Raw genomic sequence first — 72089 nt, 5'->3', positions numbered from 1 at the left:
CAAATGCATGAATAATAATAAAGCCCTTAGGCTTGGTACCTGGGGATGAAAATGAATGAAAATGCATCAACACGTTTAGGTGTTACCATAACCTCAATAGACTGCAAAACTTAATAAATAATACAAAATTAACAACAAACAAAAACAAACAAACTCCGACGTTGCCTTAGAGCATTCTCAGGCCTCATTCATACTTTGTGTAGTAGGAACTTGCGTTCCCGCAGGCGATTTTATGTGCGATTTTTAACTCAATTCCACGTATAGGGTAGCCCATTCACTTCAATAGCTGCCCTATGCGCGTTTGTTGACCAAACAAAGCTCCTGCTGTTTTTTTTTTGGGTGACAAGCTTCATTTGATTTTAAATATCACGTTTTTTGCCACGAACGCAGTGCAGCAAAAAAATCGCACCGCTATCTGGCCACGATGTAGAATGAGTGTCACCCAAAATGCACCGAAAACGCACGCAAATGCAAAATCATGACAGTTGTGCACGCGATTCCAAATCGCCAAGTGTGAATGTGGCCTCAAATGAACGTGGCCTTATTAGGGTTTTTCTTGGGTAATAAAGCACACATACCAAACAAAAAATTTGTTTCGAATTCTCAGAAGAAAATTGAATTTTTGTTACTTTTTTTTGCTCTAAATAAATAAATATTTTCAAACAGTTACGAATAACTCACAACATGCGTGGCTTGTTTCCTAAACAGCCACAGAAACCGACTACCCTAATAACACATGGATGTGTGGTCGGAAAAACCATTCCACACAAGACCTTAGGGAGTTGGGTTAAGATTAAAAAGTTGAGTAAAAGTGGTGGGCAGCCATGAGATTAGCCGGAGCGTACCGGATCCTGGTCTGGTCAATAGGAAAAAGATCCTTCATGTAGAGCAGAGAAGTCCTAGGAACACAACCCCCTGTAGTGCTTTGTCACTGTTGGGAACATCAACCACAATATCAGCTCCACCACCAAGACCCATGGAAAAGACTCTCCTTCTGTCCACCCCCCCTAGCCCAGTCTTACCTCTCAGCCATTTTTTAAGTGTCTCCCCCTCACATGATCCAGAAAATAAAGTCTTCAAACACAAGCCAAGTCAACCAAAAGTCCTCCAAAACCTGTTGATTGCCTAGATCCCACAAAATCAGTTGTGATCCCTTAGCAATGATATGAGCAAGTGAGATAGTAAGCTCACTCACCCCCCCTCCCCTCCTCTCTCTCTGAGTCAGGCTCTCCCTTCCCAGGCAGGATGTGTAATCCGATTCCACTCCCAGTATATCCTCCCCCATCTACTGGTGTGTAGAGCTGGGACATGCATTATTACCCTGCACAAAGGAGAAAGGGGGGGGGGGGTGTGTTAACCCCTTTCATACCATTGGGCTTCTTCACGACATGCAAACGCGCTTTCAGCGACGGAAGGGTTAAAGGAAAGTCCCTTTTTCGAAAGTCCCATGCAGACGTCATTATCACCGAATCGCCCCTTTTTTTTTTTTTAAATAATAAAAAAAGTAAAAAAATCCCTGCAAGTTTCAGTTTTATCACATGACGTCTCGTGGTAAAGAGACCACATTCTGAAACGTGAGCGGAGTGCCGCAGGAAAACTATTTCACAGCGTTGCCAAGAGTTTTTAAAAAAAAAAAAGAAAGGCATTTCATAATTTACGAAGAATTATCGGCATCCCATTTGTAGACCCACCGGTAAAATTGGTCATCTGTTTAGTGCAAAAGTCACAAGGGGGCAGAATACCAAAGAAGGGTTGTTAGTTAGGGGGGGGGGGGGGTAATTATTTACAGAATTACAAGTAAAACCTTGGTTTGAGAGTAGCTTTGCAAGCCAAGATAAATTTTTAAATACCGTATTTATCAGTGTATACCTTGCACTTTTTTGCCCTGAAACTCAGGGCAAAATCGTGGGTGCGCGATATACGCCGATACCCGCTTTCCAGCGCCGAGTTTGAATACTGCGCCGGTATATACCGAGCTCAGTACACTCGTGTATAGTCGGGCAGTCTCGGCTCCTCTCGCGCTCACGTCCTGGACGTACAGGACGTGAGCGCGAGAGTAGCCGAGCCTGCCCGACTATACACGAGTGTACTGCGCTCGGTATATGCCGGCGCAGTATTCAAACTCGGCGCGGGAAAGAGGGAAACAAGCGGGGAGGACGCCGCAGAAGGATGCCGGACCCGACGAAGAGGACACCCCGAAGCCGCAGACGGACGTCGGACCCGACGAGGCCGTCGATGGACGCCGCGCAACACACCAAAACTGTAATTACAAAAAATCTTTTTTTCCACAGGAATGCGGGTCCACTGTAGGGGTGCGTGCTATACGCCGGAGCACGCAATACCCCGATAAATACGGTACATTTTAACTTGATATACAAGCGATGTCTTGATATAAGAGTAGCGTCATGTCACAACTGAGTATAAAAGAGAAGAGAGGCGCCTCTAATGCCACGTACACACGATCCGAAAATCGGACGACAGATCATCCGACTTTTTTTCGTTTACTAGTCGCAAGCAGAAACTGAATAGGCTACGAAAATTCACGTACGACAGAAAAAAAAAATCGGAAGTGATGTCATGTGTTGTAGCGTATTTGTGTTGTATTTTCGGACGACAACTGTACTGACTAAACGAAAATCGTACGACCACCAATGTAAGGGACATTCTTCCCACTGACCACCAATGTAAGGGGTCTTCTTCCCTCTGACTACCAATGTAAGGGGCATTATTTTCACTGACCACCAGTGCAAGGGAGGCATTTTTCCCACTGACCACCAATGTAAGGGGTATTCTTTGCACTGACCACCAATGTAAGGGGCCTTCTTCTCACTGACCACCAATGTAGGGGGAATTATTTGCACTGAACACCAATGTAAGGGGTCTTCTCACTGACCACCAATGTAAGGAACATTCTTCCCACTGACCACTAGGGGTGCAACGGATCAAAAAACTCACAGTTCGGATCGTTCCTCGGATCAGGAGTCACGGGTCAGATCATTTTTCGGATCAGCAAAAAAAATAAAAATAATCTCCCCCACTTTAATATCCACATCTACCCCCCCCCCACTACTGTAAAATCCACATCCCCCCACTGCAGTGGCGTCACTAGGGTTGGTGTCACCCGGTGCAAAAAAATTATAAAAATTGTGTCACCCCCCCACCCACTATGGTCCCCCCCTCAGTACAGACACCCCACAGTAGTGCAGACCTCAGACAGTAACCCCCCCCCCCCCCCCCCACAGTAGTGCAGACCTCAGACAGTAACCCCCACAGTAGTGCAGACCTCAGACAGTAACCCCCACAGTAGTGCAGACCTCAGACAGTAACCCCCCCCCCCCCACAGTAGTGCAGACCTCAGACAGTAACCCTCCCCCCCACAGTAGTGCAGACCTCAGACAGTAACCCCCACAGTAGTGCAGACCTCAGACAGTAACCCCCACAGTAGTGCAGACCTCAGACAGTAACCCCCACAGTAGAGCAGACCTCAGACAGCGGCATGTGTGTCCCTCGAACGCGGGCTCCTCCTCCTCTGTGGGTGTAAACAGAGAGGAGGGCCTAGCTCCGGAGCCGCGGCCTTTCCTAACGTTATGGTCGCGGCTCCGGAGGTAGGCCGAAGCCGCGGCCATAACATTAGGAAAGGCTGCGGCTTCGGTCTAGCTCCGGAGCCGCGGCCATAACATTAGGAAAGGCCGCGGCTTCGGCCTAGCTCCGGAGCCGCGGCAATCCGCGAATCACAGTGTGTGCCGATCCGAAGGGGGTGACCCGTTCGGATCACAGATCACCTGTGATGCGTTGCACCCCTACTGACCACCAATGTAAGGGACATTTTTCCTACGCATTCTTTGCACTGACCACCAATGTAAGGGGCCTTCATCCAACTGACGACCAATGTAAGGGACATTCTTTGCACTGACCACCAATGTAAGGGACATTCTTCCCACTGATCACCAATGTAAGGGACATTCTTTGCACTGACCACCAATGTAAGGGACATTCTTCCCACTGATCACCAATGTAAGGGACATTCTTCCCACTGATCACCAATGTAAGGGACATTCTTCCCACTGATCACCAATGTAAGGAACATTCTTCCCACTGATCACCAATGTAAGGAACATTCTTCCCACTGATCACCAATGTAAGGGACATTCTTCTCACTGATCACCAATGTAAGGAACATTCTTCCCACTAACCCCCAATGTAAGGGACATTCTTCCCACTGATCACCAATGTAAGGGACATTCTTCCCACTGATCACCAATGTAAGGAACATTCTTCCCACTGATCACCAATGTAAGGAACATTCTTCCCACTGATCACCAATGTAAGGAACATTCTTCCCACTGATCACCAATGTAAGGAACATTCTTCCCACTGATCACCAATGTAAGGGACATTCTTCTCACTGATCACCAATGTAAGGGACATTCTTCTCACTGATCACCAATGTAAGGAACATTCTTCCCACTGATTACCAATGTAAGGGACATTCTTCCCACTGATCACCAATGTAAGGGACATTCTTCCCACTGATCACCAATGTAAGGGACATTCTTCTCACTGATCACCAATGTAAGGAACATTCTTCCCACTGATCACCAATGTAAGGGACATTCTTCCCACTGATCACCAATGTAAGGGACATTCTTCTCACTGATCACCAATGTAAGGGACATTCTTCTCACTGATCACCAATGTAAGGAACATTCTTCCCACTGCTCACCAATGTAAGGGACATTCTTCTCACTGATCACCAATGTAAGGGACATTCTTCTCACTGATCACCAATGTAAGGAACATTCTTCCCACTGATTACCAATGTAAGGGACATTCTTCCCACTAACCCCCATTGTAAGGGACATTCTTCCCACTGATCACCAATGTAAGGGACATTCTTCCCACTGATCACCAATGTAAGGAACATTCTTCCCACTGATCACCAATGTAAGGAACATTCTTCCCACTGATCACCAATGTAAGGGACATTCTTCCCACTAACCCCCAATGTAAGGGACATTCTTCCCACTGATCACCAATGTAAGGGACAATCTTCCCACTGATCACCAATGTAAGGAACATTCTTCCCACTGATCACCAATGTAAGGAACATTCTTCCCACTGATCACCAATGTAAGGGACATTCTTCCCACTGATCACCAATGTAAGGGACATTCTTCTCACTGATCACCAATGTAAGGGACATTCTTCTCACTGATCACCAATGTAAGGAACATTCTTCCCACTGATTACCAATGTAAGGGACATTCTTCCCACTAACCCCCAATGTAAGGGACATTCTTCCCACTGATCACCAATGTAAGGGACATTCTTCCCACTGATCACCAATGTAAGGAACATTCTTCCCACTGATCACCAATGTAAGGAACATTCTTCCCACTGATCACCAATGTAAGGAACATTCTTCCCACTGATCACCAATGTAAGGAACATTCTTCCCACTGATCACCAATGTAAGGGACATTCTTCTCACTGATCACCAATGTAAGGGACATTCTTCTCACTGATCACCAATGTAAGGAACATTCTTCCCACTAACCCCCAATGTAAGGGACATTCTTCCCACTGATCACCAATGTAAGGGACATTCTTCCCACTGATCACCAATGTAAGGAACATTCTTCCCACTGATCACCAATGTAAGGAACATTCTTCCCACTGATCACCAATGTAAGGAACATTCTTCTCACTGATCACCAATGTAAGGAACATTCTTCCCACTGATCACCAATGTAAGGGACATTCTTCCCACTGATCACCAATGTAAGGGGCATTCTTCCCACTGATCACCAATGTAAGGAACATTCTTCCCACTGATCACCAATGTAAGGGACATTCTTCCCACTGATCACCAATGTAAGGGACATTCTTCCCACTGATCACCAATGTAAGGGACATTCTTCCCACTGACCACCAAAATTCTTCAGAGTGACTTCTGTTTAACTGCCCTGTAGCATAAAAATCTGCAATAGGCTGCAGCACTGATCTGTGTATTCTGACAGCAGAGTCTCCCTGCTGTCAGAAGACAAACGCGTAATGGGGAGGATTCCCCTATCCACTTAGGATGGGAATGGGGACAGTTTTTTTTGTTCAACCAAACTGATCCATATACAGCATGGGCAGCTTCAATCAATAATGGCAGCCGTGTATTTTCCCTGCAGCTTGCTCCCCCACCCCAGGATAAGAAAACTCTCCCAGCTCCACCTAGCATGTTGTCCGTACGCTACAGCTGGAAAACCATTCATAATCAAATGAGCAGTCTAGCAGGCTAACTGAGATGTATTAAATGCAAACATCAGGGAGCTCAGAACACTTTGCATGTGAATAAACGGTTACATGACTATGGGGTCTCCAGTACACATGATGATTTAATTAAGTTGTATCTTTATCCTCAGGATACAAAACTTAACAAGTCTTTCCTCTGAGCAACATGGGGAATAAAAACACCCGTCAGTCTGGCCATTCTACAACATCTAGTGACTGCTCAAGTTACCGATACTGGACTGGAGCGTGTATTAGGCCCCAGTCATGCTTGTGCAATCAGCAATTACATGCACAAGATCCAGCGGGGGGGTTCCCAAGGATTCTGCTGCGGAGAGAAGCCCCACTAAAAGCAATAGGAGGCTGACAGCTCCCACAGCTAACCGTGACCGCTCGCAGCATGTAATTACTCAAGGAGCGGTTACCTGCAAATGATCCGCCCTGAAAGCAGACAGTGGGCATCCAGGTCCAATCATTCACAGGTAATCGCTGTTTGAGCGATTACATGCGAGTGGCAGGGATGGACTGGCCATTGGGACTACAGGGAGTTTCCCGGTGGGCCGATGGCTCAATGGGCCGGCATCAATGACAGCAGACCGCCGCCCCCCTCCGCTCCTCTGTCTCTCCCTTCCGGCAGCGCTCACCTCCTCACCCTCCCTGCAGCGCTAACCGGGGGGGGGACAGAGAAGCAGGGGGAGGACCCGAGGACCAGAGGAGCAGGGGGGACGACAGAGGAGCATGGGGAAGGGGACAGACAGCTGACTCAACAGCATAGCCTGGGAGTTTCTCACTTCTGCCTAATCTTGTCCCATAAGGCGGGGGGCACCCAACTGATTATTTTCCCCGGGTGAAATAATGTCTAGCTTCCCCACTGGTACTGCCTATAAAAGTACCAGTACCAGTCATTCTACTCTAATAAAGTAGAACGGCTAGTGGCTAGTGAAGGGGGAGAGGGGGAGAGGGGGCTTGGGTGGCCGGGGGGGGGGGGGGTGTGGGAGTTGTCTGGCCGCCATGGAAGAGACCTGTCAAAGTGGGCCAGTCTGGATGAAGTCCAGGGCCAAATTTCTGTCCCAGTCCAGCCCTGGCGAGTGGTCACAATTAGCTGCGGGAGCTGTCAGACTACCATTATTTTCAATGGGGTTTCTGTCCACAGCTAATTACCGGGAACCCCCCTGCTGGGCTAATCAAGTGTGAATGGGGCCTTAGGAATTGTTACTGGCCTGGGCATTGAATTTTTTTTCTTGTTTCCCCCACCCCCAAAAAATGTGTTGGCTACGGAACAGCTTTTTTACCTGAAGTGACCTGGAGAATCAAAGGGGAAGGATGGGGACAATTGTACTGCTTCTGTAGAGGATCAACTATTGTGTTCCACCTGTGGGGGAGTGCAGGGAGCCTTCCTAGCCAGCAGAACACAGTGATTACTACTAGTAGCTATATATACAGTATCTCACAAAAGTGAGTACACCCCTCATATTTTTGTAAATATTTTATTATATCTTTTCATGTGACAACACTGAAGAAATTACACTTTGCTACACTTTTCAGGGTTGGACAAAACCCGGGCGCCAGGTCGCAATTGCGACTAGAATGAGCGACCTGGGGCGGCACAGCTGGGGCATCCTTTGCGGCCTTCTGCAGGCCTATGGTTCCTTCTGTGATCTGGTGCTATCTTGTGGTGGCTGTTGGTATGACAAGACAACCAGCAATGCTAATGGAGCTTCCCCTGCCTGTTTTCACTGCCATCTCCTTCCCTCTAATTAGAACCCCCAAACATTATATATATATTTTATTCTAACACCCTAGAGAATAAAATGGCGGTCATTGCAATACTTTCTGTCACACCGTATTTGCGCAGTGGTCTTACAAGTGCACTTTTTTGGGAAAAAATACCCTTTTTTTAATAAAAAAAATAAGACACCAGTAACAGTAGCTCAATTTTTTTTTTATATTGTGAAAGATAATGTTACGCCGAGTAAATTGATACCCAACATGTCACGCTTCAAAATTGCGTCCGCTCGTGGAATGGTGACAAACTTTTACCCTTTAAAATCTCCATAGGCGACGCTTACATATTTTTTACAGGTTGCACGTTTTGAGTTACAGAGGAGGACTAGGGCTAGAATTATTGCTCTCGCTCTACCAATCGCAGCGATACCTCACATGTGTGGTTTGAACACCGCTTTCATATGTGTTCGCTTCTGCGCGCGAGCTCGGCGGGACGGGGCGCGTTCCTGGCTCCTAACTTTTTTAGCTGGCTCCTAGATTCCAAGCAAATTTGTCAAGCTCTGATGTAAAGTAGTGAGTGTACAGTATAATATAACAGTGTAAATTTGCTGTCCCCTCAAAATAACGCAACACACAGCCATTAATGTCAAAACCGCTGGCAACAAAAGTAGGTACACCCCTAAGTGAAACTGTCCAAATTGGGCCCAAAGTGTCAATACTTTGTGTGGCCACCATTATTTTCCATCAATGCCTTGGGCATGGAGTTCACCAGAGCTTCACAGGTTGCCACTGGAGTCCTCTTCCACTCCTCCATGACGACATCATATAGCTGGTGGTAGAGTTGTTGCGCTTCTCCACCTTCTGTTCAAAAATGCCCCACAGATGCTCAATAGGGTTTAGATCTGGAGACATGCTTGGCCAGTCCATCACCTTTACCCTCAGGCCTCGTACACACGACGAGTTTCTCGGCAAAAACCAGCAAGAGACTTGCTGGGAGATATTTTTTTGCCGAGAAAACCGGTCGTGTGTACATTTTTGTCGAGGAAACTGTCGAGAAACTCGACGAGCCAAAAAGAGAGCATGTTCTCTATTTCCTTGACGGAAATGGAGAAAATTGGCTTGTCGACAGCCTAACAAGGAACTCGACGAGGAAAACGATGTGTTTCGCCTGTCGAGTTTCTCGGTCGTGTGTACGAGGCTTCAGCTTCTTTCGCAAAACAGTGGTCGTCTTGGATGTGTGTTTGGGGTCGTTATCATGTTGGAATACTGCCCTGCGGCCCAGTCCCCGAAGGGAGGGGATCATGCTCTGCTTCAGTATGTCACAGTACATGTTGGCATTCATGGTTCCCTCAATGAACTGTAGCTCTCCAGTGCCGGTGTTCTGACGAGAAGTGCCCGGCTGTCGAATAGTGCCCGGGGGGAACTGCGTATGCGCCGTACGGAGCAGCAAAACAGCTGAGTTTACAATCAGCTGTTGTCTCGCATGGCCGAAATCTCGCGTGGCCGGATTTTTCAATGATTGTCAGTGCTGGGGGCGAAATTTTTATCGATGGACAAAGAAATCTGCCAAAGAGATCTTTATTTTCTAATCATTTTGAACGCTTGCGGGGATTGTTTAGTCAATTAACGGGGCGGCTTATTGTCGGCAATGAAACCGTTTATACCGATGTGACTTCCGACTTTGTGGTGCCGCACCGATTTAAAAAATAGTTCCTGCAGTATTCTTTGCGATTAAGGTGTGACTTTGCATAGACATCTCGGGATGAAGTCGCACAATGTCAGCTCTGAAGTCCCACTCACCTGCAGCTTTGAAATTCTGTGGCCCAGATTCACAGAGAAGTGGGCGCACATTACGCCGCCGTAACGCGAAAGCCATACGCCACGCCGACGCAGCGCGGAGAGGCAAGCACTGCATTCAGCAAGCCAGTGCTCCCAACGCTGCGCCAGCGTGGCCTAGGATTCGAAGGTATAGGCCGGCGTAGGTGGAAGTGGGAGTGACCCATGCAAATGAGGCGTGACCCCATGCAAATGATGGGCCAAGCGCCAGACAGATACGTATTACGAACTGCGCATGCGCCGTGACGTGGACACATCCCTCTGCGCCTGCTCACAACAACTGCCTAAACTACGCCGGATCACTTTGTACGACGTGAACGTAACCTACGCCCAGCCAGACACACGTCCAACGTAAAATACGCCGGCTTGTGTTCCATGGTGCAGACCTTTGCATGTCTGCTGCTGGGTTGCGCCTCCTTTATGGGGAATAACTTTACGCCGGACGTACAACTTACGCACACCTCGCGTAGCCTACGTCGGGCGCACACAGGTTCGTGAATCGCCGTATTTCCCTCATTTGCATGTTTAAATGGCTAATCAATGGGAGCGGCACCATTCACCCAGCCTAAATGTGCGCCCACCCTACGCTGGCGTAAGCAAGTTGTAGCCTGGTTTTAGGCACATATCTGTTTGTGGGTCTGGCGCACAGATACGACGGTGCACATTTGCACTTACGTCAGCGTAACTTGTTATACGTTGGCGTAAGTGCTTTGTGAATCCGGGCCAATGACTTCAAGTGAACCCCCGTGCTGGAAAAGCGTCACTTCTCGGCTTTTAGGCCAGTTGTAGTTTTGTGGCGTGAGAGTTGGAGTGGAAGGTGTCTGGGCTTCGTTGGTTGCTAGGCAGGCGACATGGAATGAGCCGCGTAGGGCAGCCGATAAGGCAGCTGTTATATTGAAGTGGTCAAACAAAACCTGCGATGGGTAAGACTGACAGATTCCTCAATCAGAATGGATGTCAATGGAAACGCAATTCTCAATCAATTCAAATGGAACATCAAAAGAACATCAAAGGATGAAATATGTAAAAGCTTCCAAAAAGTTATTAATTCAAAGTAATGTTAAAGCTAAAGAGTAGCCAAGTTTAAAAAAATGTAACCAACGTATGTATTAATTAAAACATCATTACGTCTAGGTTCACACCAATGGGGTAGATTCACGTAGCTGCGCTTTAGCTTACGGCGGCGCAGCGTATCGTATTTACACTACGCCGCCGCAACTTACAGGAGCAAGTGCAGTATTAACAAAGCACTTGCTCCGTAAGTCGCGGCGGCGTAGCGTAAATGGGGCCGGCGTAAGCGTGCGTAATTCAAATGTGGAAGGGGGGCGTGTTTTATGTAAATGTATGATGACCTGACGTGATTGACGTTTTGTACGGATGCGCCGTCCCTGTACATATCCCAGTGTGCATTGCTTCCAAATACGGCTTAACGACGTATTGGTTTCGACGTGAACGTAAATTACGTCCAGCCCTATTCGCGAACGACTTACGCAAACGACGTAAAAAATTAAAATTTTGAAGCGGGAACGACGTCCATACTTAACATTGGCTGCGCCTCCTAATAGCAGGAGCAACCTTACGCAGAAAAAGCCTTTACGCAAACGACGTAAAAAACTACCGCCGTGCGCACGTACGTTTGTGAATCGGCGTATCTAGGTAATTTGCATATTCTACGCCGAAAACAACGGAAGCGCCCCTAGCGGCCAACGTAATATTGCACACAGTTCTACGCCCCCGCATTCAAGTTACGTCTGCGGAGGAAGCCTATTTTTTTAGCGTATCTGCCTTTGAGAATCGGCGTAACAATACGCGGGCGCGGATTTCAAATTACGGCGGCGTATCTGGAGATACGCCGCCGTAAAAGCTACGTGAATCTACCCCAATGTGTTTTTTAACCACTTCAGCCCCCTGGAAGAATTTACCCTCTTCCTGACCAGAGCACTTTTTGGGTTCGGCACTGCGTCGCTTTAACTGACGATTGCGCGGTCGCAGTGGCGGTGCGTCCATAGAGGGCGCCGGAGCGCCGCCCCCTCTGGCTCTCGCACCGCCACTGATTACAATACAAAGATTTATGCATTGCATGAATCTATATATTGTTGCCGCTGCCGCCGACTATTCAGATGGCCGGCCGGATGGTGAGCGCCGGCCATCTGAATAACGGCAGCTGGTTGGCTGTGTGGAAGTGCCTATCAGAGCCAGCGGCACTGATAGGCTTTCCGAGTACAGCCCTTAGGCTGTATTTGGCTTCCAGATTCTTATCTAAGGGACGTACGGGGGGATTCTCCTTTAAGGGGGCGTGGCAAAGGGTGTGTCTTCATTCGATCAGTTGCAAACGACGACTTCACATCACACCATCTAAACGAGACGTGGAGCGCACGCTCAGACGCAATATGGAGCGCACGCTCCGACGCCATTTTTGGTCTCTACCCGGAAATGCCTGATCTGAGTGCCTCCTCCCAGATGGTGAGTTGTACTTTGGGGGGATTCATATAAATACTCCTGTTGGCCACATGTGAGGGATACCCTTTTGATAACGTGTGTTTACACGAAACGCGTCAGGGAAGACTCCATCGTTGCCATCATTTTACCAATTTGCGCTGTATTTTTCATCTAATATGTAAGTGCAACCTTAAATTAAATTTTACATTGATTTTTACACTATGGCGTCCCCTCTTCTCTTTTTTACATTTACACGTAACCTTTAATACGGATGACCATCTCCTGTACTTCCTGGGCGAGATATTCTCCAGCCTGTCCAAGATGGCCGGCCGGATGGTGAGCACCGGCCATCTGAATAACGGCAGCTGGTTGGCTGTGAGGAAGTGCCTATCAGAGCCAGCTGCACTGATAGGCTTTCTGAGTACAGCCCTCAGGCTGTATTCGGCTTCCAGATTCTTATCTAAGGGACGTACGGGGGGATTCTCCTTTAAGGGGGCGTGGCAAAGGGTGTGTCTTATGCCTGCATACATTTGCTGAGAGGTGTCCCTCATTCCCATCTCAAAAAGTTGGGAGGTATGCTCTTCAGTGTGTTGCTGGTGCTTTCATTATCCAATCACAAGGCAGACCTTGACCAAGCTGTATTGCTTACCGCAGTAGAAAAAAAGTGAGGTCAGATCCTGGCAGCGCAGGCTAAAAGAGGTGTTTGGATTATGAAACTGGCTTAACAAATTTACACATTTTTTGGCAAGTGACGCAGTTCACACCTATATATGTTTTGGCAGCAGATTTAATCGCTTGCCTTGACTTTTTTATTTTAAAGCTGCTCTATAGTTGGCCATAGACCGGCACACACCATCCTCAGGCACCGGGATTGGTGGTGCGGTCACAAACACAAATGTTTGACTTGGCCACGTGTAGAGGGGATAAGAATTCGATGGGGACGGGTTTCCTAATCTAACCAATCAATTTTTCCCCCCGTGGAGCGGCACGCTGTTAGAGTTTTCTATAGACATGAGATCATCGCCCAATTCAACTGCAAACCCAGCAGATGTCATCGAATGTCTGTGGTTTGCTTATACATACATGCCGGTACCATTGTGCTCGCTTGAACGTATGCTAAAGAAAGGAGTATTTTTTCATCCCAAAGCAAGAGATGAATACACCACAATATGCCTCTTGGGTCACTTCAGTTCACCGCGTCTTTATGTCTTTCGGGTATGATTCATGGAAAAAGTAAATAAACTTTGGGCTGTATTCAGCTTCCTGTAACTAAGCTTCTGAAAACGAAATACAGTAGAATGACTGCTTATCGGTTAAAGATAAAGAGGCATTAAAAATCCCATTTCCACTCCAGTCCAGCGGTTGGGTACATTGTTTGGCTGTGGACTGGACTGTTTATAGGAGCCCCTAGGAGGAGGAGGCTTACATTTTTTTTCAGTTCAGCTACTGTACCCATCAATTGCTGCCAGTGTGCCCATCAATTGCTGCCAGTGTGCCCATCAATTGCTGCTACTGTGCCCATCAATTGCTGCTAGTGTGCTCATGAATTGCTGCCAGTGTTCTCATGAATTGATGCCAGTGTTCTCATGAATTGCCGCTGCTGTGCCCATCAATTGCCACTACTGTGCCCATCAGCTGCCGCTACTGTGCCCATCAATTGCTGGCAGTGTGACCATTAATTGCCGCTACTGTGCCCATCAAATGCTGCCAGTGTACCCATTAATTGCCGCTACTGTGCCCATTAAATGCTGCCAGTGTGCCCATTAATTGCTGCTACTGTGCCCATCAAATGCTGCCAGTGTGCATCCCCCGCCCGCTTGACACTTACCTTGTCTTGGTGCTGCCAGTGTGCCCATCAATTGCCGCTACTGTGCCCATCAATTGCTGCCAGTGTGCTCATGAATTCCCGCTGCTGTGCCCATCAATTGCCACTACTGTGCCCATCAGCTACCGCTACTGTGCCCATCAATTTCTGCCAGTGTGACTATTAATTGTCGCTACTGTGCCCATCAAACGCTGCCAGTGTACCCATTAATTGCCGCTGCTGTGCCCATCAAATGCTGCCAGTGTTCCCATTAATTGCTGCTACTGTGCCCATCAAATGCTGCCAGTGTGCATCCCTCGCCCGCTTGACACTTGCCTTGTCTTGGTGCTGCCAGTGTGCCCATCAATTGCTGCTACTGTGCCCAGCAACTGCTGCCAGTGTGCTCATGAATTGCCGCTACTGCACCCATCAATTGCTGCCAGTGTGCCTATTAATTTCCACTACTGGGCCCATCAATTGCTGCCAGTGTGCCCATCAATTGCCGCTACTGTGCCCATCAGCTACCGCTACTGTGCCTATCAGCTACCGCTACTGTGTCCATCAAATGCTGCCAGTGTGCCCATCAATTGCCGCTACTGTGCCCATCAAATGCTCCCAGTGTGCATCCCCCTTACGCATGGCCAGCACCATTGAAAAATTACTTGTCTCCTCCGCCGCCCCTGGCGGCGCTTCTTTAGGTCGGCGTAGCGCATCCCCTTTGCACTACGCCGACGTAAGATAGTAGGCAAGTACTGTATTCACAAAGCACTTGCCTCCTAAGTTACGTCGGCGTAGCGCAAATGGCCCGGCGTAACCCTGCCTAATTCAAAATAGGCAGGTAGGGGGCGTGTTGTATGGTAATGAATTCACGATTCATTACCATACATGTAAATAAAGCGCCGATCGTACGGCGCATGCGCGCGCATGCTCAGTATCACGTCGCAAATACTCCTTGCTTTCGACGTGAACGTAACCTACGCCCAGCCCCATTCTGAATCGGCTTACGCAAACGACGTGAAATTCGACGGCTGTCCCGACGTCTATACTTAACATTGGCTGCACCATCTTTTTGGTGGTTTATCTTTACGCCTGAAAAACGCCTTACGTAAACGGCGTATCTTACTGCGACAGGCGTACGTACGTTCGTGAATAGGCGTATCTTGCTCATTTACATATTCTCTGCGTAAATCAACGTACACGCCCCTAGTGGCCAGCGTAAATATGCAGCTAAGATACGACGGTGTAGGAGACTTACGCCGGTCGTATCTTAGCAACAGAGAAGCGTATCTCATTTTGAGAATACGCTTAAACATACGACGGCGCCGCATTCAGACTTACGACGGCGTATCTACTGATATGCCGCCGTAAGTGTTTCTGAATCTAGCCCGATAATTTTGCTTGTGCATTGGATTGGATGATGGAAGTGAAGAGAACTTCACTTCATTCCCTAAGGAAAATTCCATGTAAAGTAAACAGCCGTTTTAGCAAATCAACCCGACTGACTCATTATTATAAAGCATCGTACACACAATCTGATTTTTCGACGGAAATTGTGTGATGGCAGGCTGTTGTCGGATAATCCGACCATTTGTATGCTCCAACTGACAATTGTTGTCGGATTTTCCGCCAACAGATGTTGGCTAGCATGCTTTAAAAAAAAATTGACAACAAATGTGTGTTGTCGGATTATCCGATCGCGTGTACAGAAGTCCTTTGGACAAAACTCCAAAGTACAAACACGCATGCTCAGAAGCAATGCTAACCATAACACAACATTAGCAGATGTTGCCCAAAGGGTGGCGCTAAAGATCTGAAAAAAACACGTAGTTTCGTGTTTGCTGGCCGACAATTCTTTGCCGTTTCTATGCACTACAAGTTCCTGGCCAACGCCCTTCGGAACAAAAGTCCTGTGCTTTGTCCGCAGAAAATCTGATTGTGTGTACCAGGCTTAAGACAGCCACGGAGAACGGTGATAAGATCAGAAAACAAGGAGCAACCTTCAGATTTTAAAAGCAATTTCAATCATTCGAATCATTAAAACAATTAAATAATTTATTATGAGTCATTAATACTGCACTATGATGGAGCATGGAATAAATGCATAGGGAACGTACGGAACCATTTGAAGAGCACAGTGCTGATTCAGTCTGGCACGTAGGAGCAGTTGGAAGCCATCCCAAAGATTTGTGGTTTATGAAGTTTGTGAGGGATATTCCAACACAGATGAACAAATAGTTTTCGTGCATGTATTGAATATTTACTGAAATAAAAATCCACTCCCTTTTATTCAGAGGAATAAGTTAAAAGGCTATGTAAAGTCTAAGGGCCCACTCACATATATTTGTTCTGGGAATACGTTGCAATGCACATTATGGGGGTAATCCACAAAGAAGCGGCGCAACTTAATTTTTCCTATTTAAGTTACACCGCCGCAAAATTTCTACCTAAGTGCCCGATCCACAAAGCACTTACCTAGAAATTTTGAGCGGTGTAACTTAAATCCGGCCAGCGCAAGGCGTTCCTCTTCTCCAGGGGGCGATTCCCATTTAAATGAGGCGCGCTCCCGCGCCGGCCGTACTGCGCATGCTCGTGACGTCATTTTCCCGACGTGCATATCGCGAAATTACGTTACGTCGGGCTTTGTGGATCGCGACGGGACAATAAAGTTGCGTCGGGTAAAAAAAAAGCTACGGTGCCAAAAAAATTTTTTAAAATTAAAAAAAAATCGCGTCGCTAGCAAGAAAGGTCTGTTTTTACAAGGTGTAAACAGTTTACACCTTGTAAAAGCAGCCCTAATTTTGCGTTTGCAAAATAAAACTTACGGAGAAAAAACGAAGCTGAAAAGCTTTGTGGATCTCCGTAAGTCCTAATTTGCATACCCGAGGCGGCATTTCGACGCGAAATGCCCCCAGCGGTGGATGCGGTACTGCATCCTAAGATCCGACAGTGTAATTCAATTACACATGTCGGATCTTCGTCCTAACTATGGGAAACTGATTCTGTGGATCAGTTCCATAGTTAGGACCAGGGATACGACGGAATAACAGCAGTTACTCCGTCGTATCTCTTTTGAGGATTTGGCCCTATATGCTCAATTGCACACAATCTACAGGTCCAGATGGCTGAACTCCGAAAATTCATGACATAAAGGAGTTGTAAATGAAAAAAAAAATTCACCTTAAAGTGGTTGTAAACCCACTTTTTTCACTTTTGCCTACAGGTAAGCCTATAATGCGGCTTACCTGTAGGTATAAAGAATATCTCCTAAACCTGTACGGTTTAGGAGATATTCCCCTCGCAATGCGCCGCTGATTGCAGGGGTTGGCTACTTTTTTGGGAGCTAAAAATAGCCACTGATTACTGTATAAATGTCACTGGCAAGGATGGAGTTAACAATGGGGGGCGATCAAGGGGTTAAATATGTGTTCTAACCATTGCCGATCCACCATATAGTCTCACTATGCAAGCCGCTTAGGGCCCCCCAAATTACTAGTGTCCCCTCACCCCGCTTCAACTCGCCGACTGCATCGGAGAGGAGGTCTCACTTTAATGTAAAATGTCATTTCTGACAGCAGAACACCCCCCCCCCGCTTCTCAACTTTAATGTGTAATGACATTTTGCTTAGGGCCCCAGGGAGGTACTGGTTCTAACTGTGAGGGGATTGGACTGACTGGGGGAGGAGACATATCGTTGTTCCTACTTACACACGATCTTTTTCTCCTCCCCCTGACAGGGCAGGGATTTGTGTGTTTACTCTCTTCTCTGCCCACCTACGCTCACTGGAGTGCTGGGCTGTGGAGGGGGCGGCAGCGGCAGGCTCAGGCTCTCAGCGGCTTGCTGAGAGCCTGAGCCAGGTACTGGTCCAGGTATGTGGGCAGATCTCGACCATATGGTCTCATAACATATCTTGAGCTTGAGCCTGGACCTGCTCTGTGATGTCATCAGACAGCAGACTTCAGCCCGCTGTCTGCTGAAAACTGTTCACAGAAGTGCACAACGATCTGCATTCCTGTGATCCACAAGAGAAGTACTGCCGAACGAGCTTTGGCTGTACTTCTTCTTTGGGCACATTTTTTGGTGAGACACGTTGACTTTGTCCAAAGTTTTACCTCTGTCCAAAGTTTGGAGCTGTGATGTTTGTACTTTACATGGTTTGAAGCTTGAAATAAACTTAAAGCAACACTAAAGGCAAACTTTTTTTAAAAATAACAAACATGTTATACTTATCTCCACTGTGCAGCTCGTTTTGCACAGCGTGTCCCCTAACCCCATACCTCCCAACCCGCCTGGATTCTGCGGGAACTTCCCGCACAGACAGCATCTTCCCGCAGTCCCGCGCAGGGGTTAATTTTCCCGCACAGGAAGAAGGAGGTCAGAGGGGAGACATGTTCTTACCGGAGCGCTGTGTGGTCTGCGGCAGCTGAACTGAAGAGAAGAGGAGAACCCGACAGGCTGTGTGCACAGGTAGGAGACAACAGCAACCCCCCCCGCTCAACAACTTACTTCGATCGCGGCAGTAACCCCCCCCCGCTCAACAACTGCGATCCGCGGCAACCCCGCTCAACTTGCACAACAACGTCGATCGCGGCAAACACCCCCCCGCATAAAAACTGTGAACCGCGGCAACCCCCGCTGAACAACTTCGTTTGCGGCACTCACCCCCCGCTCAACAACTGAGATCCGCGGCAACCCCCCCCCCCGCTCAACAACTTTGATCAAAAACCCCCCCACCCCCCGCTCAACACGATGTCCCGCAGTGGATTTTTGGGAGGTATGCCTAACCCTGTCTTCTGGGGTCCCTCGGCGGCTGTCTCGGCTCCTCCTCGCAAAAGCTTTCCACCTTCATGCGAGCTCGCTCGCATGGTGGAAAGCTTTTGCGAGCACGCTCTCGTGATACAGCGGCCGACTGTATGACTGTATGACTGTATGACTCGGTCCCGCCCCCCGGTGCGCTGTGTCATCCGATGTGATTGACAGCAGCGCCAGCAAATGGCTGCGCTGCTATCAATCCGTCCAGCCTAGCCAATCAACGGCCAGGCTGGGAACCGAAGAGGATCACGTGGACGCGTGCGGGACTTTCGAGGGGTCAGGTAAGTAAAACGGGGGTTCGGGGGGGGGCGGTACCGTCAGGTGTTTTTTGAAAAAACATTTACCTTTACAACCCCTTTAATTTATCTACTACATCCTTGGAGTGCCTTTTATCTTTGTCTTCCAGTTGGAGGACAGTAAAACGTGGCTCAATCACATGGTTTTACCCCCCCCCCCTATAACTGCCTTAGACAGTCTGTGGCTATTAAAATAAATACATACATAAAGTACATTTGCAGGATGGTAATCATGTCATGTTTCAGTAGACCTTACCCCACGCAATGTTGGTGCCAAAATCTGTTTTATACCTTTTTTTGTGATGAGGCGTTCTCTTTGTGCATTTTCTTTTTATTACAAAAACAGTTTCTAAAAGCTGCCTAGCTTGAGAATATTGGCCATGAAAGACTTGTTCTGTAATAGTTTAGGAGGATTGTGTGCACAAGAAATCCTGAAACTGTATAAGATAAAAAAAACTCAGCTCCAGTTACAGAATAGTGAGACAATGAGGTCATACCTTGAAATGAATCTTGCGTGGTATGCAAACTTAGACTGACGCTTGATTATAATATAGGCCATGGGATCTAAGATTCGCTTTCTACTTCCAGGTGTCTTGTCTGCCGGCGGTACAGGAATCATGTTCATTAGCTCGAGGATGTATCATTTTTTGTTTTCCTCAAGGCTGCTTGCTGAAAAAGAAAAAGATGATTTAGCTTAAGTTAACGCAATGGCGTGGTTGCAGAAAAAGAGTCGCCCTTGGGACTTTGAATGAGGTGGTCACAGTTTGCCACTGAGTAACAAAAATAGTAACAGTATAACTTTTTTTATTAAAATAGATGTACATACATGAATAATACAGCATGGTAGCTCAGCCGATGGATTTGCACATAATAAAGGGTAATTAAAATTGATACAAACGTTATACAATGCAGTATATACAAATGCACACATCAGAGAACCCGACGCACGTTTCGCAAGATCATTGCTCGCTCATCAGGGGTGGATGCGGATGGAATGTATCTAAAATAGATAAGGAGATGTGTCACAGTGGTAAATGCAAGAACAATTGCAGAATGGGCCAGAACAAACTGGCCCAATACTTACCAATGAACGAAGCCAGTGTCTCCATTACTGAACCCCCAAATGGACGGCAGCAGCCAATGGCGTGGTTGAGGTAATACATCAATATATACTTATATAACAAAACAAATCTGCAGTAGATTTAAGAGATATGAGCACAGAGCAGTAGTAGCACACAGGATCGGTTCATTTTTGCTGCCTCCCCTCGTTGTTGGTTGCTAGGATGCTGGCAGCCCAGCATCTGCGGTTGCTAGGACACTGGTGGCCCAGACTGCACAGCGTCTTTGGCTGTAGGTACACTGGGCCGCATAGCGTCTATGGTTGCTTGTACACTGGTGGCCTGGGCAACACAGCATCTTTGGTTGCTAGTATGCTGGTGGCCTAGGCCACACAGTGCCATTTGCTGATAGGATACCGGTGGCTTGGGAAACTTACATCAAAACAACCTATAATGATGTGTAGCCTGGGGCTGCCTCAGTTGGCCTCTTTGCCGGCATTGCCCTACACTCACACATGTTGCTGATTGGGACCAGTAATTAAAGCAGAGGTCCACCCTAAAAAAAAAAGTAACATTAAAGCCCTGTACACACGATCGGCTATCTGATGGAATCTGATCCGATAGATTTTTTCATCAGATATCCGATGAAGCTGACTTTCATCAGTCTTGCCTACACACCATCAGTCAAAAATCCGACCGCGCCAAAACGCGGTGACGTACAACACTAAGGTGGCGACAATGGCAATTGCACAGTGGCTGCATTTGGCATGGCACAGTGGCGACAATTGATGGGCACAGTGGCGACAATGGCATGGCACAGTGGCGACAATTGATGGGCACAGTGGCCACAATGGCATGGCACAGTGGCTGCGTTTGGCATGGCAAAGTGGCGAAAATTGATGTCACAGTGGCTGCGTTTGGCATGGCACAGTGGCGACAATTGATGGGCACAGTGGCGACAATTGATGGCATGGCACAGTGGCGACAATTGATGGCATGGCACAGTGGTGACAATTGATGGGCACAGTGGCAACAATTGATGGCACAGTGGCTGCGCTTGATGGCTGGGCACAGTGGCTGCATTTGATGGCATGGCACAGTGGCTGCGGTTGATGGCATGGCACAGTGGCGACAATTTTATGGCACAGTGGCTGCATTTGATGGGCACAGTGGCTGCATTTGATGGGCACAGTGGCTGCGTTTGATGGGCACAGTGGCAGCAATTGATAGGCACAGTGGCGGCAATTGATGGGCACAGTGAGGCTGCAATTGATGTGTTTTTTTTTTCGTTTGTTTGCGCCCCCCCCAAAAATTTTGAGCACCAGCCGCCACTGTATCAGACCTTCCATAGACCTGACAATTTTTGTGAGTAATATCTTTTATAAGGCAGAAGTTCCATCCACATGTTACTTATGTCACGTGTTCCTACATGTTCAGGAGCTTTTTCTGCTTCTCACATATACTGCCAATGGCGTACCAGAAAAACCAGCTTGCCAGCTTGTTAAGGGACACTCTAATGGGCTCATACTATGGAAAGGGACACTCTGATGTGTACATACTATGGAAAGGGACACTCTGATGGGTACATACTATGGAAAGGGACACTCTGATAGGCACATACTATAGAAAGGGGCATTCTGATGGGTACATACTATGGAAAGGAGCACTCTGATAGGCACCTACAATGGAATGGGGCACTCTGATGAGCACATACTATGGAAAGGGGCACTCTGATAGGCACATACTATGGAAATAAGCACTCTGATAGGCACCTACAATGGAATGTGGCACTCTTATGGGAACATACTATGGAAAGGGGCACTCTGATGGGCACATAATATAGAAAGGGGCGCTCTAATGGGTACATACTATAGAAAGGAGCACTCTGATGGGTACATACTATGGAAAGGGGCACTCTGATAGGCACATACTATAGAAAGGGGCACTCTAATGGGTACATACTATGGAAAGGGGCACTCTGATGGGTACATACTATGGAAAGGGGCACTCTGATAGGCACATACTATAGAAAGGGGCACTCTAATGGGTACATACTATGGAAAGGGGCACTCTGATGGGTACATACTATGGAAAGGGGCACTCTGATGGGCACATAATATAGAAAGGGGCGCTCTAATGGGTACATACTATAAAAAGGAGCACTCTGATGGGCACATACTATAGAAAGGGGCACTCTAATGGGTACATACTATGGAAAGGGGCACTCTGATGGGTACATACTATGGAAAGGGGCACTCTGATAGGCACATACTATAGAAAGGGGCACTCTGATGGGTACATACTATGGAAAGGGGCACTCTGATAGGTACCTACAATGGAATGGGGCACTCTGATGGGCACACTGGGGAATTATGGCCACATGTGTTGATAAGAAACACTCTGATGTGCAGATGTGATGGAAAGGGGCACTCTGATGAGGAAATTTGATGGAATGGGGCACTCTGATGTGCACACTGGGACATTATGGGCACATGTGATGGAAAGAAACACTCTGATGTGCAGATGTGATGGAAGGGGGCAGTCTGATGGGCACATACTGTAGAAAGGGGCACTCTGATGAGTACATACTATGGAAAGGAGCACTCTAATAGGCACCTACAATAGAATGGGGCACTCTGATGGGCACATACTATGGAAAGGGGCACTCTGATGGGCACATAATATAGAATGGGGCCTTCTGATGGGCACATACTATGGAAAGGAGCACTCTGATAGGCACCTACAATGGAATGGGGCACTCTGATACGGAAATACGATGGAAAGGGGCACTCTGATGGGCACACTGGGGCATTATGGGCACATGTGATGGAAAGAAACACTCTGATGTGCAGATGTGATGGAAAGGGGCATTCTGATGGGCACATACTATAGAAAGGGGCATTATGATGGGCACCTACGATAGAAAGGGGCACTCTGATGGGGAAATATGATAGAAAGGGGCACTCTGATGGGGAAATATGATAGAAAGGGGCACTCTGATGGAGAAAAATTAAAGAAAGGGGCACTCTGATGGGGACACCTGATGAAACTTGAGAAAAAATATTGTTGAAATGCTATGGAAATTGTAATTTGAACACTTTTTTGATAGAGATACAGGGGCAGAATCACATACAATTGCATGGGTGCAGCGTATGTTAGATACGCTACGCCGCTGTAACTTACTTTTCAAAGCTTTGAATCCACAAAGAATTTGCGTCGTAAGTTACGGCGGCGTAGTGTATCTCTCGCGGCGTAACAGTGCGTAATTCAAGTCGGCGAGTAGGAGGCGTGTTTCATTTAAATGAAGCGCGTCCCGGCGCTGAACGAACTGCGCATGCGCCGTCCCTAAATTTCCCGCCGTGCATTGCGCTAAATGACGTGGACGTAAATTACGTCGAGCCCCATTCACGGACGACTTACGCAAACAAAAAAAAATATTTTCAAATTCGACGCGGGAACGACGGCCATACTTAACATTGCGTACGCCACCAAATAGCAGCTTTAACTATACGCCGAAAAAAGCCGAACGTAAACGACGTAAAAGAATGCGACGGCCGCTCGTACGTTTGTGGATCGTCGGAAATAGCTAATTTGCATACTCGACGCGGAAAACGACGGGAACGCCACCCAGCGGACGCCAAAGAATTGCATCTACGATCCGAAGGCGTACGAAGACGTACCCCTGTCGGATCTAACCCAGATGCCGTCGTATCTTGTTTTGAGGATTCAAAACAAAGATACGACGCGGGAAATTTGAAAGTACTTCCTTTGTGGATCTGCCCCACAATCTTTGTGAGTCATCGCACAAACTTGGAAATCGCGCCTCGGCTGGAAGAAAATTTTAATAACTGGACCTCCTTGATTTTTAATTTAATACCCCTGCCCTACACTGTGTACATCAACAGAAACACACAGACCCTAAACCTGGGACAGCAAGGCACCGCTCCTCCTCCCTCAACTGTCCCTTCTCCATGCCAACAGACTCTAGACTGCACTGTCCACTGCTGAAGTTCAGGGAAGCTGCACCCGAAAGAGAAGGAGCCAGCAGCATCGAAAGCTGTAAGTTGCAAGTGCTGGTGTAAGAATTTTAACATAGAGTTTACTGGGCAATGTTTATTTTCTTGTGCTCTGTGTGTCAAGCTAACAAACACTGAGGGATTAATACTACTTTAATTATGGATTTATTCCGCCCCTGCATATTTCAGCTAAGCTTTTCATAAGAGCCCTTCTGTAGCCTTTGTCCTGGTTCTCTGCAGCTTGCCCTGGTTTTGCAGCATTCTGATAGGTCAGTTCGCTCAAATCTTGTTGAAGAACATTTTTCGCCTTCTTAAAAGTCTAAAACTTTCTTTAGGCCAAATAATTTGCATTCTCCGTTGTCTCTGGAATGTGGTTCATCTCTTCTTTGCTGCAAAGTTATCTTTAAATACATAATGATGTGTAAAGTATGCCGCTTGTTCTCCAGCGTAGGTTTTTATACTCGCCTAAGTTGTCTGTCGTTTGTTTTGAATAAAGAAAATACAATCTGCATTGACTTGTTCCTCCCACACTTATTCATGGCGTTATCATGTACAGGCGCAATTGAAGGCGAGCTGGTTTTTCTGGTACGCCATTGGCAGTGTATGTGAGAAGCAGAAAAAGCTGCTGAACACGTAGGAACACGTGAGATAAGTAACATGTGGATGGAACTTCTGCCTTATAAAAGATATTACTCACAAAAATTGTCAGGTCTATGGAAGGCGAAAGACACATTATAGATAGAACTGATACAGTGGCGGCTGGTGCTCAAAATTTTTTGGGGGGGGCGCAAACAAACAAAGAAAAAAAACATCAATTGCTGCCACTGTGCCCATCAATTGCCGCCACTGTGCCCATCAAATGCAGCCACTGTGCCCATAAAACGCAGCCACTGTGCCATAAAATTGTCGCCACTGTGCCATAAAATTGTCGCCACTGTGCCATCAACCGCAGCCACAGTGCCATCAATTTTCGCCACTGTGTCCATAAATTGTCGCCACTGTGCCATGCCATCAAACGCAGACACTGTGCCATCAATTGTCGCCACTGTGCCCATCAATTGTCGCCACTGTGCCATGCCATCAATTGTCGCCACTGTGCCATGCCATTGTCACAACTGTGCCCATCAATTGTCGCCACTGTGCCATCAATTGTTTCGCCACTGTGCCATGCCAAACACAGCCACTGTGCAATGCCATTGTCGCCACTGTGCCCATCAATTGTCGCCACTGTGCCCATCAAACGCAGCCACTGTGCCCATCAAACACAGCCACTGTGCCATAAAATTGTCGCCACTATGCCATAAAATTGTCGCCACTGTGCCATCAAACGCAGCCACTGTGCCATGCCATCAAACGCAGCCACTGTGCCATCAATTGTCGCCACTGTGCCCATTAATTGTCGCCACTGTGCCATGCCATCAAACAAAGACACTGTGCCATCAATTGTTGCCACTGTGCCCATCAATTGTCGCTACTGTGCCATGCCATCAATTGTCGCCACTGTGCCATGCCATTGTCACAACTGTGCCCATCAATTGTCACCACTGTGCCATGCCAAACACAGCCACTGTGCCATCAATTGTCGCCACTGTGCCATGCCAAACACAGCCACTGTGCCATGCCATTGTCGCCACTGTGCCCATCAATTGTCGCCACTGTGCAATGCCAAACGCAGCCACTGTGCCATGCCATTGTCGCCACTGTGCTCATCAATTGTCGCCACTGTGCCATGCCAAATGCAGCCACTGTGCTATGCCATTGTCGCCACTGTGCCCATCAATTGTCGCCACTGTGCCATGCCAAACGCAGCCACTGTGCCATGTCATTGTCGCCACTGTGCCCATCAATTGCTGCCAGTTTGCCCCTAAAATGTCACCAGATTGACCCCCCGCCCAGGGGCGGACTGACAACTCATGGGGCCCCCGGGAAATAGAAGATTATGGGGCCCCTCTGGCTTACAGATGGCCACCACGCCAGGAGGCAGTGCAGAGGCAGGGCAGCTAAAATCTTGGGATATTCACATTAAAAGCATGTCAGTTTCGGACATTTCAGGGACAGATCTAAAAAAAACACAGATTTCTACATACTGTCCCTGGTTTTACTGAGCCTGGCAACCCTGATGGGGCCCCCTAGTGGCATGGGGCCCTCGGGCAGTTACCTTTCTCGGTCAGCCATCCTTGGATCCTCCGATGTAGTCCAGCCCTCGATGTCGCTTCAGCCAATCAGGTTACCAGTAACCAGATCCGGTGACATGGGAGAGCCCGGAGAAACACCAGCGATGTCCCCTCCCGCGGCCTATAAGAATAATCAAGTGGCGGAACTGCCACTATGATCGTTCTTATCGTGCGCAGAATTGCCAGCAGAAGAGAAGGATATCTGAATGATGCCTCTAGCTGCACCCATCATTCAGATATCCCCCCACACAGCCCAGGCCATCATATACCGCATTTATCAGGGTATACCGCCCGCCGGCATATAACGCTCACCCCAAACTTTGGAAGGCATTTTTAGGGAAAAAAAAAACTTACATTTTTGCCCTGCGTCCATCGGCGGCCTTGTTCAGCGTCCGTCTACGGCCTTGCGCGGGGTACGTCCAGCCTTGTGGGTGTCCGTCTGCGGATTCCTTTCGCAGGGTGCTTCCAGTCTTGTGGGTGTCCGTCTGCGGCTTTGGAGGTGTCCGTCTGCGGCTTCCTCGCAGGGTCCGTCCAGTCCATCCGCACCTTGCCCGGGGTTGCAGCAGTGTTTGTTTTTGGATTTGGCGCAGAGAGGAGACAGATTTCCTGTGTGTTCGGCTCCTCTCGCGTGGCTGCGGGCGGAGCCAAGCGTGGCCGAGCCTAGCCGAGTGCGCAGTACACTCGGCTTGGCTCTACGCAGCGGCGCTCGGCTCCTCTCGGCTTGTCTCGGCTGCTCTCGCGTGGCTGCGGGCGGAGCCGAGCCTAGCCGAGTGCAGAGTACGCTCGGCTCTGTATATTTCGGCGGCGCCCGGGAACAGCAGTATCGGCGTATATCGCGCACCCCGATAAATACGGTACATTAAAATGCCATAAATCTATCCCCTACTTTGTAGACGCTCTAATTTTTTTGCAAACCAATCAATATACGCTTATTGTTACAAAAAATAAGTAGAAGAATACATATTGGCCTAAACTGATGAAGAAATTCGTTTTTTTAAATTTTTTTGTGGTTATATTTATTAAAAAAGTTAAAAATATTGTTTTGTTTTTTCAAAATTGTCGCTTTATAACGCCCCCAAAAAAAACCACAGAGGTGATCAAATACCACCAAAAGAAAGCTCCATTTGTGGGAAAAAAATGACATACATTTTGTTTCAGTAGAGCGTCGCACGACCGCACAATTGTCAGTTAAAGCAAGGCAAGTGCCGTATCACAAAAAATGGCCTGGTCATTAAGGGGGCAAATCCCAAATTTATGGTTGTCCCCAGAAAAAGAAATAGAAGGCAAATCTTTCAATGTGGACACTTTCCTCTCACTTCCTGTTTCGGCTATAGAACAGGAAATGAAAGGAAATCTGTGCAATGGGACAGAGACTGCAAAAAAAAAAAAAACAACAAAAATAAAAACATGATAGGGGTACTTAAATAGATATTTTTTTTTCTTTTAAACCAGAGTTTAGTGTCAGTGTTTAAGGTCTAGGAAGTAGCATTCATAATTTTTTTGTGGCATCATTGTGAACATTATAAAAGTATGTTCTATTGAGATAAATAGAAATGCAAGTAAAATGCACCTAAAATCATCACACTGCAACTATGACTAAGAGAAGAGGTGAGAGCAGCCTTAGAATATACTGTATACAATAATGACTTCTGTCACACTGCTGCGGCCTTTCTTCGCTGCAGCCTTTCTTCTTAATTCAGCACTGCCATCTGGTGGTAATTTTAGGGCAAAACATACACAATGGGGTTGATTTACCAAAGGCAAATAGACTGCGCTCTTTTGAAAGTGCAGTTGCACTCTGCAAGAAATGATCGTGGGGGGAGATTTATTAAAGCGGGGGTTCACCCAAAAAAAAAAAAAAAAATTACATCTAGCAGATCCAGCATACTAAGGACATTACATTTCGGCATTTTTTTTTTCTCGGTACATACCTTTATATCCTGATGTTGTCCAGGGCTTCCGGGTTCCGATGACTGCGGGACTGGGCGTTCCTATCCTTCCGTTCGATGATTGACGTCTGGTGAAACAGGTGACCTGTCGCACAACGCGCGTCACCAGACGTCGGGAAAGAGCCGAGCTGCGAGTCGGCACTATACGGCGCCTGCACAGGCAGCTCTACACGGCGGGCACAGGCGCCGTATAGTGCCGACTCTTAGCTCAGGTATTTCCGGAAATCTGGTGACGCGCGTTGTGCGACAGGTCACCTGTTTCACAAGACGTCAATCATCGAACGGGAGGTTAGAAACGCCCAGTCCCGCAGTCATCGGAACCCTGAGGCTGGGATAGGAACGCCCAGTCCCGGAGTCATCAGAAGGCGGAAGCCCTGGACAAAATCAGGATATAAAGGTAAGTACAGAGCAAAAAAAAAAAAAAACCTGCCTGCCAAAATGAAATGTCCTTACTATTGTACTTTTAATGTAAAAAAAAATCATTTTTAGGGTGAACCTCCACTTTAAAACTAGAGGATCTGCTGTAGCTGTACAGGGCAGCCAATCAGCTTGTTCAGTTAAGCTTTGCGAATAAAACCTGGAAGCTGATTGGTTACTATGCAGAGCTGCGCCAGATTTTGCACTCTCCAGTTTTAGTAAATCGCCCCCATTGAGCTTTCAAAGTCCTATGCCGCGTACAGACGGTCGTTTTTTGTGAGGTAAAAAAACAAATTTTTTTGTGAAGTAAAAAAACGACGTTTTTGAAACTTCATTTTCAAAAACGACGTTGCCTACACACCTTTGTTTTTTCAAAATGCTCTAGCAAAGCGCGGTTACGTTCAGCACTCTTTTCCATTGAAGCTCGCTTCATAACTTGCTTCTGAGCATGCGCGGGTTTAAAAACGTCGTTTTAAACGTCGTTTTAGCTACACACGGTGATTTTTTGTGACACGACGTTTTGAAAAACGACACAAAAAATTGAAGCATGCTCGAATTTTTTTTTTCGCTTTTTAGAAGACATAAAACGACGTTTTCCCCCACACACGGTCATTTAAAATTAGGTTTTTAAAAATGTTGTTTTTTTTCATCACATAAAGTGATGGTGTGTACGCGGCATTAAAGTAAATGGTAACTTACCCTTGTTCCAGAAGACTTGTGCTACAAGGTAAGTAGGGTAAGGTTGAAATGAATATGCCAGCCGAGGACTTATGCAAAATATACAGTTGGGAAATAAAACGTGAGGTAATAGCGGTCATCATAATAAAGTTCTCTCAGATCAGGCCCAATTCCACACCTCAGATCACCCCAATTCCTGCACCTTCACACCTCAGTTCTCCCCAATTCCTGCACCTTCACCCCTCAGATCACCCCAATTCCTGCACCTTCACACCTCAGATCACCCCAATTCCTGCACCTTCACCCCTCAGATCACCCCAATTCCTGCACCTTCACCCCTCAGATCACCCCAATTCCTGCACCTTCACCCCTCAGATCACCCCAATTCCTGCACCTTCACCCCTCAGATCACCCCAATTCCTGCTCCTTCACACCTCAGATCACCCCAATTCCTGCACCTTCACACCTCAGATCACCCCAATTCCTGCACCTTCACACCTCAGATCACCCCAATTCCTGCACCTTCACCCCTCAGATCACCCCAATTCCTGCACCTTCACCCCTCAGATCACCCCAATTCCTGCACCTTCACCCCTCAGATCACCCCAATTCCTGCACCTTCACCCCTCAGATCACCCCAATTCCTGCTCCTTCACACCTCAGATCACCCCAATTCCTGCACCTTCACCCCTCAGATCACCCCAATTCCTGCACCTTCACCCCTCAGATCACCCCAATTCCTGCACCTTCACCCCTCAGATCACCCCAATTCCTGCACCTTCACACCTCAGATCACCCCAATTCCTGCACCTTCACACCTCAGATCACCCCAATTCCTGCACCTTCACCCCTCAGATCACCCCAATTCCTACACCTTCATACCTCAGATCACCCCAATTCCTACACCTTCACACCTCAGATCACCCCAATTCCTACACCTTCACACCTCAGATCACCCCAATTCCTATACCTCCATACCTCAGATCACCCCAATTCCTGCACCTTCACCCCTCAGATCACCCCAATTCCTGCACCTTCACCCCTCAGATCACCCCAATTCCTGCACCTTCACACCTCAGATCACCCCAATTCCTGCACCTTCACACCTCAGATCACCCCAATTCCTGCACCTTCACACCTCAGATCACCCCAATTCCTGCACCTTCACCCCTCAGATCACCCCAATTCCTGCACCTTCATACCTCAGATCACCCCAATTCCTGCACCTTCACCCCTCAGATCACCCCAATTCCTGCACCTTCACACCTCAGATCACCCCAATTCCTGCACCTTCATATACCTCAGATCACCCCAATTCCTGCACCTTCACCCCTCAGATCACCCCAATTCCTACACCTTCACCCCTCAGATCACCCCAATTCCTGCACCTTCACCCCTCAGATCACCCCAATTCCTGCACCTTCATACCTCAGATCACCCCAATTCCTACACCTTCACACCTCAGATCACCCCAATTCCTACACCTTCACACCTCAGATCACCCCAATTCCTGCACCTTCACACCTCAGATCACCCCAATTCCTGCACCTTCATACCTCAGATCACCCCAATTCCTGCACCTTCACACCTCAGATCACCCCAATTCCTGCACCTTCATACCTCAGATCACCCCCAATTCCTACACCTTCTTACCTCAGATCACCCCAATTCCTGCACCTTCATACCTCAGATCACCCCAATTCCTGCACCTTCATACCTCAGATCACCCCAATTCCTACACCTACACACCTCAGATCACCCCAATTCCTGCACCTTCACACCTCAGATCACCCCAATTCCTACACCTTCATACCTCAGATCACCCCAATTCCTACACCTTCACACCTCAGATCACCCCAATTCCTGCACCTTCACCCCTCAGATCACCCCAATTCCTGCACCTTTACACCTCAGATCACCCCAATTCCTGCACCTTCATACCTCAGATCACCCCAATTCCTGCACCTTCATACCTCAGATCACCCCAATTCCTGCACCTTCATACCTCAGATCACCCCAATGCCTGCACCTTCACACCTCAGATCACCCCAATTCCTGCACCTTCACACCTCAGATCACCCCAATTCCTGCACCTTCATACCTCAGATCACCCCAATTCCTGCACCTTCATACCTCAGATCACCCAAATTCCTGCACCTTCATACCTCAGATCACCCAAATTCCTGCACCTTCATACCTCAGATCACCCCAATTTCTGCACCTTCACACTTCAGATCACCCCAATTCCTGCACCTTCATACCTCAGATCACCCCAATTCCTGCACCTTCATACCTCAGATCACCCCAATTCCTGCACCTTCACACCTCAGATCACCCCAATTCCTGCACCTTCATACCTCAGATCACCCCAATTCCTGCACCTTCATACCTCAGATCACCCCAATTCCTGCACCTTCACCCCTCAGATCACCCAAATTCCTGCACCTTCATACCTCAGATCACCCCAATTCCTGCACCTTCATACCTCAGATCACCCCAATTCCTACACCTTCATACCTCAGATCACCCCAATTCCTACACCTTCACACCTCAGATCACCCCAATTCCTACACCTTCATACCTCAGATCACCCCAATTCCTACACCTACACACCTCAGATCACCCCAATTCCTGCACCTTCATACCTCAGATCACCCCAATTCCTGCACCTTCACACCTCAGATCACCCCAATTCCTGCACCTTCACACCTCAGATCACCCCAATTCCTACACCTTCATACCTCAGATCACCCCAATTCCTACACCTTCACACCTCAGATCACCCCAATTCCTGCACCTTCATACCTCAGATCACCCCAATTCCTGCACCTTCATACCTCAGATCACCCCAATTCCTGCACCTTAACACCTCAGATCACCCCAATTCCTACACCTTCACACCTCAGATCACCCCAATTCCTACACCTTCACACCTCAGATCACCCCAATTCCTGCACCTTCATACCTCAGATCACCCCAATTCCTGCACCTTCATACCTCAGATCACCCCAATTCCTGCACCTTCATACCTCAGATCACCCCAATTCCTACACCTTCACACCTCAGATCACCCCAATTCCTGCACCTTCATACCTCAGATCACCCCAATTCCTACACCTTCATACCTCAGATCACCCCAATTCCTACACCTTCACACCTCAGATCACCCCAATTCCTGCACCTTCATACCTCAGATCACCCCAATTCCTGCACCTTCACACCTCAGATCACCCCAATTCCTGCACCTTCATACCTCAGATCACCCCAATTCCTACACCTACACACCTCAGATCACCCCAATTCCTGCACCTTCACACCTCAGATCACCCCAATTCCTACACCTTCATACCTCAGATCACCCCAATTCCTACACCTTCACACCTCAGATCACCCCAATTCCTGCACCTTCACCCCTCAGATCACCCCAATTCCTGCACCTTCACACCTCAGATCACCCCAATTCCTGCACCTTCATACCTCAGATCACCCCCAATTCCTACACCTTCTTACCTCAGATCACCCCAATTCCTGCACCTTCATACCTCAGATCACCCCAATTCCTGCACCTTCATACCTCAGATCACCCCAATTCCTGCACCTTCATACCTCAGATCACCCCAATTCCTGCACCTTCATACCTCAGATCACCCCAATTCCTGCACCTTCTTACCTCAGATCACCCAAATTCCTGCACCTTCTTACCTCAGATCACCCAAATTCCTACACCTTCATACCTCAGATCACCCCAATTCCTGCACCTTCTTACCTCAGATCACCCAAATTCCTACACCTTCATACCTCAGATCACCCCAATGCCTGCACCTTCACCCCTCAGATCACCCCAATTCCTGCACCTTCACACCTCAGATCACCCCAATGCCTGCACCTTCACACCTCAGATCACCCCAATTCCTGCACCTTCACACCTCAGATCACCCCAATTCCTGCACCTTCATACCTCAGATCACCCCAATTCCTGCACCTTCATACCTCAGATCACCCAAATTCCTGCACCTTCATACCTCAGATCACCCAAATTCCTGCACCTTCATACCTCAGATCACCCCAATTCCTGCACCTTCATACCTCAGATCACCCCAATTTCTGCACCTTCACACTTCAGATCACCCCAATTCCTGCACCTTCATACCTCAGATCACCCCAATTTCTGCACCTTCTCACCTCTGATCACCCCAATTCCTGCACCTTCACACCTCAGATCACCCCAATTCCTGCACCTTCATACCTCAGATCACCCCAATTCCTACACCTTCACACCTCAGATCACCCCAATTCCTGCACCTTCACACCTCAGATCACCCCAATTCCTACACCTTCATACCTCAGATCACCCCAATTCCTACACCTTCACACCTCAGATCACCCCAATTCCTACACCTTCACACCTCAGATCACCCCAATTCCTACACCTTCACACCTCAGATCACCCCAATTCCTGCACCTTCATACCTCAGATCACCCCAATTCCTGCACCTTCACACCTCAGATCACCCCAATTCCTGCACCTTCATACCTCAGATCACCCCCAATTCCTACACCTTCATACCTCAGATCACCCCAATTCCTGCACCTTCATACCTCAGATCACCCCAATTCCTGCACCTTCATACCTCAGATCACCCCAATTCCTGCACCTTCACCCCTCAGATCACCCCAATTCCTGCACCTTCATACCTCAGATCACCCCAATTCCTGCACCTTCATACCTCAGATCACCCCAATTCCTGCACCTTCTTACCTCAGATCACCCAAATTCCTACACCTTCACACCTCAGATCACCCCAATTCCTGCACCTTCACCCCTCAGATCACCCCAATTCCTGCACCTTCATACCTCAGATCACCCCAATTCCTGCACCTTCACCCCTCAGATCACCCCAATTTCTACACCTTCACCCCTCAGATCACCCCAATTCCTACACCACCATACCTCAGATCACCCCAATTCCTGCACCTTCACACCTCAGATCACCCCAATTCCTACACCACCATACCTCAGATCACCCCAATTCCTGCACCTTCACACCTCAGAACACCCCAATTCCTGCACCTTCATACCTCAGATCACCCAAATTCCTGCACCTTCATACCTCAGATCACCCCAATTCCTGCACCTTCACACCTCAGATCACCCCAATTCCTGCACTTTCACACCTCAGATCACCCCAATTTCTGCACCTCCATACCTCGGATCACCCCAATTTCTACACCTTCACCCCTCAGATCACCCCAATTTCTGCACCTTCACACTTCAGATCACCCCAATTTCTGCACCTTCACACTTCAGATCACCCCAATTTCTGCACCTTCTCACCTCTGATCAGCCCCAATTTCTACACCTTCATACCTCAGATCACCCCAATTCCTACACCTCCATACCTCAGATCACCCCAATTCCTACCCCTTCATACCTCAGATCACCCCAATTTCTACACCTTCACCCCTCAGATCACCCCAATTCCTACACCTTCATACCTCAGATCACCCCAATTCCTGCACCTTAACACCTCAGATTACCCCAATTACTACACCTTCATACCTCAGATCACCCCAATTCCTGCACCTTAACACCTCAGATCACCCCAATTCCTACACCTTCATACCTCAGATCACCCCAATTCTTACACCTTCATATACCTCAGATCACCCCAATTCCTGCACCTTCACACCTCAGATCACCCCAGTTTCTGCACCTTCACACCTCAGATCACCCCAATTCCTGCACCTTCATACCTCAGATCACCCCAATTCCTACACCTCCTTACCTCAGATCACCCCAATTCCTACACCTTCATACCTCAGATCACCCCAATTCCTGCACCTTCATACCTCAGATCACCCCAATTCCTGCACCTTCACACCTCAGATCACCCCAATTCCTACACCTTCATACCTCAGATCACCCCAATTTCTGCACCTTCACACCTCAGATCACACCAGTTTCTGCACCTTCACACCTCAGATCACCCCAATTCCTGCACCTTCACACCTCAGATCACCCCAATTCCTACACCTCCATACCTCGGTTCACCCCAATTCCTACACCTCCTTACCTGAGATCACCCCAATTCCTACACCTTCATACCTCAGATCACCCCAATTCCTGCACCTTCATACCTCAGATCACCCCAATTCCTGCACCTTCACACCCCAGATCACCACAATTCCTGCACCTTCACACCTCAGATCACACCAGTTTCTGCACCTTCATACCTCAGATCACCCCAATTCCTGCACCTTCACCCCTCAGATCACCCCAATTCCTACACCTTCATACCTCAGATCACCCCAATTCCTACACCTTCATACCTCAGATCACCCCAATTCCTGCACCTTCACCCCTCAGATCACCCCAATTCCTGCACCTTCACACCTCAGATCACCCCAATTCCTGCACCTTCACACCTCAGATCACCCCAATTCCTACACCTTCATACCTCAGATCACCCCAATTCCTGCACCTTCATACCTCAGATCACCCCAATTCCTGCACTTTCATACCTCAGATCACCCCAATTCCTGCACCTTCATACCTCAGATCACAGTGTCTGCAATTGATGGGCACAGTGGCAGCATGTTTTTTTTTCCAGAATTTTTTTTGTTTTTTTTTGCGCCCCTTCGAAACATTTTGAGCACCAGCCACCGCTGATGTTGAAACTATGTTGCTTGCTAAATAACATTATTTTTTGTTAATCACGTTGTTATGGGTAAAGTTCTGTTTGAAACGTATTCACATTGTATTGGCTGGTTTGTGAAACACAGAGCAACCACAGCTTCTCCTCACAGCTACGCCGACGTCAGCGAGGCGGGAAACCACTGAGGAGACTGTCTCCTCCTTCCTACGCCTTCCACCCTCCCCTCAGCGTCACATGCGCCCCTGGCCGCTCCCGTCGGAAACCCCGTATTGCCTGTAGTGGAAGGAGCCTGGCCGCCGCCATTTCAGGGAGTCGCAGGTTTGCCATTCTACGGGCCTACGCGTCATTATACCGCCGCCACCAACCCCCGTACAGCCGGGACTCCCGTGTGTGTCTCTCTCTCTCCTGGTCACCCCCCCGCCTCATGCTCGGTGCTGTGTTCGCTGTGTAACGAAGCACTCTTCTCTTTGTAGATCTCTCGCCATTTTTATTCCGACCGTAAACAAGGCCGAGGCCTAGCTGCGAGACCAAGCCCTTGATAGGGGCACGCTGCTGCTGGTAAGTTACCCGGATCACGACTTGCCTCCCCCCCTCTTCCATGTAACCTTCCAGGCCTGCGGGCTGATCTCGGTGCCGCCCTTCCCAGCATATGTGTGTAACGAACGGTATTTACCGAGCGGTATAAAGATTTCTTATTACAAAGATAACGCATTAGCTTAGGGACTTTTTTTCTTTGAGGGCCCATAAATGTGTCCGGTCACGGCTGACCTTCGGGCCCCGCTCCCTGTGTGTCCTTGTGTGTACAGTGGTGTGTGTGCCCTCCGAGGACATGAGGGGGCGCCATGCTGCTGCGGGGCCAACTTCCCCCATCACCGCAACTCTGAGGCCTAACTCCCACCTATCTGTATACCATTGTAGTGCGCTCTGTAGATCTGCACCACGCAGCGTGTTTCCTAGGAAACCATGCTAAATGGCCTGTAGTGCAAACCTGCAAAATGCTCTAACAATGCAAAGGTGTAAATCAGGCCTAAGGGCCGATTCACACCACAAAACGTACTCCAGATCTGATCCCGGTGCGTGCGTTTTTATGCGTTTCTGCATGCAATTCAGGTGTTTTTTACCTGTTTCCCTCTGTACTGGGGTCCGTGCGATTTTGATGCATTCCAGTGTGTTTTTGAGGCCGGTTCACGCCACATGTCCAGTGCGTTTTATTTATTTTTTGCATTAAAGCGGGGGTTCACCCTATAAAAAAATTTTTTTTTTTTCTTCTAGCATAAAATTCGGCATAGTAGCGCGAGCTACAGTATGCCTGTCTTAATTTTTTTATCGCCGTACTCACTGTTATATCGTACATAGAAGATTCCGACTGCCCACGGGGAATGGGCGTTCCAATCCAGACGGAAGGTGATTGACGGCCGGCTCTGGCGCGTCACGCTTCTCCGGAAATAGCCGAAATAGGCTTGGCTCTTCACGGCGCCTGCGCATAGTCTGTGCGCAGGCGCCGTGAAGAGCCGAGACCTACTCCGGCTGTCTTCGGGGAGCGTGACGTGCCAGAGCCGGCCGTCAATCACCCTCCCTCTTGAAAGGAACGCCCATTCCCCGTGGGCAGTCGGAATCTTCTATGTACGATTACACAGTGAGTACGGGGATAAAAAAATTATGACAGGCATACTGTAGCTCGCGCTACAATGCCGAATTTTATGCTAAAAAGTTGTTCTGCAGGGTGAAACACCGCTTTAAGTACATTTTATTTTCTTCAATGGCATAGTTCACACCCATGCTTGTGATTCTAGATTCCTGGGGGGGGGGGGGGGGGGGGGGGGGGGGGGGGAATAGAACATGGTGCATTTTCCCCTGCACAAAACTGTACCAGAATTATTACTATACGGCACACAGGTGTCAAACACACGGCCCGCGGGCCGAATCCGGCCCTCCAGGACATTTCATGTGGCCCTCGCACCTCTCCTGCAGCTGCAGGAGAGCTCTGGTCCTCCTCCAAACCTTTAGGGCTCTTTCACACGGAGCGGATCCGTAAATTGATCCGCTCCGTTAGCCCGTTTGGCTCAGCGGGGATTCCTCCGTAATCCCTGCTGAGCTGTCGGCGGACAGGGCGGTCCCCCGCACACAGTGCAGAGACCGCCCTGTCTCTCCTCCGCTCTCCCCTATGGGGAATCGGATGAATACGGGCCATGTGTCCGTATTCACCCGTTCCGCCGGACGGAAGAAAAATAGGGCTTTCTTCCGTCCGCAAAAGCGGATCTTTGCGGACGCGGATGGTTGCGGACGTTAGCGGATGCATCATCCGCTAACGTTTGCAATCCCAAAGGAAACCATTACAAGTCCGTAAACGGACTTGTAATAAACGGACCGTTCTTCCGTACGTCTGAAAGGGGCCTTACTTTCTGCTTTCAAGCAATGCATCCAGCTTCTTCCCAGCAGCAACATAAGGAAAGGGGGGTGCACTGTGATGTAAGGGAGAGTGGGGGACTCAACTTCTGATGGTGGGGTGGCTCCTGACATCTAATGTAAGGGGAGGGAATGCGCTGGGCATCTAATCTTACAGATACAACCGGCCACTTTTGAGGGCAATCATAATGCTGATGCGACCCACGATGAAATTGAGTTTGACACCCCTGCTATACAGGATTTATGTAGCGCCAATAGTTTGCGCAGCGCTTAACAAATTTAAGGCAATATTAGTTACTTTACAAATTGGACACAAGGAATCAGAGCTTGCATTCAGAGTCCCCGTTCACTCGGTTGGACCGTTCAGGTCCAGCTGTCAGTTTTGACGGCGGACCTGAACAGCCGCTCCATGCATGCCTTTGGAGCGTCAGATGTCAGCGGAGACATGTCTGCTGACATCTGACCCAATCCGCCAAAAATCAGATGGATGGCGATACGTCCCCGGATTGGGTGAGATCTGATAAAAATGGACCTGCAGTCCCTCTTCATCGGATCTCTCCATTGGAGACACCAGCGCTGCACAAGCCCCTCCCCGCTCAGTGAGCAGAGAGGGACCTGTCATCCGCTGGCTCAGCGGAGAGATCTCCCGCTGAGCCGTCAGACTCTGTAGCGACGGAGTCCGCCTTGTGTGTTAAGAGGGCTAAAAGGAGGGTCAAATTTATACAAAAGGTAATGGCAGTGGGGGGGTGAGCTGAGGGAGAAAGTAAAACGCTATATTAGAAGCAGGATATGCTTCTTTAAGACCCCTTTCACACTGGGGTGTTTTTCAGGCGCTTTAGCGTTATAAAAAAGCGCATGAAAGAAGCCTCTTCTGCAATCCCAATGCGAAAGCCTGAGTGCTTTCAGACTAAAGCACCTGAAAAACACCCCAGTGTGAAAGGGGTCTTGGCGTTAAAAAAAAAAAAAAAAAAAAAGCGCCTGAAAGAAGCCTCACCTGCAATCCCAATGCGAAACCCCGAGTGCTTTCAGACTGCTGCGCTTGCAGGGCATCAAAAAAAGTCATGCAAGCCGCTTCTTTGCCGTGCTTTAGGAGCAGTGAATACACCGCTCCTAAAGCGCCCCTTCCAATTGAGGTTCTTTTTTAACGCCATAGCGCCTGAAAAACGCCCCAGTGTGAAAGCTGTCTTAGTGGAGCTTTACCAGCGTTTTTCGGGCGCTGGCAGTGTGAAAGGGCTCTGAAAGCACTCAGGATTTCACATTGGGATTGCAGATGAGGCTTCTTTCAGGTGCTTTTTTTAACGCCAATTGTGACACTGCAGCGGACAAATCTGACCCCAAATTGCTTTTTTGGGGGACCAGTGACATTATTGCATTGATCAGTGCTATAAAAATGCACTGATCAATGTATAAATGACACTGGCAGGGAAGAGGTTAACATTAGGGGGTGATCAAGGGGTTAACTGTGTTCCCTCAGCATGTTCAAACTGTAGGGGGGAGGATGGGCTTACTGAAACATGACAGATCACTGGGGACAGAAGATCTGTCATGTCACTAGGCAGAGCATGGAAATGCCTTGTTTACATAGGCAGTTCCCGTTCTGCCTCGCCGCGATCGCGGGCCACCGGTGGTCATAGTCTGTTGGGGGCGCCTGCCATTGTACAGGTACGTCAGTTTGTGCAGGAGAGCCATTCTGCCGACGTATATTAGCGCAAGTCGGTTGGCAAGTGGTTAACCACTTCCGCATCGGAAGGATTTAACCCCTTAAAGTGTTAAAACACAAAAATAATAATGATATCCTGGTCCCTTAAAGCAGATTAAACGGCACAATGCTTGGGCTATGTAATCTCCTCCCCCCTCTAAACTCTGGGGGAAAAAAAAGGCCTGCCACTTCCTGTATCCCCCCCCCTCCCCTGCTCTGACTGCCCTGACCACCGTAGTCTGAGTACAGCTCTGCCTCATCTGCAGCCCTGCTCTCATCTCATCCCCTCCTCCCTTTCAGTTGTGTCTGTGGGAGTGGATTTTTTGGCATACAGCCAAGACAGCTGATTGGAGGAAAGGCACGCTCCCCCTCTCCTCATTGGCAAAGCAAGAAAGTAATGTGCAGAGCTTGGCTCTGCTAATCTATTTATAGCAACCTCCCACAACACAAACTTCAGGCTGTTTTTGTCTCTGTGGTGTGAACTATGCCATTGGAAACCATATAACCTTCTTTTTATGTGCTTTTGATGGAGAAACAAAATGCACTGAACTGCATGTGGTGTGAGCTGGCCCTGCTGTAATGGGCAGCGGTGCGTTGCGTCCGAGTTGCTTTTAGGCTGGTTTCACATATATACGAGTTTTGCAGTCCAGTGTTTTTGTTTACCGGTTCATGTGCAAATTTTTTCCCTAATGGGACCTTTTTCAAAACTGCGCATGTGTGAACTGCTTCTATTGGAAGCCATTCACATGTTAATGCGAATTGAATATGGTTAAAACCGCATCTAATTAGCATATGTGAACCCAGCAAAAAGGTTGGTTCACCTTCACCAAAAAGCTCCCTTTGCAGGTAACAGGCACCTGTACAAAAAAGTAAAACGTAGAACAAAGGTAAAGTAGAACTATAGTTCAAACTTTTTTTTTTTTATAGAGAAAAGGTCATAACCCCTGTAAGATTGCATCATCTGTGGCTCATTTTGGAGGTTTCCTTCTATCTCCTGTTCCATGGCCAATACAGGATGCGAGAGGGGATCCCTGGAGTGCCGCCAGAACTAGTGTTCACATGGGAGGAGTTCATTTTTTCCTGTTCTGGTGTCAACCTGGAATTTAGTTTTTTCTTAGTGATGCACCGAAAATAGGGATATCTGCGTTTTGTCCATAATGGCCACCAAAAAAAGCGTGCGGTTTTGACACGCTTATGGTGTATTTTTCATAGGTTTTCTTTTTTTCTGACCATTAATGCGGCTAGCAAGGTTAACACCGCAATGGACCAAACATAATTTAAAGGGATGCATTTTTCATGTGCTTTTTTTGTTTTTTTTTAGCAGAACTATACTCCCACAAAAGCTTATTGCTCATAATTGCCGAACAGTAGTTGTGTTTTTTAGGGTTAGTGTTTTTACAGCTGCAGGTTCACACTGGGCTGCGGGAATGAAGCAGTGTGAGTTGAGCTGAACTGGCAGTCCTAGTTTTGGCTGCGATTGGGGACATCTGCAGGTTTCTGCACAGATTTAAATGTAAATCACGGCCTGAAATCACAAGACGTAGTACAGAAACTACTTTTTGAAATTGGTGCGGCATTATCAAAACGCACCAGTGTGAACCAGGGCTAAAACCCACTAGTAACGTTTATTGCCAATCAAAACCTGCAGGGACATAGTATAACATGCTGAGGGGTTTACTGGCTGTAGAAAAAACTGCCCCCCCCCCCCCAATACTTTCTTCTCCATGATGCAGTGTCTGAGAGATCCTTTCATTTGATGGTCAGCAGTAACAGCTGGCAGTGTTTTAGCAATGTCCTGGGAGTTTTCCCAGTCAGGCTTCATGAGGTATGTAAATGTCATAGACCTACACCATGGGTGTTTTTCAACTTTGATCAAAGATGCTGTTTTTTTATTTATTAAAATCTACAGACACCCCTTACCTGCATAGGCAGTTTTTATTGGTAAAGGTGGACTATGCCTTTAAGTCATGTCAAGCAGCAAAGGTCCTGTGAGATTTGTTTTCCTAATGTGGGAAATGATCACACTTGACACTTTGCAACTGCATCCTAGAATGTGATGTATACGCCATAGGCACACGTTTCAGTTGTAGAGCAGCACCAGCTGCCAAACTCTGCAAGGTAGTATTATTTTATTCCCTTGATGCAACACACATGTTCCCTGTTTTTAAGAGGCAGAAGCGACCCGTCCGCCTTAAATGCTTGCGTGAGCGAGGCCTTCAAGTGGAATAAAGGGAGCCCTTTTCCTTCATCAGTCCCCATCTCTTGCCAGTGTCTTTGTGTTCGGCCATCTTCATTGGCAGGTGCGGGATGATGTCGCACACCTGCGCAGGCGCTAGTCGTCTCAGCACACAGGGATCGGGCTGGTGCTGTAAGCTGAGGTCAGTTTACATGCTGGGGAATGCTGTGAGCATGCAGGTAAGTGTATTAAAGAAGATGTTGCATGTCTCTTCTGCAATGAAAAGCCTTCCTGCTCACAGTGAATAACAGCTGGACATTTGTTCTGCTTTAAAATTCCTAAAGTGAAAGATAAGGCTAATATCCTTAAAAATGCTCCCTACTCCTGCATACCGTGTATAAAAATATTTTTTACTTTATTTTTAATCTGGTTCATTCATGTTATCCTGCAACTTCAGCTCCCACATGTCAGTATGTGGCTGCTGCAGGGGAGAGGAAGGAGCTCTGAGAACAGCTGCACCATGAAAGCCTATAGGTTATGTCAGGGCTCTGGGAATTCACAGCTGTTAAGTGCTTCTTTACATGTGATTAGAGATGCAGAATCGCATGACCAGATTAAAAAAAAAAGGTAATTACTCAGATCTCTTTTTATGCAGGATAGGTAGGAGGGAATAATTTTTTTGAAAAGTTTATAGTTACTTTTTATAGTTAAAATGGTAGTAAAGGTTATCAAATCTCCAAATTACTTTTTTTTTTTTTTTTTGTGCTGCTGCGTTACAGCTTTGTTAGGGGCTGGCTACATTCTCCATGGTTATATATAGAACATAGTCGCCCTGTCTTGTTCCAAGATGGACTATGTGATGTGTAGTGTATATAGAGCAGTGCACATGACAGCAACTAACGTGCACTGTTCATTCCATACAGAAACCAGAAGGAAAAGGAGAGGTTCAGGAGCTCACAAAGGCAGAAAACACAGTAAGAACCAATTTCACAAAAAAGATTACAAAGCTATAAGTAGTGTGTATAGATCGTTTTTGGAGAATAAGAATATTGTTTACTATCACTTTAAGCTGCCCATACACTGATAGATTTAACGTATCAGTATATTTGATAAAAATAAATACATTAATGAATGTAATTTCACAAACAAAAAATGCATACAAAGGGGTTGATAGTAGAGCTGGAGAGTGCAAAATCTGGTGCAGCTTTTTTTTTTTTCCTAATGCTTAATTGAATAAGCTGAAGTTAGAAGCTGGCTACCGTGCAGAACTGCACCAGATTTTGCACTCTCCAGTTTTAGTACATCGGCACCACTGTAAGGAGTTTGTAAAACATTTTTCATCCTGCACGTTTGAATTTCCTCATCGCTGATGAAAATGAATGTTGATTTGACCCCCACTATTAGAAAATCAAATGTTCCTGAGACTAAAGTTTTCAAACTAAATTCTTCTAGTTTATGGTCAGCTTGAATAGGATCCTCTTTGTTTTTGTTTTTTTCATATTGATGTCACACCTTCAGAATTGAGCAGTACATGTTTCCTGGTTGAATGTTTTGTATGTTTAGTGGTGTTAATCATCAGTGGGTGCTTGTTTTACTTTTATAATGATTGGCACGTCTGATTCTGAGAAGCACACATGTTGCAGGCCCGGTTTACACTTTTAGCTGGGTGTCTTTTGGTGGTTTGGACTTTTTACTATGGTTTTTGTGAAGTTGTATTTGCTGTTGGTTTGAGAAACTTTTTTTGGTTGGGGGAGAAAGGGGGTGCATCTAATTTATAAGTGTTTTCACATGAGATTCAATTACCTTTTTATCAATCAACTTGGGGAAAAGTGTGAATTCTGGGTGAAATTTGAAAGTTTCTTTGCGTTTTGGCTTAATGTGGTTTAGTCGGTAAACGTAGTTATCACTGCAGCTGTCATGGCCGCATGGTTTTTGGACTTCTAATCATGGTTTATATATATATATATATATATATATATATATATACATATATATATATATATATATATATATATATATACACAGGCATGTCCCACTTTCAAGTACACAATGGGGTTTATTTACTACAAAATCTGGCTCATTCTGCATAGAAACCAATGAGCTTTTAACCCCAGCTTGTTCAATTAAGCCTGGTAATAAAACCTGGAGGCTCATTGGTTTCTATGCAGAAGTGAGTCTTTTTTTTATTTATTTTTTCACTTTCCAGAGATGGTAAATCCCCATTGTGGGGTATGCCTGTACTACGTTTTAGTGGAGGTTCCCACTAGTGCGATGCCACGTTCGCACCGCATTGTTGTGCACCATATGTGATGTCTGTGCGATGCGATTTTCAGGCATACAAACTGGCTTAAATCGCATTGCATTTGCCCAAAATGGTCCAGGACTTTTTTGGTCTGCACTGGAATCGGATTGCATGGGTGTTCACACCTATGCGATCTGATTCCTACACGATCTGATTGCTACACCGTTTCACAGTTCACACTGCGGATCGATCTGCGGCTTGTCATTGTCTTTACATTTACACCCGCAGCAGTTTGCAGATCTCGGTGTGACCCACTGCAATTCAGGTGCGATGCAGGAAGCCGCACTGGATTCACAGGGTTTCCCACACCGCACCAGTGTGAGCCGAGCCAATTCACTACTCCCACAGACTTGGGTTATTTTGTAACTTGTTACTTAGATGTTAATATTTTAACTAGCTCTAGTCAGATAACACAAGCTGTACTTTGCTCTCTTATCTTAGAAAAATTGATTTAGGAACACTAGGGTGGGGGAAGGTTTTTTTGGTTTGCTTGCATTTGTGGAAAATATGATGTCATGGTTCAGCTTTGAACGTGTTGGGCCCATTTTTTGAGAGTTTTGATGGCAACCCGAGAAATCTGAATTTATTAGTGTATATAATGTTTTATCAGGATGTTGTTGCATTTAAACTCCTGCAGCCTTATGCTAAAGTGCAGAGAGTAGCTGAATCTACAGTCTATAATCAGCCCTGTGGGTTTGGGGCTATGTGATACAACAGTGTGCGGCATACTCAACTGTAACCAGGTTTTCCATGCCTCATGAGGTTAAAATGGTATTTGATCCGTCAGTGGATTAAGTGGTGTAATACCCCTGGATGATGAGTGATAATTCTTCAATTTTCTCTCTCCTTCTTCTAGAAGTTGCGTTGATTGACTAGTATACTAGCTTAAAAGGTAAAAAAGTTGAAACAAGTGTAATGTATTAATCCCGCACTTGAAATTTAAAGCGGACCTACACTGTGTCTGAGCACCGCAAAGCAAAAACACTAACTCATAATAATCAAAGCAAACTCCACCATCCATATCTCCTTGCTTTTATTATGCTGCAAAATCACTTTGAACCCCCCCCCCCCCCACCCCCCTGTGCTTAGTTCAGGCATACAAGCAGGAGGGTGTGCACGGCTGGCAAAAAAACCTCCAGAAGACTCCTGGGGTGTATAAGCTCATTTGCTTAGGCATGGAAACCAGGAAGTAACTGAAGAAACCAAATTTTATTTTTATTTTTTTAAAACCAGTAAATATCATATACTTTACTGTCTATTTACTAATGCTAGCCGCATAAGGATTAAAGAGTCTGTTAATTCAGATAGTTACGTTAACCTAGAGCTGGGTGATTTATATTATTTTTTTATAAAAAAAACTCGATTTACGTTTCAAATTTTTATTTTTGATGGACACTGCACCGGTCCTGAGACGCTGCGGGCAGGAGTTTTTAGGCGAGGCCTAGTCCTGGGGAAAAAAAATATCTAAAAAACAAAAAAAAAAATGAATCGATTTGACCTACCAGCTCGATTTTAAAATCAAATCGATTTTTTTCCTAGCTTTTAACCACTACATTACTGAGCCTATTTCTTAGATTTGGTGTTTACAAGTTAAAAACTTTTTTTTTTGCTAGAAAATTGCATGGAACCCCCAAAAATAATATATCAGTATTTTTTCTAACACCCTAGAGAATAAAATGGCGGTTGTTGCAATACTGTCTGTCGCACCGTATTTGCGCACCGTCTTACAAGCGCTCTTTTTTTTTTTTTTTTAAATAATAAAAAAAAATTAATTAAAAAACCGTTAAAGTTAGCCCAATATTTTTTTATATTGTGAAAGATAATGTTACTCCCATTAAATTGATACCCAACATGTCACGCTTCAAAATTGCATCTGCTCGTGGAATGGCGACAAACTTTTTTACCCTTTAAAATCTCTATAGGCGGCGACATGGCCTACAGGTTGCATGTTTTGAGTTACAGAGGAGGGCTAGAATTATTGCTCAGAATCAGTTTGGTCAGTCAGATACCGGCATTTTTGGGCACGTGTGAGGCACAGTGACCAACCCCCGAATTCTGCGTTCATGACAACCGTTCCTGATTGCTTACAGTCCGAAATGCAAACGCTGGTTACAGTAACCAGCTACCTTGTATTTCAGCCTATTATAGATTTTGACAAGCTGCTGGCAGAGGGGCTCTTGTACCTCTTGGGTGCTAGAAATTGCTGTGATTTGCCAATGAGGTTGGTGTGATAAACTACTTTTTTTGGTAATTCCGTTGCGTGTCTACATTTGTTACCAAGTTAAAGCCCTTCCTTATGCAAGACTAAAGATATAATGCGCAGAAACACCAAAATAAAATAAACTCCCTGGGATTTAAAGAGCATAAGGCCTGGGGCTGAAGTGGTTAAAAAAAAAAAAACTTTAGTAATCCCATCCATTATGCTTGTATATATGTTTTAATTAAAAATGACAGACCACCTCTGGCTAGTCTTCATTTTACATGTTGTAAGCCAGAAGCAGAAATGTCTCATTTCTTGAACATGTAGATTTTCTTCCTGTCCTTGTCTGTCACGGTGCAATGATTAGTGGTGGCGCTCGTCTTCTACTGACTCCTATTGATTAAATAAGACATTGTTCTCTGTGCCTTTATTAAGATGGTTAGCATAATCTCACCCTTTTCAGGTTTAAAATTGCACTGTTTTTAATAACTGTAGACAATATTTTTTATCCATAGGTTTTGCTTGAAGGATAACACTAAACATATGGTACTAATTTTCCTCGCTATTCCCATACAACACAAATAGCCTAATGTATAGCTGAAATCAATATGGTGATCTCCGTGGAACACGGGCTATAAAATCTTATGCTTCGCTGACCTGGAGGTGTCCCCCTGCAGGCTTGCAAGTAAATGATTTCTCCATTAGGGCCTAGGAAGAAAAGCACTGTATATACCACGACATGCCAAGGTAGTAAAGAACTGCCAGAGTAAGCTGTTGGTGCAGGAGGAAGATCCTGAGGAATGTAATGGTTCCATTAGTAGAAGTTCAGTAGCCGTTGGCTCTCCCAAGTGTGTGGAGTTTATATTTTTTCTGTAGAGGGGAAAAAAATGTTTTCTGGAGTTTTCACTTTAAAAATGACCTCCTAATGAAGACTTAAAATTAAAAGTAGAATTAAAGGCAGAACTTTTTTTTTTTCGTCGGGGAGGGGTACAATCCAATCGGTGTTTGTTTTTTTTGCCATCTGTGCTCCTTTACAGAGCTTTCCTATCACTTCCTGTTCCATAGCCAAACAGGAAGTGAGAAATCCTTGCAAAGGAAATACTTTAGGGACCCCAGGTCACCAGAACTAATGTCTTCATTGGAAGATTTGGCTTCTATTCCCTTTCTGGGGAGCGTGAACATCGCAATCCCCTGTACTGTATTATAGTCAGAACTGTCAGTTGCGATGCCAGGGGGACAATCTGTAGTGTCTGGCAGTAAGCGGCAGTGCTGAGGACTTGAGATGATCAATCAGTAACTTGTTTTTACAGAGCATAGAAAATGTGTGTGTGTGTTTTTTTTTTTTCCCTTTGTGTTCCACTTTAAATTGTAATTATTAGTTTGCGCCTTTATTTCATGTTCTAACTTCAAATTGGCAATCCATGTTGGTTACTCTTGCATGGAATAGCTTGCCCCTGAATCAGGGAAACTTTTATCCATAATTTCTTGACTGAACACCTTTCCAGAAAAGATTTAGGAAACTGTATCATTTATCACCCTGTAGATTAGTTGACGTATTAATCAGGTTTGTAGATAAATATTTTTTTGTTTGTTTTCAGAGAAATCAAAATGGCTGATGACATTGATATAGAAGCGATGCTGGAAGCTCCTTACAGGAAGGTGAGAATGATCTGCATAATTTTGTATTCAGAACATTGGTTCTTTTAAAACTACTGCAGAAATGTAAACTAACACCCCTGGAGATCTCGTGACTTATCCCTTGGAGATGTTGCATAACTTGAAAAGTAAATATTTACTGTAAATGTGATGATTATGTGCAGTAGTTTGACTTCAGCGTGATAAATAAATGCCCATCTATCTCTTTTTGTAGACTTGCCTAACGATATATCACCTCTACTCCCATGAATTCACCTTTGATTCCAGTGTGAACTGTCAATCATAAGGTAGTAATTGAGTGACGTATCGCTGTACCGTGGTCCCCTAGGTAAAAAGACTTGCCTATGAATTGCCGAGCCTCGGTTTGGCATAACAACAAGGTGAATGCAGTGGTTTATGGGGAAAAAAATGGGGTTCCAAGAATATCCACTTTCACCAGCCAAAGAGCAGGACAGTTCAAGCAGATTTTACTCTGCACTTTCTAACATTTCATTACTTTTTTAACGTAACGAAAACTGGTGAAAAGTTTTGACAACGGGAAGCATTCAGCCTGTGAGTAATGAAAAAAAAAAAAGTGACCAGATTCTTGGATCTCCCACTTATTTTATTTGTTTTATTTTTCTGTCATAATTTAATATGGCTGTTATGCTGTCCTCAGCCTTAGTTCAGCAAAGTTCCTTAGTTTTGTAAACACGGGATTCAAACTTTATTACCATATAGTGTAACTGTATATTAATGCAAATTCCCTGTTTTGGAGATGTATCCATTATCTTTACTGGCGTTTTAACTGTTTGCATGCTAAAGCACTGAGAACCCCAGTTTAATTTGCTCTAAATCGTTTTTTTTTTTTTTTTTTACATTGGCTTTGTTTGAATCCCTATTGTGGTTTGTTTACCACCACATTTGCTAGACTAGACGAGACAGTATTTCTGTATTGTTTTTTTAAGTACCCCCCCCCCCCCCCCCTGAACATAATGTCTGGCTTTAAAAGCCTTAGTCTGGGATATTTCCATGTTAACAGGTGTGGCTTTAGGGCAATGTGTAGGTTGGAAAGGTGCATATTTGCTTATTTTTTTTTTTCTTGGGAGTCGACGTTACTAAAGCAGTGTGAATCCCTGTTTGCTTCAGGGCGTGATGTGTGACAGAGGTGGCATCAAGCTCTTACAGTCCCAACCCTCCATCGAAAATGGGCGAAGATCTCAGGAATGGCATCGGTCACAGGAAATGGATAGTGGTTGCTGCTAGCGTGGCCACTTAGGGCTTAGGCAAAACGATAGCCTTGGTACTCATCACAAGGACCACAGCACCCAACCATTTTGCTTAAACCAATACGTTCTCCCACATGTAGACCAAACTATCGCCTTTTTACAGTCACAGGATGTTCAACCACATAAGTTAATGTACAGACCTACTAAAACAAGTTGCACTACTTAAATTTTAGTCTATATAATCCACTTTTTACATCCTAGTGGATTGCTTCAAAATAATTTCCCATGTATATTCTTTCTTGTAGCCTTCCACACACAGTTTTAGTTACCTAGACATTAAATATTTCTTATTCTCTCATTCCAATCCCCTTTTACCCCTTTTACCCACTTGAAATATTTCCTCCTCGTCCTCATGATGTTCTTCTATCAACCCTGCTTAGGACGAGAACAAACAGAACAGTGCCAATGGACATGAGGAGCGTAGCAAGAAGTAAGTGGTTTTATCTTTAAATGCAGGAAATCTGAGCATTTGGTTGGCATGTATCATTGGTTGTTGACCCTCATTTGTGTTGGTGCCTCCTGGACTTTTAAGAGGTTTCAGATGCTAGATGGGGGCCGGGCATTTTATGATGTGACTGCCATGATTGGCTGTTATGGCAATCGCATACCTCCCGATTGCAAGAACTGTTAGCCCGACGGTAACTGTGCTGGGAGATGGTGGGGTGCGTGCTCTTGGCACAGCTATCTACTAATTGCACAAATGTGCGGTTGCTTGATGCCAAGGCCCCCCCACCAAGAGGCCGCATATTTGGGTACTGTCGGCGCCTAGGGGTTAAAGGAGCCTGTTACAATATGCCTTCACATAAGATCAAAATTTGACAAATTGGCCTTATTAGATGTGTCCTAGAACTTTTTTTTTTTTTTTTTTTCCCCCTAAACATTACATTTATGTTCTGATGGAGCGTTTATATGACAAAAGATGGTGGTAGTTACAGTATTTGTTCAAGCCTCTTTTCAGTAAAAAATTATTGCCCTAGAATGTTAACACACACACTTTTTGGTGAAAGCTAATATAGTGCCACCAAAATAGATCTAAAACTTTAAGCCTAGAAATTGTGTGCACCCGCAAAACCAACAAACTAAGATGCTTCTATTATATAGTAATAAGCCTTTTTTTAACAGCCTAACTTCAGTTATGTCTGCTTTAATTATAATTTGGTGGTGAAAAATGTCTGAAAATTCCCCCTTGCACATTAGGTTCAAATCGCCAATATTTTTGACTTTTAAAATGACTAAAAATTACACAGAGTCCCCGAGTTACAAACCTCGTACTTGCAAGGGAGGGAAGTGAGAGAACATTCACTCTTTGGAGGGGAAAAAAGGTGTCTCCACTGAAGGTTTATCACCAATCCTTGTTTTCCTCAACAACCCAAAATCCAATTGTCATAGGGACAGAAAGTAAGGTAATTTTCTGAATGGGCACAGACGGCAAAACAAACATTACAGGGATGTTAACCCTTCCCTGTGCTATCCGAAAAAATCTTTTGTCTGGATTTGCACTTAAATAGTAAGAGTTCCAACTTGCACACAAATTCAACTTAAAGCAGAGTTCCACCCCTTCTTCTTTTTTCATTTTTTTTTTTTATTTAAAGTTCGTAGCTACAAAAAGCATTACTGCTGACTTGTAATAAACCAACACTTGACTGTCCCATGCTCCAGCTATGCGGGTGCACGGAGCCTCGCTCCTCGGCGCAGTCATTTCTACTGTGGGCACCCGGCCATGACAGTTTGCGGCTTCACGGCTGGGAGCGCTCTGCCATTGGCCAGCGATAACCTGGGACCTGTGTTGTGTCACAGATCACTGGCAGGGAGAACCTGGAAGTGGGACAGGAATTCCCACTAAAGAGGACCACCCCCCCCCCAAAAAAAAAATGACATGCCAAATGTGGCATGTCGGGGGGCAAGGAGTGCTTAAAGCGAAAGTTCCACTTTTGGGTTCAACTCCGCTTAAAGAACAAAACTTCAGATGCTATATTGCTTGCAACCCAGGGAACTGGGGGTTGATTTACTAAAAATAGAGTGCACACTCTTGTACATCTTTGCAAACCAATAGGCTTTTTTTTATTTTTGTCAAACCATTATTCAACAAGCAGAAGTTTAGAAGTTGGCTACCATGCACAGCTGTGCCAGATTTTTGCATTCTCCAGTTTTAGAAAATCAACCCCATAGAGCACAAGCGTATGGTTTGGTGCAGCTAGCCCATAACTGTGTAGCAGAACATGCATTCAATAGTTGAGATCATGGCTTATGATGCATTTTTATTTTATATTTTTCCCCAATGGTATTGCTGATAATGATGCAGGTCCTTTCACCTGCTCGCCTTAGCTTATACTACTGTATATTAAAAACCTGCATGCAAAGGAGTGTTTGGATGTGTATAAGATGTGACTTGGCAATGGTATTTCTGTGTTTTGTTGGACTACATTTTTATTTTTTACCTTTTTTTTTTTTAAAGGAAAAAGAAGAGCAAAAGTAGGAGCCGCAGTCGCGAGCCGAAACGTAGCCGTAGCAAGACTCGTAAGCATAGTAAGGAGCGAGAGAAAAAAAGAAGCGGAAGCAAAGAGAAGAAACGTAGCCGCAGTAAGGAACGAAAAAGGAGCCGTTCAAAAAGTAGAGATCGTAAATTCAGAGGTCGATACAGAAGCCCATAGTACGTTGAGTCTTATGTGATCTTTTCTTTCACAATTGTTCTTAGTTATATTGAAGAACATTGGGCAAAGTGGTTTAACCCAATACATTAAAACAATAGCCTTAGAACTATTTATTTTGCCAGGTGTATATCACTTTTTTGCTTTTTAAGGACCCGCCTATCTACGTGATAGAAGGTAAAGGGTTCTATACTACATGTAAGATTTACACAACTGCCTTGTTTTTGTGTATTCCTGTTTTGAGCATGGAATGTTACAAGCTGCTTTAAACTTAAAGTAATTTAGTATTTGTCAATCCAAGATTAGTTTGATTTTAGCAATATAGTAAATGATCTGCAAAAAATAAAACTTTTATTTTTAACTTTTTTTTTTTTCTCCACCCCCTCACAAAGCTCTGGACCAAAATTTGGAGCCCCCATGCGTGGAAAGATGGGAGTACCACATGGTGTGAAGCTAAGGTTTGTAATTGTTTGTCAGTCGTCGTCCCCCCCCCCCCCCCTTTTTATTTTTTATTTTTTTGCGCACAAGTGCATTTTCTAATTTCACTGCCTCGCGTTCTAGGCGTAGGTCAAAGAGCAGAAGTCCTCAAAAAAGAGAGAAAAGCCCTGTAAGGTATGTGCGCTTTCTATTTAAATAAGATTTGGTAGTTGCTCTAATATGTGTACAATAGAAAGTTCAGGCAAGATTCAGTTGTAAATGACAGTAGTATGGACCTTCTCACACCCACCAATCAAACTTCGGCTTTGGACTGTAGAATAGGTTCCTCAGCTGACTGGTGAGGATTGTGAAGTGGGAGGGGCTTGAGGACACCCTTTTTCTTGATTTCAGCATAAGTGTCACTGCTACGAGACATCACAAAGTCGGAGACACAATAAAGCTGGAGACTGTCTCACTACCTGTGATTATAGTTGCCATTAAAAGTCCCCACTACAGTTCTCAGATCGGCAGATTACCTTGATTAAGAGAAACTGAGTTGGCTGATCAGAACCCCCCCCCCCCACCAGCACTGCCACTCATCCCATTCCCCCCCCCTTCAAGGAGTAAGAAAATAAAAATAGAAAATACATGGAAGGGAGAGGAAAAGGTGGGGGAACAAAGAAAGGGAGAGAGATATGAGAGACCAAGCAAGACGGCTATAGAGAGGGATGGGGGAAAAACAAGACATTAGAATAGAGCGATAAAAATAGAACAGAGTGGTACATCCTAAAATGTACCATAAAGGGCTTTTAATACTGTAAGAGTGGAAGGGACTCGAAGTGCTAAATGTCTGCGAGTCAGGGGTGTAAATTTACTTGGGTGCTGACAACCCACGCTACGTAAATAATTTTACGGTTAGGTGTCCCCACAACTTGGAAAATGTTATCAAGGGGTCATGGCACTAGAGGGTTGAGAAACCACTGTGTTAACGGGACATCAACCATTGAACTATAGGTTCGGATAAGGGAGGTTCCTTGATGGATGCAATGGACATTGAATACACTTTTTGATGCCAGCAGTACTGCCATTTAAACATTATAAACCTAGAAGGTTTCTTCTAATACATTGAAGGTGGTCAACAGAACAATTTTATTTTTTGTTTTCAGAGAACCAATAGATAATCTTACACCGGAGGAGAGGGATGCACGTACTGTCTTTTGCATGCAGCTAGCGGCCAGAATCCGGCCAAGAGATCTTGAAGAGTTTTTCTCCACTGTAGGAAAGGTAGGTTGACTGACTATATAATTTACATTTACTGGTGTTAGAGATACCTTGCTCGCATTTTAGCAATACAATTGCATTCATTATCTTTTCTCCTTAGGTCCGTGATGTACGAATGATTTCAGATAGAAATTCCAGGCGCTCTAAGGGCATTGCTTATGTGGAGTTTGTTGATGTCAGTTCAGTACCTTTAGCCATTGGCTTAACAGGACAGAGAGTCTTGGGTGTTCCTATTATAGTTCAAGCTTCTCAGGTAAGTTCCTATTTTTATTTTTTATTTTATTTTCTGGATAATTGGATGTCTATTCTATAATTATGCTGGCAGTGTTTTCTTAGTGCCTGCAAGTGTGTTTTTGTTTTTCAAATCGATCCATGCGTGTTTGATCCAGGGCTGAGGCTGTACACAGGGCCTTGACACTATCACAAATTGAGATTAATCTGTGCCTACTAAGAATGCTGGCTTTAGACAGTTTACTGTCAGGGAGGGAGCAGAGTGTAATTCTGACTTATAGAGATGTTTATTCTGTGTGTGCAATCTGGACTTGTGATCTGAGGCTCTTCAGTGTCATGTCTAGGCAAATTTTTAGACAAGATCAGTTTCACTCTAAAAATTCTAGCTACTTAATGACTTTTTTGTACTTTTTTGTAGAATTCAGGATTTATTTGCCTAAAGCTGTGTAAACTACAGTATATATAACTTTTGTACAAACTAACCAATATACACTTGGTACATGTAGCCTAAATTTTGAAAGACTTCCAGAACACTGCACATACCTGAGGCTGCCATACAGCATCTGCATGTTTTAGGCTTCATGCACACTAAGCTGCATTTTTTTTCAAACGAGTTTAGGTGAGTTTTTAGAGGCATTTGAGAGTTTATTGAAGTGATAAATACACTAACATGTACAAATGCACTTCAGAGTTAATTCCCAAACACTGTTAAACTGGTCTGAAAAAATGCAGCCTAGGTGAGTTTAACGCTGATTTTCTCTGTCTTGAGAGAACGTGTGTACAATAAACCCAGTGTGCATGAGGCCTAAAGGAAATGGTTAATTTGGACCACCTTGGTCCAAATAAACTTATTTTCATAACCTGTGAAATGGATTAAATGTGTTTACACCCACTTGAAGTTCAGGTTTACCATTGTTAGAACGAATTAAAGCATTTGCTTATCTTTCCTTCATAGGCCGAAAAGAACAGAGCTGCCGCTTTGGCCAATAATTTACAGAAAGGCACTGCAGGACCAATGAGGCTGTATGTTGGATCTTTGCACTTTAACATAACAGAAGACATGCTACGTGGAATATTTGAACCATTTGGCAGAGTAAGTACACACAACAGTCAGTCTGCACTGCCGTTTATTTTTTTTATTTATTTTTAATGTTATTTGAATACAATTTTTATTTATTCATTAGATCGAAAGCATCCAACTTATGATGGACAGCGAAACTGGCCGCTCCAAGGGATATGGATTTATTACTGTAAGTTTTGAGTTCATTAAAACCATTTCATGAACGATTTTGTTAAGTTGAGTAATAACACGTTTTGTGCTTGCAGTTCTCAGATTCCGAATGTGCCAAAAAAGCTCTAGAGCAGTTAAACGGCTTTGAGCTTGCTGGGCGCCCTATGAAGGTCGGTCATGTGACGGAGCGTACTGATGCTTCAAATGCCAGTTCATTTTTGGATAGTGATGAGCTTGAGAGAACTGGAATAGACCTTGGAACCACTGGTAGACTTCAGCTTATGGCAAGGCTGGCAGAAGGTATGAAACATTTTTACATCTTCCTGGGTTGGCAAGTTGTTGCAGAGCATACAGGCTTTTTTTTTTTTTTTTTTTGTATATGTGATAATACGGGTTGATTCTTCATATCTTATGGATTTTTTTTTTTTTTTTTTTATCTTGTCTGTGGCAGGTACGGGTCTACAGATTCCCCCAGCTGCTCAGCAAGCTTTACAGATGAGTGGGTCATTAGCTTTTGGAGCTGTACAAGGTGAGAACAAACATCCCTTGTAGCACATTGTGGTATATGTGAATGCTAAATATTTTAGCTGAATCACCTTATTTTGTCTTCTGCAGATCTCCAGACAAGAATTACACAACAAAGTGAAGGTTTGTAGATAATTTTTATCTTTTTTTAGTTTTTTTTTATTTGGTATTTTACTCTATCCCTCCTACAAGCACATTTTGTATTGTAAAACATTTTTAAGCACAGGCTCCTTAATTTTGCCAAGATCAAGTGAACCAGGAATTTAGTAGCATAGTGAAATGAATGTTTTGGAAATGTTATGTTTAAAGTTGTCCCTCTGTAGATTGGTAACCACAGATGTTCTTTACCTTTTTGAAAATTGTTATGGTGAAACATAACTCTTCCTATATCCTAATTATGACATGCATACACTGATAAGTCATAACCTTATGACCACCCACCTAATATTGTGTAGCTCCCCTTTTAGCCGCCAAAACAGTCCTGACCTGTCAAGGCATGGACTCCACTAGACCTATGAAAGTATGCAGTGTTATCTGGCACAAGCCATCGGTTGCAGATTATTTTTCCAGAATGTCCCACAGATGCTCAATGTATTGAGATCTGGTGAATTTGGAGGCCAAGTCAAACCCTTGAGTTGATGTTCCTCAAACCATTCTTGAACTATTTTTGCAATATCATAGGGTGTATTATCCTGTTAAGAGTTCACTGCCATCAGAGTAGGCTTTCCATAAAAAGGTGTGCTTTTGTTTCTGACCATGTATAGGTAGGTGGTACATGTTAAGTAACAGCCACATGAATGGCCGTGCTCGAGGTTCCCCAGCAAAACATTTCCCAAAGCATCTACATCCGTTGGCTTGCCTTCTTCCCATATTGCTATCTGGTGCTATCTTCTCCCGATGTGCGCACACACCCAGCCATCCACATTATGTAAAATAGAAATTTTTTAGACCAGACCACCTTCTTCCATTGCTCCGTAGTCTAGTTCTGACGCTTGCGCTCCCATTCTGAACCCTAGTTAACATGGGCACCCTGACCGTTTTAAAGCTACTTGGCCTTGGAACAAAACACACAGGGATCGATGCCTTTTTTTTTTTTTTGCTGCCCAATATATCCTGACCATTTTTTCTATGCCATTTTACTGAGATTAATTTTATTAATCTGCCAGTGATCATAAAGTTATGGCTAACCAGTGTGTAAATAAACCAAGTGTTAATGACTATGCACATATTAATCATTCACCTTGCAAGCTGCTAAAAACAGATGGATGTTTAATTGCCTTACCCACCTATCCTCCCTTTGTTGCAAAGCTATGGGATCACTAATGTTCAAAAAAAGCTATTGTAGTTTTAAAAAAAAAAGTTGCTGGACTGCCATACAGCCCTTTCAAGCATGAATTATGAAAGTCAAAAAAAAAAAAAAATTTCTCTTTGGGCATAAAAAGAAAAAAATGTTACTTGTGTTCTTCACGCCCATTCCAGTGGATTGCATGCATTTGAGGTTTTAAAGGCCAGTCACACAAGATGCAGTTCACACAATGCAGTCAGTTTCTGCAATGGATACTATTGCATGGTGTGAACTAACTCCATTGGAATACATGGAAAACGCTGCATGCATTTTGTGCAGGGAAAAAAAGCACACAGAACTGCTTCTGGTGTGATCTTGCCCTAACTGAGGAAACAATTGAAATGGTATTTGCTCCATTATCCTTCAGGTTTTTTTTTTATCATGCTCTCTGCACATGAGCTCTACAAAAGTAAGGACATGAATTTGGGCCTCATTCACATTGAATGTTTTTACAATGGCTTCTATGAGCGTTTTTTTTTTCTTGCGCGCAGGAGCGTTTCGAAGCACAATGTGTCCATGCGGACAGAGGCGGGGGTTTTTAGAAGCAGAAAATACCCCACTGCCTGTGCATGCAAGAGTAGCCATGTTTTGGCACAAAAAACGCTTGACATGCATTGTATGCGTTTAAACAAGCATAAACGATAGGTGCCTCGGTGCTTTAAAGATCAATGCATTTCAGTGGCCAGAATAAATTCTTGACGCCCAAACGCGTTAAGTGTCAAAAGTATCACTTTAAGCCAAAATGCTGCTGCCAGGAGGACAGACGTCTGAGAACTAGCAAAGCATTCAGTGTGCATGATCATGCCTTGCATAATGGAACTTATCTGTACAAAATGATTTTGTTACAGATAAGTACAAACTAGTATGAATTGTAGCTATAATTATAACCAGTGATGCATGATGTCCAATGTAGTGGACAGATGAATTGTAATTTTCACCTCCAAGATGAAATCTACTAGTAAAATTTTACCACAATATGTTTCTTTAGGCGTTACCATAATTTTTACCTTTCAAGGGTCTCCTATAGGAGTATTGGCAAGATATTCCTAACCTGCTCAGCCCTTCTGGATTTCTGTCAGCCATCTTTGTTGTAAGACATTTTTCTTGCACTTTCAATGGCTTTCCAGTGGGTGGCAGTGTAAAGGGGGACACAATGGCGTCCACTGTAATGGGTGATTTGCAACTATACAATCGGAACCCGTGCATATACAAGATAAAAGCTTTTAAATGGCTGTCCACTGTAGTGGCCACTATGCATAAAAGTGTTAAGTCAGTCCCCCCCCCAAATTAAGTCACAAGGAGGCAGCAAACAATATTATACTGGATTGTGAGCAAATGCTGCTCTGAGAAGGCAACCGCTGTCTCTGCAGATGTTCCCACGGCTGCTTGAAACCTTCCCCAAGAAAGATGAGGGAAATTTTTTTTTTTAAATCTGAGGAAAGTCAACATTGGACAGTTCCTTCTGTACTCTGCAGCTTTTACCTCCCACTCTATATCTTGCAATAAGACTCCATTGTTAAACAATTTTCTCCATGACAGATCAGCAACTAACTTGGGAGTCTAGACCTCTGTGCTAGCGCTGAGTTTGTGGTGCTGAAGATGGAGTAGGATTGAGCTAACACAAGAGAAGAAACTATGCAACATTAACATCCCATGAGTGTAATGTGGGGTCAGGAGACTGAGGGTTTGACTCTAGTATCCCATGGTAAACATAATGTTTGCAGCATGAGAGAATGAAGGAACACACTGCTTCCCAAGGAATCGGTAGAAGTATGGAAGTCCTGGGCATCTAGATTGAACACTCCTTCATGAAGGTGGTTGAAATGAAATCCTGTAAATCATTCATGAGTTTGCAGAAACACAAATTCAATCCGGGTTTGTAGTTCTCTGTAAGTGCATGTATGCTGGTATCTGTAGTTCACACTAAAATAAGAACAGTGATTTATTAACTTGGTTTTTGTGCACCAAATAAAACCTTTACTGCTGTGTTTTCCAGGCAAATGCTAGAAACTGCATATAAGCAGTGGTCCGTGATGTCTACGGTTCTTTGTCACATGGATTTCTGCTGGAAGATGTGTGTACTGGTTTCTGTAACATTTAGCCAAATCATACATTTGGTGCAACATATAAATAACCATCATGCTCATTTTGGTGTGGAACTATATGGACTAGCTTGCAGGCACTTGCAAATGGCTTTATCAGTGGTTTTGAAGTACCTGGAAGAAATGTCTTTTAATTACAGGGGCTTTACGTGTATTGTAAAAATGTAAACGATTCCTTTTTTGAAACTTGTTTACAGGCAGATTCAATGCCTAGTACACATGATGAGAAAATCGGACGGAAAAATACCGCTTTCAATGCGATCGTATGATAATCTTATCGTTTAGTACATTATTTGTCCGAAAAAATTATCAGACCATGAACCACGCTTGCTTGGAAATGAAAAAATACAACGCATCACATCACTTCTGAAATTGTATTATCGGACAAGAATTTTCTTAACTTCGGTAACCTATTGGTTTTCGATGTGACGCTAGCATGCAAAAAAAAAACAGTTGGTCATTTGTCCGATGATATTATGGTGTGTACAAGGCTTAGTGGTCCTAAACCCACAACAGTAAAATCAGTCTGCATATGCAATAAAGCATGTTTGTTATACTCACTGTGGAACCTAAGGGGTTAATCTGCATTGTGTAACGACTGTTTGATCCTGTCTTCTGATACTCCCCTTCTTTCACAGTCCCCAAACCATCTCCTGATAGAACAGAACCTTGGGGGCAAGCTGCACATGCTCCATTTGGTGTGTATTGCTAGAGTTTTTTTTTCCTTTTCTTGGGAGAGTGCATGTGATCAGCACAAAGCCAATTGGCACTGTCCAGACAGGGTCAGGGGTCCTGCAGCCTCATTGGACAGTCAGGAAAATTATAACGCTTCCTTCAAGCTTTAAACACTCTCATAGAAGTCTCAAGACTGCTCTAACTAGTGATGAGAAAATGTATTTAAGTTTATATTTACTTAAACTATTGCATTTCAGTGATATAGTGAATGCAGGGTCCTAGGTTTAGTAACATTTTTAACCACTTGCCGACCACCGCACACGGCAGAATGGCGCAGGCAAATGGGCATACAGGTACGTCCCTTTGCATTTGCCACTTTGCGGGTGCGTGCCTGCAGGTCCAGCGAACTGATCAACGGCGGCCCGCTATCGTGACACCGAGAGGCAGAATGGGGAGATGCCTGTGTAAACGAGGCATTTCCCTGTTCTGCCTAGTCTGGAGCAGTGATTGCTGTTTGTCAGTGGTTGCCCATCCCCCCCCCCCCCCCCCCCCCCACAGTTAGAATCACTCCCTAGCACACACTTGACCTCTTGATCGCCCCCTAGTGTTTTAATCCCCTTCCCTGCCAGTGACATTTACACAGTAATCGGTGCATTTTTATAGCACTGATCGATATAGAAATGACAATGGTTCTAAAATGGTGTCAATTGTCTGTGTCCACCATAATGTCGCAGTCGTGATAAAAATCATTTAAAAAGCCATTAAACTGTACCCTAGTTTGTAGATACTAAAACTTTTGTGCAAACCAATCAATATACGCTTATTGCGTTATTTTTGGTTAAAAAAATGCATTTCAAATACATATTGGCCTAAACTAAGAGTTGTGTGTAATGACGTTTTAATCCTCTGAGAACGCCTTTACCACTTCTGCCCAGCCTATTGTAAAATAAAATCTTGGCGAGTTTTACTGTTTCGAGTGGACGTCTTGTGATTTCCAAGTTGTGTGCTTTGTGCGCACCCCCTACCACCACTTTGTCCACTGGACACAGTACGACAGTGATCGGGCCGCGGTGGTCAGTCAGGAAATTAGATGCGTTATTTATGCCCCTTTTTTAAAGCCTGAAGGTACTCCATAGATTTTTGGACTCTCTGTGGCTTGGCTGTGACAGTCTCACACTTGGTATCTCCAAACTCTGGAAGCCTTAGCATGTGTTTTGGGTGTAATTATAGGTGTCTGTGCTGTGAGACCTGACAAAATTACTACTCTGCATGCCTCTTACTGAATATTTTGTACTAACTTTGCAAAAAACTAGTCATTTGGGGTATATTTCTACTGTCCTGAGTATTTTAGGTCTCAAGGAATGATAGGCCGTCAGTACATCAGGATTTATCAATTCTCAGATGTACATCATAGTTTGTAGACTTGCTAACTCTTAACAGACTAAATTTACACTGTGTTGGGTTATTTTTTTTTGACAGTAAAATGTGTTGGGTTATTTTTACCCAAGACATGTAAAGAATTCATTTTGGTCTAAATTTTTGATGGGTTTATGTGCACAATTGAAGAGCAGAAAAACCCTCTTTTTTTTTTTTTTTTTTTTTTTTGTGGTTTTTTTCTATAGCATAAATGTAATAAAGTGGTGATTAGATTCCACTAAAAGAAAGCTATAGCTGTCTCAAAACAATTTGAAATTTTTTTTATTTTATTTTGGGTACCGTATTGTATTACTGAGTAATTGCCATTCAAGGTATGACGGCTCTGGTAATTGCCATTCAAGGTATGACGGCTCTGAAAACTTAAAGGAGTTGTAAAGGAAATGTTTTTTAACCTTAATACAATCTATTATGCATTAAGGTGAAAAAAACATCTGATACTACCGGCCCCCCCCTGAGCCCCCCTTATTACTTACCTGACCCCTCGAAAGTCCTGCGATCCTCTTCGCCGCTCAACCTGGCCGCTGATTGGCTAGAGCGGATAGATTGAGAGCAGCGCAGCCATTAGCTGGCGCTGCTGTCAATCACATCCATGACGTGGCGCGCCGAGGGGCGGGGCCAAGTGATACAGTGAGCGGCTATGGCCGCTCGCTGTATCACGGGAGCGCGCCCGCAATTGCTGACCACCATGCGAGCTCTCGCATGACTGGTGACTATTTGCGGGGAGGACCAGAGACAACTGCCGAGGGACCCCAGAAGACATGGATCGGGGCCACTCTGTGCAAAGCGAACTGCACAGTGGAGGCAAGTATGACATGTATTTTTTTTTCTCCTTCCCTTTAACGCTTTAATGTCTTGGGCGCAGGAAAGGCACAGAATTACTTTCTGGAGTGTAAAATACTAATATGTAGGGGAGACCATTGCTGGCGTAGCATACGCATGCCCCGTTTGTGTGTGTGTGTGTGTGTGTTGTTGTTTTTTTTTTTTTTTCTCCTCCATAAAATATACAGTTCTTTATTGATCTCCTTAACATGTCAGATTTTTTCTAAAGAGAGATTAGGTAGATATATCTATCTCTATTTTTATTTTTTTACCCTGTTGGTCGTGCCATGTAATGACTTGAGTAGCCATGAATTTTTAGCAAGTAAAATCCAATATAAACCTGACCCTGTCCAGCCTCTGGCTGCACTTTCCTGTCTCCGTTTAAAAAAATTAAAATTCCCTCAGTTTTTACTGCTAAAGCTGCGGGCAAGTAGGATTCATGTGGGCACTCGTGATTTGTATTTTGTGACTCATTTTGTTAAGTTTTATTTTTGACTTTTTTTTTTTTTTTTTTAAGTAATTTTTTTTTTTTTCCATTTTTGTATAGCTCTTGCTGCTGCTTCTGCTGCTGCAATCCAGATGACTTCAGCCACATTACCTATACCACCAGCAGCAACTCAGCCACTCGCTACCCAGTGCTTCCAGTTGTCGAATATGTTTAACCCTCAGACGTGAGTAAATTCAACCTTCTGTGGGTTATATCTGGTATCATTTAGATTGTATCAGAGTCTGTCTTACTATATTATCCTCAGTTTTTCTTTACATTTTCTCTTCTGTGCTATCTCACAGAGCCTGCCGTTGTATGCCATCCATTTAGTCACTGGCATGCCTTTTTACATTTTACTGAATTATAAAGTTAGCGAATGGTGGCCGGCAGATTAATGTCTGTAAGCTTCTGTGATTTGCTGGCTGTGCCTGGTAGCAGCTTCTTGGCTACATTTGAGCGATTTAAACCATATCAGTTCCTGTATAAAATGTTTGTTTTTTGTAAATCGGCCTCAAGCTTCATTCACACTGGGCTTAAAAAAATTCTCATCAGGCAGGTGTTTGGTGTGGGTTGTTTCTCTCCCTCTGTAAACACATGTGTGTCCGTGAACAAAAGGGCATTTACAGGTGTATTTGAAGAGCAATGTTTACAGGCAGGGGAAAAAACATTACCAGCACGTTTAGGAGAAAAGCTTTTGGGCAGAAAAAAAAATTTAATGTGCTTGAACGTTAAGGCTTGTTTGCACAGTAATGCATTCTAATAGTCAGAATAAATATTCTGTCAAATAGAAAACCTTCTATTTTACCTCCTTTTCTTTTTTAAAGCTATTTTTTTCCTGCCATGAGATAAAAGGTTCAGAGAAGCAGAGCAAGAATTTGCATGAGGCCTAAATGTGTTTGGTAAATGTCTGTTCAGTTCTGTCTACCTTTTTTTTGTGACCCCTGCAATTTGTCTTTATCAACCAGGGAAGATGAGCAAGGCTGGGACACAGAGATAAAAGATGATGTCATTGAAGAATGCAACAAACATGGAGGAGTTGTACACATTTATGTAGATAAAAGTTCACCACAGGTATAATTTTTATTTTATTTTTTATAGCAGCTCTGGTCAGTTTTTGGTCAAGTGTTTTGTAGTTTACATTACTTCTGGGTACAGTAAACCATTTGATGATGGTGGTGGGTGTCACCTTTTTCATCCAGATTCAACATACCATTTATGATTTAGTCATAAATGAGGATTAATACTTCTGTACATCCTCTAAGGTCTTCTCTGCAGTTTGGTATGAGGCAAACTGCTTCTTCACCTTCGTGATTCAGATTGGTTTGTTTTCACATAGTGGCTTGTAGCCTTGCTGCTTTTTCTGGGTTCGTCCTCTTAAATAAGCCAGTCAGAGGTGGAATGAATGACTAGTAGAGACTAAATGTTGGTTCTGCTGTGCAGGGGTGAAAACCCATACAAGCTGCTTGGCTCTAAACAAGGTTTTATTGCCCCCTTGGACTTCTTCTTTTTTTTCTCAGTTATCTTTAAAGTGACTTGGGAACCTAAAATGTCTCTTGCAACGACAACTTAACACTCACCCATTCCTTTACTTCACCCTTGTTAACAGTTACAACAGCTGAAGAATCTTCAGTTTTTGACTGCTTCTGGGTGTGTCAGTAGTTCCTCTGTGGTTCCTCCTACTGGCTTCCACCTCACCGCTTCATAGCGGATGGAGAAAAACTAGCACATAGGGGACCTGGTAATCAAAGAAAACTCAATCATCCCGCCAGGTTTCCATGCTTTATTTTTTTGAGAAATCACTTTGAAAAATGTGCCCTTGTCATTTGTGGCCATCTTGAGTAATAACAAATGATTCATGTAGCCTTTACATCCTAGAATCCTCCTGCCCTTAGCTCAAGCATATTTACGTAGGAGTGTGCTTAGCTGAGAAAACCCTTCCTCTCTTCTCCCCCTCCTGAAGACTCCTAGGATTTATGACATTGTTTGCCCAGGCAAAAAAACAGGAAGTAACTGGAAATGTAAAAATGTACTTTCTCATCTATTTACTAATGCTAGAAGCAGGAGGATTAAATTTGTGATGTGGAGACAAGTTCCACTTGAAGTTTTTACAGGAGACATGTAGCAATTCAGGAATTATGCTTTTTACTAGAAATTGTATTTTTTAATACACCCATTTATAGAAATGTCTTATTTGTTGCAAGTGTTTCATAGCTCATGTGTAGCACTTCCTTTTAAATCAAGTATGCTAAGGAACCTTGGAAATGTAGTATTAATGGAGAAAATGCTAATGTGGAATCTCAATCGCCCAATACTCTATTCTCCGTACAGATTAGCATTTCAAGTGTTTCAGATTAATCTGCTTCAGTAATTTATTACAAATAAGCCTACATAAATATGTTGAGCATAGATGGGGGTAGATGCCTGCCTGTCCTTGATTTGATTGGGATCTGATGCGGGTTTGTCAGATAGAGGCAGCACATTTGTTTTTTTCTGCTGCTTTCCCTTCATGAGAAACGAGGGATTGTTGAGATTACTTGAATGAAAATCTGTTGCTGATTGGTTTACTCGTAAGGTGTACTTGTGAATGTCTGATCACAAATTGGGATAGGATTGAGCGTAAGGCTTGCCTAAATCTAGAGCTCTACTGGCAATTAAGTCTTTACTGACAAATGCACACGCTTGTTGGCAGCTTTCTCATTTTTGCTGCTTGGATATGTAGACACTTGTTAACGGTCACCTCATTTTGCAGCACAATGAAAAGAAAGATACTAGTGAATTATCCCCAAACAGGGTTACTAAACCCACAACCGTAAAATCAGTCTGTATATGCAGTAAAGCATGCTTGTACTCGCTGTGGAACCTAAGGGGTTAATCCTCTGCGTTGCGTAAAAATGCTATTTGATCTTGTCTTTTCTTATCCTCCCCTTCTGCCAGTCATCAAACCATCCCCAGATAGTACAGAGGCTAGGGGACAAGCTGCACATGCTCAGTTTGGTTATTGCTGGAGGGTTTATTTTTCTTTGGAAAGTGAATGTGATCAGCACAGGGCCAAGCGGCACTGTCCAGACAGAGGGTCAGGGGTCCTGCAGCCTCATAGGACAATTGGAGTAGAATGAAAACTCCTCCTACAAGCTTCAAAGCTGATAGAAGTCACAAGACTGCTATATACTGCTGAGAAGGAATTTTTAGTTGTTTATATTTACTAACATAGTTGCATTTCCATGTACTGTGGGGGACCAGATACAGTATAGTCAATGCAGGCTCCTGGGTTTAGTAACACTTTTAATCTGACGGATGCATGTAGCTCTAGGCTTAGTCTCGCTACAATGAACTTTTTTGGTTTCAATGGGCTACTGCCCTTCACTCCACTGACTTGCTGTGATTCGGGGGGCTACCGCATGTTGCAGCTTGCATATCACTGTTTTTCATTATGTCAGGATGTTATGAATATTTTATTTCATGGTTTTTCTTTCCTTCACAGGGAAATGTTTATGTGAAATGTCCAACTATAGCATCTGCAATAGCTGCAGTTAATGCACTACATGGGAGGTGGTTTGCTGGTAAGTAACAATTCATCACTTGTTTGCTAATCGACTTGTGTAATTATTTGAAAGTTCAGTGCCAACATTATTTTTTTTCCCTCTATAGGTAAGATGATAACAGCTGCGTACGTCCCACTTCCAACTTACCACAGCCTCTTCCCAGACTCCATGACCTCGACTCAGCTTCTGTTTCCTGTTCGTCGATGAAACAGACTGCTACAGTTTTTTTGTACATAGCTTTTTTTTTTTTTTTTCTTCAAGTGTTGAGAGAGGAGAGTGTCAGATTTTGTCTTTTTATTTAGCTCCAAATGAAGAAGAATGGGTGTAACTTTGTAAATTCTAATACCTTAAATTTAAAGGATGAATGCAATGTATTGGCTAACCAGCATTCAGCCCCATCCATTTGCTGTGCTGCCTTACATCCTGAAAGAAGTGGCTCAGACAGTACAAGGTAAAAGGGCATTGGGGGGAACTGAAATGCCTGACATGTTTAGGTTTCACATCAGAGGACCTCTGTTACAGATGTTTAGCGGATAACTTTTCACCAAAACCTAGAAGACTAAGGAAAGGGCAGGGAAAAACAAAACTGCAGTTTTTTTTTTAAGTCTCGGATATTACATTTACGTATCTGTGAATTTATTTTGTACATAGTGTCATGGTGTTTCTTAATGCCAAACAAAATCTCAGCTGTTTCCAGGCATTATTACTTTTTTTTTTAATCTAGTTGAGAGCCAGATTGCTGCCAGGAAATGCCTGACGTTTTGTCTGGTTGCATTTAATCTTTTGCTCTTTAAGCTCTGTGAGCTCTGAAATTATATATATTTTTTTTTTGTTAATTTTAGTGTGTTTGAAAAGACTGCTTGATATTTCTATCCAACTTTCATATTTCAACTATCTTTGTAAAGAAGCGCTCAAAATAAAATTATTTGAAAAAGTGTTGCTCAAGTCTGGATTTTTTTTGGTCAGATGTTGAATGATTTCTTCAAGATTACACTCTGTAGAAAGTAAATGCATTTATTTAGTGAAGAATTATTACAATTTAGGCCGGGTTGACACTTGTATGACAGGACTGTCATCCTACTTTGCCCTCAGACATTGGTCCCACTTCCATCCAACTTGAATGAACAGGATAAGATTTTGCTCTGACTTAAAGATAGTTCAACTTTGCCTTTGACCAATCAAAACCATGCCAGTGTGACATTCCTTTTTGCTGCTCTAATCACCATGTCTGTCACAATTTAGATGGTTAGGACAAGGATCCGACTTTAACCACTTCCAGCCCGACCTATAGAAGAATGATGGTGGTTATCCTGACTGGGCGTCATGACTACCAGCAGGATAACATGCCGGCACGAGCCTGTGGGGGCACGTGGTGATCAGGGATGCTGTGTGTCGCTAACACACTGCATCTTTGATCGTAGTTCCTTACCACGTGATCAATCACAGCGTGAACCAGGAAGTGCCTGTTAACGGTGCTGATTAGCACAGCCCCATCAGATGTAACGCCTGTCAGTGCCCATCAGTAAAACCTGTCAGTACCTCATCAGTGCCACCTATCGGTGCCTGTCAGTGAAGGAGAAAACAATCTTAGAACAAACTTTTTTTTTTTTTTTTTTCTCTTGTAAAACTAAAAAAAAAACAGTGGTGATCAAATGCCACCAAAAGGGCTCTATATGTGGGAAAATTATAAAAAATGTAGTTTGGGTACAGTGCATGACCGCACAACTGTCATTCAAAGTGTGACAGCGCTGAGAATTGTCCTGGGCAGGAAGTGCCTGATATTAAAGTGGTTAATGATATTCAATGGGCTGAAGTCAGACCAAAGTAGTGCAGGGACCTCTTTCAAAATCTGACTGACTTGTGTCAGACCAGTTAAAGCGGAAGTTCACCCAAAAAACTATTTTTAACATTAGATTGAGGCTCATTTTGTCAAGGGGAATCGGGTAGTTTTTTTTAAAATCGAAGCAGTACTTACCGATTTAGAGATGGATCTTCTCCGCCGCTTCCGGGTATGGTCTTCGGGACTGGGCGTTCCTATTTGATTGGCTTCCGACGGTCGCATACATCGTGTCACGAGTAGCCGAAAGAAGCCGAACGTCGGTGCGGCTCTATACGGCGCCTGCGCACCGATGTTCGGCTACTTTCGGAAAATCGTGACGCGATGTATGCGACCGTCGGAAGCCTGTCAATCAAATAGGAACGCCCAGTCCTGCAGCCCATACCCGGAAGCGGCGGAGAAGATCTATCTCTAAAAGGCTAAGTACTGTTTCGATTTAAAAAAAAAAAAACATTCCCCTTGACAAAATGAGCCTCAATCTAATGTTAAAAATAAGTTTTTAGGTGAACCTCCGCTTTAAGATGGCTCTCATAGGGAACCATTGATTTACACATGTCATGTGCTCCCAATGTCGTACCAGTGTGAACTTGGCACACCTTGGCACAGCTAGAGAATGGACCATGCTATCTAATGCCTAGTGTGGTTTGTTTTTAATAGGAAAGTAGAGGAACTGGCAGGAACACCAGGGATTTCAAACAAAGGCAATACGAAAAGAACAGAATACTTTTCATACAAGTACATGGTACATCAGGCACATAAATATGAAATTTTGGGTTTGCATACTCGTTAATCATTTTTAAATGCCCCAGGAGTTCCATGTAGCCCTCGTTCCCATTTGGATCTGTTCTGTTAGAAATAACAATGTGCCTTTATTTCCTGTGTGTGCGCCGGCTAAAGCTCCACCTCAGGCCGAATGTGGGTGTTCTTGTGGGGAAATTGCAGCCAGTAATGAGCCCCCACCCCCTCTGTACTGTTTTTGTTATGTAACGTGCCTATGATCAGGTAATCCACATACGAGACTTACAATGCAGAGCTGTCATTTTGCCATCGCATTCTCCCGACCCAGCTCTGTCTCTCTGCTTTTTTTTCCCCTGGCAGCGTCACACACAGGCAGAGAGTCTGCCTCCAACATTACTCCTCTGCTTTCTCCAGGCAGCAGCTACAGGAGTGAATGTGCTGTGAGGGATCTACAAGCCCCAGTCTCGTCATTCACTTGGATTATGTTTTGCTCACAAGCAAGGGGAATTTCATGAACACAAGGAGCATCCACTGACTGCTGTGGTGGATGATGGCACTTCTGTCCAGTGACGCATGCTGGCATAGACCAGCGCTATCACTGTTGTCTCTCTTGCTACCAGTATTAGATAGTGTTGAGGGAGGGGACCATGCTTTGCCACAATGAAGGTCCGAATTGCAATGAGACCAAGTGATTCAAGTACTGGATCCACTGGAAGAGGGTTAAAATGCTTTTTAACCACTTGCCGCCCGCCAATGACAAATTGACGTCGGCAAAGTGGTTGTAGAATCCTGACTGGACGTCATATGACGTCCTCAGGATTCTAAGCCGCTGCGCGCCCCCGGGGGCGCGCATCGCGGCGATCGTTGTTGCGGGGTGTCAGTCTGACACCCCGCAACACCGATCTCGGTAAAGAGTCTCTCACGGAGACTCTTTACCACGTGATCAGCCGTGTCCAACCACGGCTGATCACGATGTAAACAGGAAGAGCCGTCGACGGCTCTTCCTCACTCGCGTCTGACAGACGCGAGTAGAGGAGAGCCGATCGGCGGCTCTCCTGACAGGGGGGGTTCGCGCTGATTGTTTATCAGCGCAGCCCCCCCTCGGATCGCCACATGGACCACCAGGGAAGCCCACCCTGGACCACCAGGGAAGGGCAACAAAAAAAAAAAAGTCTAAAAAAAAGTTAAAAAATAAAAACCATTAAAAATAAAAAAAAAAGATGCCAATCAGTGCCCACAAATGGGCACTGACTGGCAACATAGGAAAAATAAGTGCTGCCCCACAGTGTCACCGCACAGTGTTCATCAGTGCCACCCACAGTGTCCATCAGTGCCACCCCACAGTGCCCATCCATGCCCAGTGCCCACCTATGTGTGCCCATCTGTGCCGCCTATGTGTGCCGCCTATGTGTGCCCATCTGTGCCGCCTATGTGTGCCCATCTGTGCCGCCTATGTGTGCCCATCTGTGCCGCCTATGTGTGCCCATCTGTGCCGCCTATGTGTGCCCATCTGTGCCGCCTATGTGTGCCCATCTGTGCCGCCTATGTGTGCCCATCTGTGCCGCCTATGTGTGCCCATCTGTGCCGCCTATGTGTGCCCATCTGTGCCGCCTATGTGTGCCCATCTGTGCCGCCTATGTGTGCCCATCTGTGCCGCCTATGTGTGCCCATCTGTGCCGCCTATGTGTGCCCATCTGTGCCGCCTATGTGTGCCCATCTGTGCCGCCTATGTGTGCCCATCTGTGCCGCCTATGTGTGCCCATCTGTGCCGCCTATGTGTGCCCATCTGTGCCGCCTATGTGTGCCCATCTGTGCCGCCTATGTGTGCCCATCTGTGCCGCCTATGTGTGCCCATCTGTGCCGCCTATGTGTGCCCATCTGTGCCGCCTATGTGTGCCCATCTGTGCCGCCTATGTGTGCCCATCTGTGCCGCCTATGTGTGCCCATCTGTGCCGCCTATGTGTGCCCATCTGTGCCGCCTATGTGTGCCCATCTGTGCCGCCTATGTGTGCCCATCTGTGCCGCCTATGTGTGCCCATCTGTGCCGCCTACCAGTGCCGCCAATCAGTGCCACCTTATCTGTGCCCGTCAGTGCTACCTCATCGATGTCCATCAGTGCCATCTCATCAGTGCCGCCATATCAGTGCCCGTAATTGAAAGAGAAAACTTACTTATTTACAAAAAAATTAACAGAAAAAAATAAAAACGTAATTTTTTTTCAAAATTTTCAGTCTTTTTTTAGTTGTTGCGCAAAAAAATAAATCGCAGAGGTGATCAAATACCACCAAAAGAAAGCTCTATTTGTGGGGAAAAAAAGGACGCCAATTTTGTTTGGGTACAGTGTAGCATGACCGCGCAATTGCCATTCAAAGTGCGACAGTGTTGAAAGCTGAAAATTGGCTTGGGCGGGAAGGTGTATACGTGCCCTGTATGGAAGTGGTTAAAGAAGTATGGGTTTGTTGTTTTTTTTTTTTTTCCCCCCAATCATACTGACCTAGGTGCGTCCGTCCCCCGGTGTCTTTGCACCGATTGCTAATCGGCAGCTCTCCTGCTCCTCCGCGCTCACTAGAGCGCTGAGGGGCGGGGAGCGCCTGTCTCAGTGGCTCGATGAGACTGCCATCAGTCCAGGCACCTGGTGGATCCAGACTTCCGAAGTCGAGATCATGCAGTGCCTGGACTGATTCCAGTCACGGCAGAGAGCAGAAGACAGGAGTGCAAAACGAAATTGCACTCCTGGGACCCTTAGGAGAATCTCAGCCATATGAGCCGGGCTGGATTTCTACGTGAATTTTTTAACATGCCAACATTAAAAAAATGTTTTTGTTCACACTCTTCAGATGCCTTATACTATATCAGGGGTGTCCAAACTTTTTTCAAAGAGGGCCAGATTTGATTAAGTGAACATGCGTGAGGGCCGACAATTTTGCCTG

At 45.2% G+C, this 72089-nt stretch overlaps 2 protein-coding genes across 11 annotated transcripts in view; one reads left to right on the top strand and one right to left on the bottom strand.

The window, feature by feature from the left end:
• Nucleotides 1-1243, bottom strand: part of LOC120918815 (rho GTPase-activating protein 39-like) — a 144793-nt gene extending 143550 nt beyond the window's left edge. The window contains exon 1 of one of the 2 annotated variants that reach the window (XM_040330631.1): nt 1023-1243. In XM_040330631.1, the coding sequence (XP_040186565.1) occupies nt 1023-1033 (11 nt within the window). In that variant the 5' untranslated portion in view covers nt 1034-1243. The remainder of the gene's footprint in view (nt 1-1022) is intronic. The other variant, XM_040330630.1, reaches the window with a different exon arrangement.
• Nucleotides 1244-36355: 35112 nt separating this feature from the next.
• RBM39 (RNA binding motif protein 39) lies at nt 36356-67523 on the top strand. Of its 9 annotated transcripts, none has more exons than XM_040330624.1 (20): nt 36356-36455; nt 36611-36695; nt 43342-43392; nt 48519-48579; nt 50225-50274; nt 52300-52494; nt 52885-52950; nt 53054-53104; nt 54076-54193; nt 54291-54443; nt 55377-55514; nt 55606-55671; nt 55748-55952; nt 56104-56181; nt 56268-56300; nt 60263-60322; nt 63103-63226; nt 64008-64113; nt 66524-66602; nt 66691-67523. In XM_040330624.1, the coding sequence occupies exons 4-20, from the start codon at nt 48529-48531 to the stop codon at nt 66789-66791; spliced, it is 1674 nt and encodes a 557-aa protein (XP_040186558.1). In that variant the 5' UTR covers nt 36356-36455; nt 36611-36695; nt 43342-43392; nt 48519-48528; the 3' UTR covers nt 66792-67523. The 9 variants fall into 9 exon arrangements, with proteins under 9 accessions (XP_040186558.1, XP_040186557.1, XP_040186560.1 ...); XM_040330623.1 differs by having other exon boundaries at nt 36396-36525; XM_040330626.1 differs by adding an exon at nt 48791-48956 and having other exon boundaries at nt 36396-36695.
• Nucleotides 67524-72089: the final 4566 nt, after the last annotated feature.

The sequence above is a fragment of the Rana temporaria genome, chromosome 12 (assembly GCF_905171775.1).
Source record: "Rana temporaria chromosome 12, aRanTem1.1, whole genome shotgun sequence".
NCBI classification, from domain to species: Eukaryota; Metazoa; Chordata; class Amphibia; order Anura; family Ranidae; genus Rana; species Rana temporaria.
Note: the sequence above shows the minus strand (reverse complement) of the source record. Positions and strands in the feature narration are given on the sequence as shown.

Excerpts from the sequence above, each read along its gene's own strand:
- RBM39 (XM_040330624.1), top strand. The coding sequence starts at position 48,529 with ATGGCTGATGACATTGATATAGAAGCGATGCTGGAAGCTCCTTACAGG. Across the intron at positions 55,515-55,605 it reads TATTTGAACCATTTGGCAGA|ATCGAAAGCATCCAACTTAT; the intron begins GTAAGTACACAC and ends TTTATTCATTAG. Across the intron at positions 55,953-56,103 it reads TATGGCAAGGCTGGCAGAAG|GTACGGGTCTACAGATTCCC; the intron begins GTATGAAACATT and ends TGTCTGTGGCAG.